At 39.7% G+C, this 72,089-nt stretch overlaps 1 protein-coding gene and 1 pseudogene across 1 annotated transcript; one reads left to right on the forward strand and one right to left on the reverse strand.

Annotated features, from left to right (window-relative positions):
* Positions 1–3,528: 3,528 nt before the first annotated feature.
* LOC138381400 (small ribosomal subunit protein uS10-like) lies at positions 3,529–20,697 on the reverse strand (annotated as a pseudogene).
* Positions 20,698–46,935: 26,238 nt separating this feature from the next.
* Positions 46,936–48,661, forward strand: MSC (musculin). Its single transcript, XM_069466370.1, has 2 exons — positions 46,936–47,687; positions 48,575–48,661. The coding sequence occupies exons 1-2, from the start codon at positions 47,154–47,156 to the stop codon at positions 48,659–48,661; spliced, it is 621 nt and encodes a 206-aa protein (XP_069322471.1). The 5' UTR covers positions 46,936–47,153.
* The last annotated feature ends 23,428 nt before the right edge of the window (positions 48,662–72,089 follow it).

Below are 72,089 nucleotides of genomic sequence, written 5' to 3' on the forward strand. Positions count from 1 at the left end.
CTGGAATTTTTATTGAACTTATGCTTTATTTATAGAGTAGAGATGAACATGGTGTGTATCTTCATTTATTTAGATCTCTTATTTCTTACATCATTGATTTGCATTTTTTCACAATATAGATCCTACACATATTTTTGCTAGATTTATACATAAGTATATCTTTTAGGAGAGAGGGTGCTATTATAAATGATATCTCAATTATTTATTGTGAGTAACTAAAAATACAATTGACTTTTTTATATTGACCTTACATCTCGCAACTTTACTAAACTCTGTTATCAGTTCTAACAGCTTTTGTGTAGATTCTTGGGTTCTCTACATATACTTTCATGTTATCCATAAAATGAGACAGTTTTATTTCTTCTTTTCTAATCTTTATCCTCTTTGTTTCTTTTTCTTGTCTTATCAAACTGGTTAGAATTTCTAATACAATATTGAACCACAGTGATAAGAGAGAACATCCTTGCCTTGACCTTACATTCTTGACTTTACAGGGAAAAATTTGATTTACTGTGCAATACAATAGTAGCAATAGGGGTGTGTGTGTGTGTGTGTGTGTGTGTATATTTTATAAATGCCCTTTATTAGGTTAAAGAAATTTCTTTCTATTCCTAGTTTGCTAAGAGTGTTTTTATCATGAAAGAATATAGAAATTTGCTAAATGCTTTTACTGCATCTATTGATATGCTGATAAGTGTTTCTTGTATAGCTTACGAATACATCAAATTACATTAATTGGTTACCAAATGTTAAAGTAACTTTGCATTCCTAGGATGAACCCTACTTGATCAGGATATTATGCTTTTCATATATTTCTGGATTCACTTTACTAATTTTGTTGAGGAATTTTGGTCTATATTCATGAGATATTGTTCTGTAGTTTTCCTTTAATTTTCTTTCTCTAGTTTTGGTATTAGAGTAATGCTGGACTAACAAAATAAATTTGGAAAAGTCCCTCTTCTATTTTTCAGAAGAAATTTTAAGGAATGTGTATTATTTCTTCCCTAAATATTTGGTAAAAATTATTCAGGGAAACCATCTGAGCCTTGAGTGTTCTTTTTTGGAAAGTTTTTAACTATGAATTTAATTTCTTTGCAACTGGCTCTAAGATAATACATCTATTCCAGTGTCTCTTAGACACATTATTGTCAGTTTTATAGTTTTTTAAAGTATAGCACTACAGGATGAATGTACTCCAGGCTCATCTTGTATATTTCCTGCCTCGGGGCTAGAATCAGCTGTTTCTCTAAGGAGCCCTTGTTCCTTTTCATTGGAGAATGATATGAGAAACTAAGATCTGGATACTAGGCATACTTGTTGCTACTGAGGTTTCATTGCTTCAGGCCCTCAGCTAACAGGGGAAGGAAATATATGTGGTATATCAACCTGTGTATATGTATAGTTATATAGATCATTCTATATGTAATCATCTGTATCTGTATTAAATGAAACACAAGTTCATAATGACATCAACTCTTATCTATTACTACATGATAATTCTAGTCTCTTCCCCTTGCTCATCTCTAACCTCTCTCTCCAACGAGAAACCTATCTCCCACCATTGCCATCCATTTACTTATTGTTCAATTCCAGTATACATGTATAGTGGTATCAGAATTGTTAAACCATACCCCTGTGGGAAACAACTTCATCAACTAGAAGACAGTCTTAGAGACTCTACTCATTTCCAACATTACTTACCAGTACCTTTCCTCCCCACCCCCTTCCTGAGGTTGTTCCATGTATTTGTAATATAGTGTAATATAGTTACGATTGTTTTGTCCCATTCTTCATTGCATCCCGGAGTCCTCCAACATCCTATAAGATTTTTTAGAACACTACATACATTATGCTTCACTCTTTGTACTGTAGTTCTATGGATTTGACAATTGCATAATGTTTTATAGCCACCATTACATGGAATACGGAATAATTTTACTGCCCTAAAAATTCACTGTGCTTCACCTACCCATCCTTATCCACCTCACCCTGAATACCTAGAAAACACTTATCATTTTACTGTCACTATAAGTTTTACTTTTCCAGAATTTCATATAATTATAATCATACAATATGTGGCCTTTTCAGACTGGCTTCTTTAACTTAACAATATCATGGCTTGATAGTTCATTTCATTTCATTGTTTAATAATATTCCATTGTATGGCTATAAACAGATTTTTATCCATTTCCCTATTGAAGGACATCTTTGTTGCTTCCAGTTTTGGGTGATTATATAAACATTGATGTGTGGGTTTTTGTGTGGACAAGTTTTTAAATCAGTTGGATAAATATCTAAGAGGAGTGTGATTGTGAGGTTGTATGATAAGACTATGTTTAACTTTGAAAGAAACTATCAAACTGTCTTCCAAAGTGTGCTGTATCATTTTGCATACCTGCAAGTAATTAGAGTTTCTGTTGCTATGCTACCTTGCCAGCAATTAGTATTGTCAGGTATTTGTTTGTTTTGAGCCATTCTATAGTATTAATAGGTGTGTAGTGGTATCTTGTTCTTGTTTTATTTGAAATTCCCTAATGACAAATAAGATTGAGCATCTTTTCATATGTTTATTTTCATCCTATATGTTTTCTTTGACGAAATGTCTGTTAAAATCTTTTGCCCTGTTTTAATGGGTTTATTTAGAAATTTATTGTTTAATTTCCAGTATTTGGGGATCTTCCAGATATCTTTCTCTTTTATTTCTAGTATAATTCTGTAATGATTTGAGAACATACTTGGTGTTATGTCTATTCTTTCAAATTTGTTAAAGTTTGTTTTGTAGCCCAGAATATGGTCTATCTTTGTAAATATTCCATGTTCATTTGAGAAGAACGTGTATTCTGAAGTTCTTTGATGGAGTGACAAATGTTAAATAGGTTAAGTTGGTTTAATAGTGCTGTTCAAATCATTTATAGCCATACAGATTTTCTTCCTATTTGTTATATCAATACCTAGAAAGGAGTGTGGAAGTCACCAATGGTAATTGTAAATTTGTTAGTTTTTGCCTCATGTATTTTGAAGTTCTACTATTAAGTGCATACAACTTTAGGATTGTTATGTCTACTTAGAGAACTTAATCCTTTATCATTATATAATGTCCCATTTTATTTCTAAGAATACTTCTTGTTCTGGAGTCTACTTTGGCTGAATTTAATGTAGCTACTCCAGTTTTTCTTGTGTGTGTGTGTAGTGCAGTAGTGTCGGCATGGTATATCTTTACACATACTTTTACATTTAACCTGTATATGTCTTTATATTTGAAGTGGTTTTCTTGTAGAAAGCATGTAACTGAGTCTTGTTGCTATATCCAATCTAACAATCTTTGCCTTTTGACTGATGTATTTGAACATTTAAAGTGATCGCTGTTATGGTTGGGTTAAAATCTTGCTAGTTGGCTTCTATTTATGCCATTTGCTCTTGCTGTCTGTTTTGCTCACTTTCTGTCTTCCCTGAGTTTAATTGAGCATGTTATGATTCCACTTTATCTCCTCTAATTCCTTATTATTTGTATCTCTATTTCTCTATTTTTTAACAACCGAGAATCAATTTATTATAATCATTGATTTGATCATCTGCAGTGGTGGCTTCAGCCTCTACTCCTGGCTCAGTACTAATGTAATTAATCTGAGTAATCTCAGAAAGACTGCACAAGTTGATGAGTCCGGTGGATTCTCATCTGCAAACAGTCCCAAGTCTTAGTACCTTCACGACTAGTTTTTCTCATAGTGATTCTCAGAGTCTTGGTAAGCATCAAGTTGAGGTTTTTTTTCCTTTAGAGCCTCTGATCAAGCCAGCACATACCTTCTCTAGGGATTTTACATTGCAGCTGGATAGGGTAATTCTAATGTGGTGAACCACCACATCTGATTCCACTGGTGTATTTCCAGTATTCTTAAAAACCTTGGCTTTTAGGCATGACTTCCTGAACAACTCAGTCTACAGCAAAAGCAAGCAGTGGGTGAGTTAGGAGAAGGAAGTGTAGACCACAGTGGTGACAGTGTCTTCCTTAAAGAAGATTTATACCTCTTTCTGAACATTTAACTTTGTAATGGCTAATAAAGCTACTTCCACATAATATTATACCACTTAATGCACAATTTAACACTCCCATTCCTTGTATCATTCCATTGTTGTTATATATTATATTTTGTTTTTATTAATGGTGCAAACATATTATTATAGTTTTTGCTTTTCAGTAGTTAGCTTTTAGAGCAATTAAAAATAAGACAAAATATTCCATTTTACTCTTGTTCTTCATTCTTTGTAAAAATCCAAGTTTATGACTGCATTTATTTATTCTCTCTTAAAGAATTTCCTTTAACATTTCTTGTAGAATAAGTCAGTGGTGATTCAGTGTTTGTATGTCTGAGAAAATCTTTATTTCTGCTTTATTTTCAAAGGATATTTCCACTGGATATTAGTCAGCCTTTTTTTTCTTTCCCCACTTTAAAGACATCATGCCATTGTCTTCTTGTTTACATGGTTTCTAATCAGAAGTCCCAACTTATAAAGAAGAACTAACACTAATTCTCCTCAACTTATTCCAAAAAATTGAAGAGGAAGGAACTCCCACTACAAGGCCAGCATTACCCTGCCACCAAAACCACACAGGGACATGGACACAACAAAAAAGAAAACTGCAGGCCAATATCCTTGATGAACATAGATAAATAAATCCTCAATAAAATAATAGCAAGCTGAATCCAACAGCACATCAAAACATAAGATAATACACCATGGTCAAGTGGGATTTATATCAGGGATGGAAAGATGGTACAACATACTCCAATCAACAAATGTGATACATCACATCAACAGAATGAAGGACAAAGACCAAATGATCATCTCAATTGATGTAGAAAAAGCATTTGGTAAAATTTAACATCCTTTCATGATGAAAATTCTCATCAAACTAGGCAGAGAAGTAATATCCCTCAAAATAAAATAATAAAGGCCATGTGTGACAAAACCCAGAGCTAATATCATACTGAAAGGGGAAAAGCTAAAAGCCTTTCCTCTATGAACTGGAAAAGAACAATATGCCCACTTTCACGACTCCTATTCAACATAGTACTCGGAGTCCTGGCCAGAGCAATCAGGCAAGAGAAAGAAATATAAGGCATCCAAATGGGAAAACAGGAAGTCACATTGTCCCTCTTTGCAGATGACATGATCTTATATAAAGAAAAACCTATAGACTCCACCAAAAAACTCTTAGATCTAATAAATAAATTCTGAAAAGTTACAATATATAAAACAACATACAAAAATCAGTAGCATTTCTAAACACCAATAATGAACCAGCAGAAAAAGAAATCAAGAAGGTAAACCCATTTAAAATAGCTACAAAAATATAAGAATAAAGACTTCTACCCTCCCCCCAAAAAAAACCCTACAAAGTACTGATGAAAGAAATAGAAGAGGACACAAATGGAAAGACATACCATACTTACGGATTAGAAGAATTAATATTGCTAAAATGACCACACTACCCAAAGCAATCTATAGATTCAAAAGAAATCCCTATCAAAATACCAATGACATTTTCACAGAATAGAAAAAAACTCTCCTAAAATTCATATGGAACCAAAAACAAGCCTGACTAGCCAACCAATTCTGAGCAAAAAGAACAAAGCTGGGGAGGCATCACACTAACTGACGTCAAAATATATTACAAGGCTATAGTAACCAAGAGAGCATGGTATCAGTATAAAAACAAACACATAGGCCAATGGAACAGAATAGAGAACTTAGAAATAAATCCACATATTTGCAACCAATTGACTTTCAACAAAGGCACCAAGAATATATATTGGAGAAAGATATCCTCTTCAATAAATGGTGCTAGGAAAACTGGATATTTATGTGCAGAAGGATGAGACTGGACCCCTATTTCTCATCATATACAAAAATCAACTCAAGGTAGATTAAAGTGTTAAACATAAAACCTGAAACTGTTAAACTACTGGAAGAAAACATAAGGGAAACACTCCAGAGCATTCATTGGTCTAGGTAAAGATTTTATGGTTAAGACCTCAAAAGCACAGGCAACACAAACAACAAAGAAACAATCAACAGGGTGAAGAGACAACCTGTTGAATGGAAGAAAATATTGGCAAACTATTGATCCGACAAGTGACTAATATCCAGAATATGTAAGGAACTTAGACAACTCAACAGCAAAAATAATAATAATAATCCCATTAAAATCCCCAAAGAAGACATACAAATGGCCAACAGGTATATTTAAAAAAGTTCAACATCACTATGATCAGGGAAATGAAAATCAAAACCACAATGAGATATCATCTTACCTCAGAATGGCTATTAATCAAAAAGATAAAAACAACAGTGCTGGCAAGGATGAAGAGAAAAGGGAACTCATATACTGTTGGTGGGGATGTAAATTAGTACAGCCATTATGAGAAACAGTATGGAGGTTCCTCAAAAAACTAAAAATAGAACTACCATATGATCCAACAATCCCACTACTGGGTGTTTATCCAAAGGAAAGGAAATCATTATATCAAAGAGATATCTGCAACCCCATGTATATTGCAGCACTATTCACGATAACAAAGACATGGAATCAACCTATGTGTCCATTAAGGAATGAATGGATAAGTGATATATATGCACAATGGAATACTTTTCAGCCGTAAAAAAGAATGAAATCCTAACATTTGCAGCAACATGGGTGGAAATGGAAGTCATTCTGTTAAGTAAAATAAGCCAGTCCCCTGTTCTCACTTGGGAGTTAAGAATGTTGAGCTCATGAGGGTAAAGAGTAGAATGATAGCTATCAGAGGTGTGTCTGGGTAGGAGGACACATAAAAGTAAGTTAAAGGATACAAACATACAGTTAGATAGAAGGAATGAGTTCTAATGTTTAATAGCAGAGTAAGGTGACTATAGTTAATAACAGTGTATTGTATATTTCAAAATAGGTAGAAGAGAGGACGTAAAGTGTTCCCAACAGATAAAAATAATAAATGCTTGAGGTGATAGTCCTATAGTGCTATACATGTAACAAAATATCATATGTACCTCATAAATAAGTATAAATATTATGTATGAATTTTTAAAAAACATACCAGAATTTGCAATCAGAAAAAAAAACTGTGATGTTTCATTTGCCAAGAATGACTGATGTCCATTCAATTACATTTATTGAAAAATGAAGATTCTAGAAGTACAAATTTTGATGACCTTTTTGATTTTTGCAGAAAAATGACTTACAGAAATGATTTTGCAGAAAAATGAGCCAGAAAAATCTTACGATCAATCAAGATGTCACATTAATAGAGCATTCTTATTTGTTGTCTGCTATAAAATTATTACACCAAAATATTGTATTTTTGCAGTTGGTAAGTTTATGTTTTTACTTGTGTTATCTCTACTATGTTTTACAAGTAATAAAATATTTTAAAGCAAAAAATAATGACTTTAACATATTGACTATAGTAAAACTAATATTTTAAATTTCCCATCTGACAGTTCTAACATCTAGTTCATATATTAGTCTGGGTCTGTTGACTCCTTTATTACTTCAGACTACGTTTTTTCTTGCCTCTTTGCCTCTAAAGTTTTAGTTGACAGACACATGTTAAGACAATAGATATTGAGATACATATTGTTAGGGACTGAATATATACCCCCTAATTTCATATGTTGAAATTCTAACTCCCAATGTGATGGTATTAGGAGGTAGAGCTTTGGGAAGGTAATTAGGTTGAGATGAGGGCATGAGGGTGAAGTATTCATGATGGCATTAGTGCCCTCATAGGAAGAGAGAATCAGCTCATGAACTCGCTCTCTCTTTCTCTCTCCTACTGCTCCCTCCCTGCCCAACATATACGCAGGTGCCTGTGCGAGCACGCACACACACACACACACACACACACACACACACACAAGGATACAGGAAGAAAGCAGCCATTTACAAGCCAGAAGAGGGCCCTCACCAAGAACTCAACCACCCGATCTCAGACTTCCAGGCTTCAGAATGTGAGAAATAAATGCCTCTTGTGTGATTCATCAGTCTATAGTATTTTGTTATAGTAACCTGATCTGATTAAAACAAATATTTTTTATGCTTAGAGATGAGCACTCCTTTCCTTCTGCTAGGCCTTTAGTGTAGGGGCCTCTGTTAGTTGAGTCAAAAGCAGGGTTGGATTTGAAGTTTGCTTCCTGCTTAGCTTTGGGTCTCCCCATTGGCTTAGGTCTTGCCTTTGTGCAACAGAGAATTTGCCTCTTGCAGCTCTCCCCAGCTGTACTGCACTCGGAATTTTATTTGCCATTTGGCAGGATAATGGAGGTAGGGGAGGGGGGGAAGGAGGTGTTCTCTGATGTCCTTATTAAGTTGAGATTTAGGCAGAGATTGTGAACTTGAGTCTTGGGGCTGTGACATTCACAAATATTCCTGCTCCTTCTCCCAAGGTAATACTGGGACTAACACATATGCCCACACTGCCCTCAGGGGCCTCAGTCTACAGTTTTGTTCCCTTCTCCCTGCATAATAAAGCTTTTGTTCCTTTGATGATGCAGAAGATGAGTCTGGCAATGTTACCACAGTGGCCTTTGATCCTGTGCTCCAGCCAGTGTCATGGACAAGTTTCCTTAGGCCTCTCTCCAGTTTTCCCCGTGAGTGCCTGACTGAGTTCCTACAGGAATATCCTGCAAGGGGATGTGACCCTCCACACACACATATGTCTGCAGCCCCCAGGGACCGGCCTCTAAATGTTCATTGAAAATCTCCAACTGAGTCTTCTTACTGGCTTATATGGAGTTTGGCAACTTCTTTGCAGGCACTTGTCTCTCCCCAGATTTTAGGGGAGTGTTTGCCCTGCAACCTCCGTTCTCTCATGGGTTCAAGAAAAGTGATTAATTTCTAACTCACCAGCTTCTTTAGGACAGGAGTGATGAACTTTTCAGCTCTCTTCCTCTCTGAGCTGAAATCAGAAGTCTTTTTCTACAAAGAGGCAATCTGACCCATCCTACATAACATTTCTCATAAAGGAGTGAAAAGTATAGGTTAAAAGGCCTACAAGTTAAAAAAAAAAAAAAAAAACTAGTTTCCAGTTCTACTATGTAATTAACTAACCAGGAGTATAACTTCAAGCAAGGAAAATGGACTGATAAGAATTATTATACCCATCATGGCAGAAGGATCAAATGATAGGACTATGGAAAATGATCTGAAAAGTAAGAAAGTTATAGGACAAATATAGGTATAATCTTATATTTTATAGTTTAGTCAAAGGTTGTATGGTCAAAAACAAAACAGGTGTTTTACATCTGACAAAATATTCAGATCAGTTTAGTAACATTTAATGAGCACCTACTCAATATCCCAAATCAATATCCTTTTAGTCTAACAGATGAGAGAAAATATTTAATTTCATTTAAGCATTTAATTATAAATGTCTGAAACTAACATCTATTTTCTATTTCATTTTTAGAAGAAAACTGAGTACCACAATAAACATACATGAAAATAAACTTTGTACAATGAGAATATTCCATATCAGGAACCTGTTTTAAATTAGAAGAATATGACAACTGATTTTCTATAAAAATATCATCCTGATTACAACTTTAATAAGTAAATAAAAATTGTTATTGTAACTAAAAAAATTTTACTCTTTAAACAGTTAATTTTTATCTCAGATACTGTAGTAACATGCTTCAAAGAGTTAAAACCTGTCATTGCCAAAAACATTGCATTAACAATACTTTATTTTTAAAGATAAACAACATTTTTTATGTATTATTTAGGTAGCTCATTAAATGATTTACTCTTTCCTCCAGTAAGTCATTTATTATTGAGAGATTCCTAAAGCTGAGCAGCTAGATGCAAAAACATGTGTTCAAAGTTGAGACAGAAATGGCAAATGGCCACATTCTTAAGATCATGTAATTTAGTGAAATAGGGAATTCAATACCTCAGCAGATGACAAGTTCAAGGATGACGCCTGTTTTAGCAAAAGCTAAGTTGGAACACATGAAACCATCTGATTTTGAGTTTTCATGTGAATCATTTTGGAGCACAAGGATTAATGAATGTATGAGAATGTGTCCTTGGATTAGAATGCATTCCTACAGTATGAGAATAAGAAATATGAGAAATATTAAAAAGAAAACAAATACAGCATTGTTAATTTCTTACTATGTGACTAAAAGACTTGAAGCAAAGAACTTGTGTGACTTTCAGTGGTGGGTTGCTTTCCCACAATGCACCTGCATGCAAAATACAACTATAAACAGTATATGATTCTGTTCAGAGTCAGAAATATTCACAAGCTACCATCAAACTTGGCTTAGTTCTCTTTGTACACTGTGAGGCTTGTCTTCTGGAACTAACAAGATTAAAAATTCAAATCTGTTCATGCTTTGAGCTAAACAGAATTATCTAAAAACAGAGATGTAAATAAAATAATGAACTGCACAATTTGAAAGCATTTTGGATAGTTAAAAAATGAGGTTAAACCAAATGTGTAATTTAAAACCCAACCCAGTTGGTATATGGAAAAACTCTAGTTTATGTGAATTATTTCATCAAACATAACAATAGATGAGCTAAATGGTCAAAATAAATCATTCAGACCCTGCTGTCTTTATAACAAAGACAAGTCAAAAGTCTGCGAGGACTGCAAACTTTTCTATGGTTCAGGGTCAATCTGAACAAGGGTACCAGCTGTTCTATTAGATAATGTCCTGGATAGAGTCACTCTTGAATGAAAATTTTCACACTCTGTAATAATAATGCATCACTACAGAAATGAAAAAATAAAAAATATAAAGATGATGACAAATGTCTGAGAGAGTCCAGAAATGAATTCTTTTCCATGACCACATTTATCTTCCAAGCCGAGAAAGAAATTATTAACATTTCTCCAAACTCTACGCTTTTGCAACTGTTTAGAAATTAAAAATATAGTACTAATACAATGAGAACGTGTATTCCAATTGAAAAAGCAGTTTATCTACTATGATCTGACCTTCCACTTTAAAGAGAAATAAAAATGAATGAACAGCTATTTTTAACATTCAGACCTACTTGGAAAAGTTAGGGAGATCAATGTAATATACAAGTTGATATTGGAATTACTTCTTTTTCCTTCTTCTAAAGTGACATTCTTTCATCTTTCAAATCCCTATCAATTGGTAATGAAAGAAAAGGGAGAATATGCTTATCCATGATAGAAACACATGTGGGAATGTTGATAAATGAATTCTGATGGAGCTGCCCATATGTTGGTAATGAGATTCAAAAAATATATTTTAATTGTGTAGCCAAAACATGACTGCCAATCGAAAAGGTCAGTTATAAAAATGAGTGTTTATTTTCTGTTTTTCTTTTAGTATTGCAGATTTTCTTTTTAGATGGCACAAATTCATGTAATAGTTTGCTAAACTTCCTTCAAGTCATAATGATTGTGGGAAATTGAGTAGCACAGTTGAAGATTTGTTAATAGTAAATCGTGTTCTTTATTCCAACTGTGGCTTCACTATGATTTGAATTATGCTGGGATCTTGTTCTAGACAATCTGAAATCAAACATGAGAATATTAATTTCTTGCAACCAAGACATCTCATACCACAATATGATACCCATGGCTGCTATACAGTAATAGCCGAGCAACATTTTTTAAGTTGAGAGCAGTTAGTTTTCTTTTTCAAGGCAGATGTTTTCCAGATTTACTATTGTCACTCATTAAAAAAGTAAGAAGTCTGTGTGAGTTATGATAATGTGAGGTATGATATTGTATATGCCATCTCATCCATAAAACACCATGGATTTTCTCTGCTAATTCTTTCCTTTGCTTGCTTTATTTGGTTCAGTATGACTGTCTTTTCATTAGTGTATAGATATTTATTATGTCTGTTTGATAAAATTTACCCAAACAAAGAAAATAAATGGAAAGTTGGAAAGTTGACAAAGTAGAAGTGGGGGAGGTATTTTAGTTATGAGGACTCATTATATAGTCAATAATTATGTTGCTATAATTATTGTTTTATTGTGTGTATTACATGGGGCTTATTTAGCAAATTTACTTGAATTTGGGGAGCAATGTGTATATTTTGGAGGAATTCAAGGCACAGTACAAATATTACCCAATGAATATTTCCATGTAGGAGAATAAGAGGTCTACTCTATCCATATGTCACTGGAATAAACACAGTTCAAATGGCTTGATAGTGACTGTGAAGCACTTAATGAGATAAAACAAAATCTAATTTTTTGCCTTCCTAGAAATTTAGTTTAATGCCTGAATTATCAGAAAAATAATGTGCTAACATATCGGTGGGCAAATGAGTGTTATGTTCAGTCTAATATATGCCTTCCTAAAGCTTCTTATTTTCACCTAAATTAATCTTAAAATTTGAAGTAAGATACATATGTAATACCTGGTTTAATCTATTGTGGATCAAATTGGCATTACCATCAATTTTTAAAATAATAATTTATCATCTTTCTTGTTTCATCCAAATATTTGAGTTGAAACATCTTTAAAAGAATACACAGTGCGATTTCAATAGCTACAATTAAAATATATACGTTTTCTCTCTGAATTTATTGACTCTATAGGGGTCATTAGTGGTGAGAGGGCTTCTATTTTCCCACAGCAGTGGAGCGTGGTATCTGCGCAGGGCTCCCAGCTGGCCGGCTGCTCAGGGCAGAATTTGCAACACACATTCCAGATTGGCTCAGTATTGCAACATGAGATGACTTAAAGAAGTAAAAACATAAATACCTTAAAAGACAATAAAAAAATAATAAAAGGATGACTATTTTACAAAACTTTAAATGAGAAGCATTTAAAAGGCACTAATTTTTTCAAACAACTGAAAAATGATGACAAGATCCATACACTACTATTCGGGACAATCTTTAGCAATTATATGCAAAACACTGAACAAAATATTAAGCTTTATACTACAGAAGACTCATAATTTATTAATAACACCCCTTGCACATAACTTTTAGCAGTAACACATAGGAATTCATATGCCAAGTGCAAACCCACAGACTTGGCTGTGGATGTAACAATAATGGTTTCCAGAGTCTAGTAATTCTAAGTATGAGTATTATGCGTGTCTCTTCTTTTTTCCCATTATGTTAGAACCATACAATTTATTTCCATTCCAGGCAGCCAGCATGTACTGCCAATTTATTATGATCAGAATGACATAAAGGGAGGGGGGTTTGTGGCTCAAGAGGAAGAGCCTTCACAAATGTAGAACAACCTCTTTGCACGGAAGTCAGTTCCAAGGGAATTCTGAGGCTGACTAGAGATCCCAGATGTCATCGATAACACTTCAACACAGATGGATTGTGGAGCTCTCAACTGGATTTTCTACCACCCTGCAGTAAGAGCCCATGGCTGAACTGTACTCAGCTCTGATCTGTGTCTAGTCTGTGGCAAAGGCAATAGTGAACTGAGAAACCCGCGCTGAAAGAGAACTACAGTCTTGCAGAACGATGCTGAATTTATCACTTTTTGATGACACTATTCCTCTACAAAATAAATGATTCTGGCCACAGGCAGATTAATAATATCTTCAACAATCTGAAAATTATTAACGGCAATAACGTTATCTCTGGAACCGCGAAGAGGCAGCTAGAGTTCATGAATTTGTTTTTGACCACCCAAAATGCCTCCACACAATGACGGTTAACAGATGGAGACAAAATCTCAGCACATTTAATAATCCGTTACAATTGAGAAGGACCCTACTCTTGGCAGAAAGGGAACTTATATACTGCTCCTAGGGCGCTTCACACAAATTATTTCACGTGATTCTCAAAACTCTATGAGAGAGCTTTCATTATGCCCCATTTCACAAATTGAGGCTAAGAAATCCCAGCAAGGGAGTAACAAAGCCCTTTGCAGATAGGTTTGTCTAACCCAGGGGTGGGGAACGTTTTCATGTTGGAAGACCACATTAACTTAGCTGTAATCAAGGCCACATTCAAGAAATTAGATATACTTAAAAATGTACATTATTTTTAATAAATCTAACCACGATGTACTTAATTTCAAAAAATAAAAACTATTTGTTAGTTTTAAAGTTAACTAACCTTTTAATGACTTTGTTGTGCCTGCTTTTGGTTGGAAAGCATTTGAATATTTGGTCACAGCATGGAGGTCGCAGTTTCAGTTGATCCTCTAGATGGGTATCAGTCATTTGTGATCTTAAGGGTGTCTTGATTTGAAATAGGTAGGAGAATGTAGATTCGCAGCAATAAGTGGTTGAAAAGCAAGAAAGCATTTTGGGGGCGTGTTGCCAAAGGTGTGGGTATTATACTACATTTTTCAATATTTTAATGACTTTAAAATGTCATCTACTGAGAGCTCAATCAACTCCATCTGGAGTTCTTTAGGTGCCTTGGTGATATCAACTAGGTGAAGCTAAAATGCTAATTTGAGTGTGATGTTATGATTCTCAAAGTCAGTGAACCTTTCATTGTACTCTCTAATTAATAGGTCTATAACAGCTACGGATTCTTCAAATGATTTGCATATATCACCCTGCTCATCAGTGACCTTTGCTAACAGGGGAAAATGTCCATCCAAAACTTCGTTTTTTAGAAGTGTTTTGAAAAAAGATAGCTATTTTTGAAATGTTTATATTTTTTGCCACATATCATATATAGACTTAGTTTTACCTTGCAAAGAAATATGCATTTTGATTTGACATGATATAACACAGAAATGCTGCATTCCTACAGAAATCTTCTTTCAATAATTCACATTGTTGATTCTGTTCTTCATAAAATTTAACTATCTCTTCTCAGAAGTAAAATTTTGGCTAACATGTCCTCTGCAATAGCCAATGCACTTTAGAATGATAGGGCAAATCCACACTGAATACTTCATCATTCAACTTTAGCATGTTACAAAACTGATGATGCCATGTTGCATTTGCACAAATATAGTTAACAATACTTATAACTTGTTGCAAAGTGTTACTTAAAATAGAAGCTTTAGCACAGGGATTTTGCTGATGCAAGATACAGTGAAATGAAATGAGAGCATCTGGATCTGTTAATACTTTATCTGTGCAATAAACCCTTCATGTTTTCCTGTCTTGGAAAGGGTATCTGTACATACACTCACTAAATTTATCAAATTCAGTCCAACTTCACAACATTTATCTTGAAAGTTGTTGAAGATATCTATTCCCCGTGTTCTGTTCACAAGAGTGCCCAAAGTGAGTAACTCTTCTTAGCAAAGAAAATCTTCTGTTATGACCCGAATGAAGTATAAAACCTGAGCTGAGTCAGTAGTATCCACTGATTCACCCAAAGCGATTGAATAATGTATATTTTCTTTCTAAAGTATTGCATGAAGTTGTTCTGTTAAGTGGAAGCCTAATTCATGTTGCCAATGTTATGGTTCTCCTTAAAAGAGGCAGTTGTTTGTACTTTGAAATGTTATCAGGGTTTAAACATCCCACACCTTCAACAATGCGTTCTTTCACAATTTCTACAGCGCTGAATGGCTTCCCGTTTTTCCCCAAGTACATAAAGCTACTTTCTAAGTTGTTTTTATGGCATTATTTCTAGGTCTTATTGATGCTTGAAAGAATGGTCTTTGCTTTTGCTTTTCATCTTTTAATTTCTGCAATATAACCTTTCACACCTCTCCCTCTAATTTTAAATATTTGTGGTCCTTATGAGTGTTATAATGCTGATAAGCATTGGATTTCTTTAATGTTGATATTGCAGTATCACAAAGCAAGCAAATCATCTTACCTTTAGCAGAAATAAGATAATATTGCAGTTCCCAATCTTCATTAAAAAAATTTGTTTTCTTCCTTTAGTGTTCTCTTGATCTTCCTTGACATGATGGGGTGTTAAGCAGACAGAATTTAAAAATACTGCTGAGCTGTGCAACTAGTCACAAATTCCACTTCAAACAGATACGCAGTGCACTGCTGTCAAAAGCTGATAAGAGACTGGCATACTCCACCCCCATAAAAACTCACCAACCAGCCTTGTGCAGTAGTGGTGCCAGTCAGGCAGGGAAAGTTGGAACTAAATCATGAGCGTAGCAACTGTCAATTTAGCCCTTATGGCTTACTCATGTTCTAATTGTGCCAGTCAATCTGGGAGGATTATTTCATTGAAATTGATTTTATTCTTTGCTATTTTAAACCAAAACCAGGAAAGGATGCAACAAAAAAAGAAAACTACAGACCAATATCCCTTATGAATATAGATGCAAAAATTCTCAATAAAATCCTGGCAAATCGAATCCAAGTGCTTATCAAAAAAATAATCCATCATGACCAAGAGGGCTTCATCTCAGAGATGCAGGGATAGTTTAACATATGCAAATCTATAAATGTAATTCACCACATAAATAGAAGCAAAAATAAAGACCACATGATCCTCTCAATAGATGCAGAAAAAGCATTTGACAAAATTCAACACCCTTTTATGATAAGAATGCTTAACAAAATAGGCATAGACAGGGCCTATCTAAAAATGATACAAGCCATATATGACAAAACCACAGCCAACATCATACTGAATGGGGAAAAACTGAAAGCATTCCCACTTCGAACTGGAAACAGACAAGGCTGCCCACTGTCCCCATTACTTTTCAACATAGTATTGGAAGTCCTTGCAAGAGCTATCAGGCAAGAGAGCAGAATCAAAGGAGTCCAAATAGGGACAGAAGAGATCAAACTCTCACTCTTTGCTGATGATATGATGTTATATCTAGAAAACCCCAAGGATTCAACCAAGAGACTCCTGGAATTGATCAATGAATTCAGTAAAGTCTCAGGATACAAAATCAATACACACAAATCAGAGGCATTCATATATGCTAATAACAGTCAAATGGAGAACCAAATTAAGGACTCAATACCCTTCAAAACAGCAACAAAGAAAAATAAAATACCTAGGAATATATTTAACTAAGGAGGTAAAGGACCTCTATAGGGAGAACTATGAAACACTGAGGAAGGAAATCGCAGAACATGTAAATAGGTGGAAAACCATACCATGCTCATGGATCGGTAGAATCAACATTGTTAAATTGTCTGTACTGCCCAAAGTGATCTACAGATTCAATGCAATCCCTATTAAATTACCAACATCATTTTTCACAGATATAGAAAAAATGATTTTACGCTTTGTATAGAACCAGAGAAGACCCCGTTTAGCAAAAGCAATTTTAAGCAACAAAAACAAAATGGGAGGTATTAATTTGCCAGACTTCAAACTATACTACAAGGCTGTGATTATTAAAACTGCTTGGTATTGGCACAAGTGCAGGGACACAGACCAGTGGAACAGAACAGAAAATCCAAATATAAAACCATCCTCATATGGCACCTAATCTTTGACAAAGCAGACGATAACATACTCTGGGGAAAAGATTCCTTATTCAATAAATGGTGCTGGGATAACTGGATAGCCACATGTAGAAGACTAAAACAGGACCCACAGCTTTCACCTCTCACAAAAATCAAATCACAGTGGATAACAGACTTAAACCTTAGGTGGGAAACTATTAGAATTCTAGAAGAAAATGTAGGAAAGACTCTTACAGACATTGGCCTAGGCAAAGAATTTATGAAGAAGACCCCTAAGGCAATCACAGCAACAACAAAAATAAATAAATGGGACCTGATTAAATTAAAAAGCTTCTGCACAGCCAAAGAAACAGTCACGAGAGTAAACAGACAACCTACAGGATGGGGAAAAAATTTTCACATACTACACATCAGATAAAGGACTGATAACAAGAATCTATTTAGAACTCAGGAAAATCAGTAAGAAAAAATCGAACAACCCTATCAAAAGGTGGGCAAAGGACATGAATAGAAATTTTTCAAAAGAAGATATAAGAATGGTTAACAAACATATGAAAAAATGCTCAACATCTCTAATCATCAGGGAAATGCAAATCAAAACCACAATGAGATATCACTTAACTCCAGTGAGAATGGCCTTTATCAAAAAGTCCCAAAACAATACATGTTGGTGTGGATGTGGAGAGACAGGAACACTCATACACTGCTGGTGGGACTGTAAACTAGTGCGACCCTGTGAAAAGCAATACAGAGATACATTAAACAGATGCAAATAGACCTACCATTCGATACAGCAATCCCATTATTGGGCATCTACCCAGAAGAACAAAAGTCATTCTATAAAAAAGACACCTGCACCCGAATGTTTATAGCAGCACAATTCACAATTACAAAGATGTGGAAACAACCCAAATGCCCATCAATTCATGAATGGATTAGTAAAATGTGGTATATGTATACCATGGAGTATTACTCAGCTATAAGAAATAACGGTGATATGGCATCTCCTTGGTTCTCCTGGAGAGAGTTGGAACCCATTCTATTAAGTGAAGTATCCCAAGAATGGAAAAATAAGCACCACATATGCTCACGAGCAAACTGGTTTCCCTGATCATCACCTAAGTGCACATTTGGGAATAACACCAATTGGGTATCGGACAGAGGTGGAGGCTGGGGGGAGGGGATGGGTGTATACCTACTTGATGAGTGCGATGTGCACTGTCTGGGGAGTGGACACGCTTGAAGCTCAGACTCGGGGGAATGGGAGGACATGGGCAATATATACAACCTGAACTTTTGTACCCCCATAATAAGCTAAAATAAAAATAAAAATTAAAAAACTTGAGCTCACAGAAAAAGTTTTATTGTCTTTTCTAATAAACTTCATGTTTTCAAGAAAAAATAAATATGTTCATTTTAAAAATAGAAATATAAAAGCAAAAATGCATTAATAAAAATAAAAGGATTTGTTTTGTAAAATTTGGATTCAGTCAAAAGGCCACTTTTAGGAACCTAGAAGGCCACAGGTTTCCCACCACTGGTCTAATCCCAAAGCTCAAACTCTTTCAACTGTACCATTATCGCTTTGTAATAGATTAAAGATGGCCACAAATCTTGTTTGCTACTTGTCTCCTTGAAAGATGGAGTTGACTTGTCTAAGTCCTTTACCCCTTAAATCTGGGTTGGTTTTAGGTACTTGCTGAACTGATAGAATGAGGTGGAAATTGTGAACTAAAATAAAATCTTAAGGCTCACCCCCCACCAGCTGACTGAATGAACAGACCCCCTCTTGGCCAAGGGGATATGAGGAGGGAGGTCAGACATGCCTCATCATGTACCCCCCCTTCTTGGAGATATCCTTTGTAACCCCTTAACAGGCCTAAGGCTATGCAAGACAAACCTACAGGTCCTCAATTTGCACAACAAATATATGTCCAGTGGCCTGTCTCTGATAAGCAGCTTCTTATCTCAAAACATTCCAAGCCTTTAGACAAAGCTTCATGTCTTTAATTACGGGTCAAAGAATCTTTAAACCCATCTATAACCTGTAAGCATCCGCTTGAGATGGCCCACCTGGCCCACCTTTTCGGGCCAAACCAATGTATGTCTCCCACGTATTGATTTATGACTTCATCTGTAACCCCTGTCTCCCTGAAATGTATAAAAGCAAACTGTAACCCAGCCACAGCGAGTCCACTTGCTCAAGGCTTCCTGGGCGTGGCTCCAGGTCATGATCCTCAAATTTGGCTCAGAATAAATCTCTTTAAAATTATTTTACAGAGTTTGGCTTTTTTTCCATTGACAAAATGATATCCTGGGACTTCTGAGTCTAGGTTATAAGAAGTCTTGCAACCTACACCCAAGACACCCAATTCTTGAAATAATCACTCGTGAAGTCCTGAGCCACCAAAAAAGAACATGTGCAGAAGCCCTGAGACTAAACTGGAAAGTGCCCCAGTTGAACCCAGCCTTCTAGCCACTGCCACCAAGATGCCACACATAAGCCATCTTGGACTGTGCAGATCAGGCCGGTAACCATCGGAATGGCTCCAAGCGACCCCAGTTGATGCCATGTGGAGAAGAAAAACTATCCAGCTATTCCCTGGCCAAATTTCTGAGACAACATCATATGATCAAACGATGGTTGCTAGAAGCCACATAGTTTTGGGGTAGTCAGTTATGCAGCAGTAAGAATTGCAAAAAAAAAAAAAAAAAACCCAAAAAACAAAAAAAAACTTCCTACTATGATATTACCAAACTATGAGCTTAAAGAGAGTCTTGGGGCAAAAAATATTGTAGAAAATAGAAAAGTCTCCTGACTTTTGATAAATGGATATGAATTTCTGCTTTACTATTCAGGTTCAGATATATTTAGGTGAATAAACAGGAGAAAGGAGGAAGAACAGAAAAGAGAAATGTTACAGGTAACGTGTTTGAGGGGTATAAAAGTGAAAGCATATTAGCCAGGATTCTTTTGACTTTAAGTTATGGAAATCTTACTTAAACTGCTTTAAGCAAAAACAAAGGAAGGTATAGAATTTATTGGCCCACATAACTGAAAACTGTGGTAGGAGGCTGACCTTGGGCATGCTGATTAAGATGCTCAACAATATCACAAGAAATAGTTTTCTCTTCATCTTTCAGCTTCACTTTACTCTCAGCTGGCTCTGTTCTCCAGCCAACTCACTCCTCATGGTGACAGGATGAGGTGACAAGATGAAATGACCTAGAGCCAACCCCAGCTCTAAGTCTATATCATACCATCTCAGCTGCAAACTCTCCAGCAAAGGGAATTTTCATTTCCAAGAGGACTAGTAAAAGGGTGTCCACCCACGAGCCCTGGGAGTGGGTCAGCCCCATCTTTACCATGTGGACTGAAGGTGGCGGTTTCCAAATGAAACCCCGAGTACTGTTTCCATCATAGTAACTGGAGGGTAAAATCTACACAGAAGAAAATGAGCCTTCAAAAGGCAGTGAGAAAGAAATATGTATTTCTTCTTTACACAATTTAAATCATGCTCATGACTTGATTTTATCTTGTCTCAATCATAGGTATAATTTAATATTTACAGAAAATGACTTTAAACAAAATTATGACCATCTCCTCTATAACCATTCTGCTGCCCCCTCTCTGGTTTAAGAGCACACTCCCCTGTTCCCGAGAGGATCCAGTGTCCTTATGCTGCTCTCTGGTAATCCATGGCTCCCCAACAAAGTTCCACCCACCCCCGGGGAAGGGTCCTGTTTTTTGGATCAACTCCTCTTTCTAAGAAATAGTTGACATCAACTACCTGAGCCACTCACCAACTTGTCCTTGGTCCCTTCTTCCTGTAAAATGAGGGGACTATTTAAGTGACCTCTAATGCACCCTATATAACCAATTAAAGCAAACCCTAATCCATTTGCATACTCCATTGCCATGGTTGGGTGGGAGAGGGACTCTTCCTCTCCCTCATAAATCCATACGTACAGGGGTAAACTCCTGACCTCCTCCTCCTGGAAAGTGCTGAAGTCAACACCCCCAGCCTCTTTCTGCCTTCACTTGTTCCTCCCCACAGGAAGGAGAGGTGCTAATCGGTTTGGTGAAAGCCTCACTTCCCAGAAGGGACTATTTCCCAGCTTAATGGGATCACAGGGCACTGCTTACTTGTGGCTTGACATCTAGTTCTTTCTAATGTTCCTGTGCTCTTTCGGTAAGACCCCTCTCCTACCCTGGTGCATGTCTTTGCACTTCCTGTCTCTCAGTACTAACTCACCTTGGGAGGGCCTGCTCCACTTAGTGGAGAGGCTGGCTGTTCTCTTGGTGTTCCAGTTTCTCCTGCCTTCCAGAAGTGGTCTTTGAATTTGCAGTAGGTGGACGAGAAGGCTACACAGCACACTCAGTTCACTTTGCAGCTACAGAGGTTTGTATTAATATTTGGTATAAGAGGGAGGGGACCCCATTTTGGCCTCAGGTCTAAGCCACATTCTCCAATCTACATATCTCAGATGCCTAGATTCTGTGGGCTGCATCTTTGCCTAAAAAGTTGATACTTTGAGCCCCCATTTGACTAGTAATGCTTCTTTCTATAGGTTAGAACCTGGCAGGGAGGAGAAGTAAGTTTTAGCTCTTGCCTACCTCTAGCAGTCATTTCCAAAGTACTTTCACATGCAATTTTATCATTTCATTCTTCAAACCATCTTGTGATAACTTCCAGGGAAGGGAATATTAATTTAATTAAAGCCAACGAGATAGAGATTCAGAAAAGTCAAGTGACTGGTCTATGGTCTAATTAGTTAGTGGCAGAATGGCATTAGTCCCAAATCAAGGGACACTGAGGATAGAATCTCCAAATCAGAGGCACTCTAACATTCTACAGCTTCAAAATGTAACCAGAAGGAAAATTCATCCAGCAGTTACTACCTATCCTTTGTACTCTTCTGGCAAGAAATTGTTCTGAAAACTTAGGAGCTTTAATCTTTATGCAGTATACAGAGTGTAGGCAAAAAAGAAAACCATGCAGCTAACAAAGTGTCATAATGTCAGGTGCATGATTTAATTTCTAAGCTGCTGTGACACTATGATCATAAAGATCACAAAAATAACACATTACAGATGCTGTATCCACGTAGATCTGAGTGAATGCTATGGTGCTATATGCCTTGGTGAATATGTATAACTGTGTTGCTTCTGTTGTCTTTAAGGACCACATTGGATAGGATATCGGATATCACTAGACATAATGCAAGCCTTAAAGCCTGTCAAATTGAGACAGTCTGTGCACCTGCATCCAGCCGTCCACCCCTGCAGCAGTTCTGGGCAGCTGTCAGCGTTCCCACTGTCCCCCACATTAACTGGGAGTATCAAGCCACATGTAGACTATGTCTGCTATTGTACAAAGAGGAAACAAGGAGACATAGTAAACAGGCAAGCCCTGGCAATCTATCTACCTCCAATACTAAACCAAAAAATTCTGAACTCTGCAAAGTAAATTGACTAAGTATTTTGAAAATGATACCTTCCACATATTAATGTTTGAGGTAGAGATGAAATATTTCAAGAGGATAATTTCCCCCACAATCTCAATATCTCAAATTAGTGTCTGAACTTATTTCTGCATGGTGAACAAAGCCAGTGAAGAAGAGAAAGAAATAACTGATGGCTATTCTTTAGTGTGCCCTATCTCATACTAGGAAGTAGTGTGAGCTAAAAAAAAAAAAAAAATTCACTTAACATTTCTTGGTTTGGTTGTGTAGTTTTTCCATTTCACTATGTGTGAGAGAGAAATAAAAAAGGAGAATGAGAAAGAGAGTGAGGGGAACAAGATTGACTATTTTGTGTGCCATCTGGATCACTTTGTTCTGTGTTTATGGATGAATTAAGGGGCAATAAAAATAAAGCTAATTCCACAGTTCATGGTTCACAACCAGAATACAGACGGAATGAGAGAGTTCTGGAATTCTGGGAGAATGGCAGCAAAAATTTAATCACATGGCCAGCCCATAATAGGTGCTTATTACATCCTTGCTTAAAAATTAAATTAACTGGATTTATCAGAGAATTTATTGACTAAATATATGCTAAACTGAATATTCCTTCTTGGTCACAGTGGAAGATTTGTGCTTGTATGTGAAAGTACTAAAGAAATAAGAATAAAGGAAAGAAACTAAATGCATTCTGTTTATTTCTATTCACTTAGAAACTGTTTTACAAAAGGATTAGAGAATATCAACTTGTCATCATCATAGATACAAATAGTTAAATCCACATTTCTGTCTAAGTAGCTTTCCCTTTTTCATGTGGAAGGAAAGCCTTTCAGACACAGCTGTCCTTGGCCAGATTGTCTCAAGGTAATGATTCAGCCTCTGCCATGGAAAGACTAGCCACAGAGACGCTCACGAGGAAGATGGAGAGAAAATACAATATGATTGCATGGGAGTGTGGTTTACATAGGAAGATGTGGTAGACAAGCAATGTGAAGATTATCATGCTGAACCCCAGTAGCTAGCTGCTCCCTGGTTCCTCTCCTCTATCCCGATTCTTGCACCAATGGAAGTTGGAAACTTCAGAAAAGATTGAACATGAAACTCCTTAACCTATGTGGAACCTCTTAACATTCTCCTTCCTACACATGAAGAGAATTGGCACTTAATTTATTGCCTTTCTAATTTGACCTCATGTTTCATAAAAGATATATCAAGATTCAGTGAGGGAGAGAGGGTGGTATCAGCAAAAATGGCAGAGGTAGAACCTCCCAAAATTCCCTTCTCTGTAAAAGCAATGAGAAAACTCACAAAAATTGTCAGAATCAATATTTTCAGAATGCTAGAAATTAACCAATGGCCTACAGCAATCTGGGTAATGTTTTTTCAAGGAAAACCTCTGAATCTCAGTAAGAACAGTGAGCTTTGCAGTGTTTTAACTTCGCTCTCTTCCAGGTCCACAATAACCTTGAAAAGTGACAGCTCACAAAACACAATCACAATGAAAGCCAGCAGCCTGGTAGCCACCGGAGGGAGCAGAATGGGGTGGAGCGCCTTCATTCCAAGAGAATTGCCATTATCTGACTTGTCTGTTAATTCCCTGAAGACCCCACCGATAAAGCTGTGTTTATTTAACCTGAATGGGAGCTCACTCAGTGCAAGAAGTCTTTTCCCTGGGGGTATCTGTCAAAAACAATTACAGGCAATTGTTTAACTTTGCAGCTGCCTAAGGTTGGGTAAAGCAATAGGCTAACTGAAAACTTCAAAGGGAAAAGCTAGGGAATGAGATTTCCATGGGGACTTTGAAAAGCTGTAATATCCTCCTGGGAATTAAGAAAGCCACAAGCATGTGTAGGACTGCACACATTCCCAGACTGTGCACATGCTCAGGAAAGATCTGAAAGGCCCTGAACTCTCAACTCTGGCTTACTTAAGGCTCTGTGCAAGGAGAAAGTGAAGGTTAAGGCAGAATTGTAAACTGTCTGCCTAAATGTTGAAGCTGTGGCTCAAAATGCACAGAGACACCTTCAGCAAACACTGGGAGATTTACTGGTTCCAGTAACATAAGGAAATCTCTCTCCAGTCTTCAGCTGACCACTAAACTAACCAAGTAGAAACTTAGGTGGCCATAACTGACAAAGAATGTAGGCTTTACACAACTAGTTCAGTGAACAAAAACAACAACTGCAAATCCTAGGGAAGGGGGAAAATCTGATTACCAGAGTAGATACATTATATTATTTTAATACAATATGTTCAACTTTCTACAAAAAAAAATTTATAAGACATGCAAAGAAACAAGAAAGCATGGCTCATATATGTGGGGAGGGATCAACCAATAGAAAAATATCCCTAGGGAAGGCCAAACATTGGAATTACTAGATGAATACTTTAAATTACCTATTTTAAATATGTTCAAAGAACTTTTAAAGGAAACTATGTCTAAAGAACTAAAGGAAAATAAAAATAGGAATATTAACAAAAAGCTAAAAATTATAAATTATAATAAGGAGCTCAATAGAAATTCTAAAGTTGAAAAATACAATGACTTAAATGGAAATTTTACTAGAGGAGTTTCAACAGCAGATCTCAACAAGCAGAAAAATCAGCAAACATGAAGATAGAGGAATTAAGAGCATCTAATCTGAGGAACATAAATAAAAATGAATGAAAGATTATGAAGAGACTCAGAGACCTCTAGGATACTATCAAGTATATAACAGGCATTATGGGAATCCCAAAAGGAAAGGAGACAGAGAAAGAGGTAGAAAGAATATTTGAGGGAATATGGCTGAAACTCACCAAAATTTGATGAAAGGCATAAATCTATACATCCCAGAAGCTCAATAAACTATGGGAGCATAAATTCAGATATCCACACTGAAACATATCAAAATCAAACTGTCAAAAGCCAAAGACAAATAGGGAGTCTTGAAAGCAAGAAGAGAGAAGTGATTCATCACAATCACATAAAAGAAATCCTCAATAAGATTAGCAGCTGATTTTTCATCAAAGCATAGAGATCACGAGGCAGTGGGATAACATATTCAAATTGCTGAAAGGAAATATTATATATGCAGCAAAGCTACCCTTCAAAATTAAAGAAAATTAGCTGGATGCTGTGACTCACACCTGTAATCTTAGCACTCTCAGAGGCCAAGGCAGGAGGATGTCATGGCACTCTAGCCCAGGCAATATAGCGAGATTCTGTCTCAAAAAAAATAAAAATAAAAATAAATTAAAGGAAATTAAGATATTTTCATATTAAAACTTAAAAAAACTTACAGAATTTGTAACTAGTAAACCTGCCCTACAAGACATACTAAAGGCAGTATTTCAGTCTAAAAAAGAAAGAACACTTAGAGAGTAACTCAAATCCTCAATGCAGATTTTTAAAGAAGAGAACTCATAAAGGAAATCACATAAACATAAGAGATAGTAAGTGTATTTTTTGTTGGTAATTCCATTTTCTCATATTGGATTAAAAAGAGAGCTTTATAAAAGCAATAATTATAAATCTGTGTTGATGAGCTTACAAAGTATAAAGATATAACTTGTATGAACTGTCAGAACAAAGAAGAAAGGAAGAATTCTGCAGGAGAAAAATTTTTGTATGCTATTTAAATTAAGTTGGAATTAATCTGAAATATATTGCTATAAATTAAGCTATTAACTGTTATCCCCAGGGCAACCAAGAAGAAAATATTTCCAAAAAATACATAGTAAAAAAAAAAATGACAAGAGAATTAAAATAGTATACTTGAACATATTGATTTAACATAAAATAAGGCAATCATAGAAGAATAAAAAAATAAGATATATGGAAAACAAATAGCAAAATGGCAGACATAAATTCTACCTCAGTGGTAATTACATTATGTATAAATAGATTAAATTCTCTAATTAAAAGGCAGAGATTGGCAAAACAGATTTAAAAAACATAATCCAGCATATTCTATCTATACAAGGCATGCACTGAAATAAATAGTTTGAAATGAAAGGCTGGAAAAATAAATAAAAACAAATAAAATAAATAAAAATGAAAACAAATAGTTTGAAATAAAAGGATGGAAAATTATGTACCTTCCAGTCACGAAAGAGCTAAAAATGACCATATCAATATTAGACAAAGTAGATGTTAAGACATTTTTTACCAGATTACAGAGGGATATTTCATAAAAACAAAAGTATTAATCCATCAAGAAAATATAACAGTCATAAATGTACATGAACTTAACAACAAAACCCCAAAATACATAAAGCAAAAAATGTCAGAATTGAAGGAATAATTAGAAAATTCAACAATAGTACATGGAGCTTCAATACCCTATTTTCAATAATGGATAGAACTAGAAAGAAGATCAACAAAGAAACAGAAGAGTGAAACAATGCTATAAACCAGGCAGACCTTGTAGACATCTATAGAACACTACCCCACAGCAGCAGAATACACATGCTTCTCAAGGGCACACAGAATATTCTCTAGGATAGACCGTAAACTAGGACATAAAAAAGTCTCAATAAATTTTAAAATACTGAAATAATACAAAGTATTTCTCCAGTAAGAGAAATATGTTTCGGGAATTCACAAATATGTGGAAATTAAAGAAGACACTCCTTAGAAAACCAATGGATCAATGAAGAAATCACAGAGGAAATTAGAAAATACCTTCATGGAAGAAAATGAAAACACAGCAAACAATAACTTAAGGAATACAACAAAAGCAGTGCTTAGATGGAGATTTATACCAGCAAATGCCTATAGTAAAAAAGAAGAAAGGCCATTCTGTTTGGTGGCAGCCACTAGGTAAGCAACATGGGTGCTCATAAGTATATCCAGGAGCTATGGAGGAAGAAGCAGTCCAATGTAATGCGTCTTCTTCGGTGTCCCTGCTGCTGGCTCTCTGAGCTCCTGTGCAACTCCCTGAGCTCCACAGGGTCCCCCACCCTACCCAGCCCATTAAAGCATGCAGATTGGGATACAAGGCCAAATAATTATGTCATATATCAAATTCATGTGCACTGTGGTGGCCCAAAATGCCTACTTCCTAAGAGTAATGACCATGGCAAGCCTGTCCATCACGGTGTTGACAAGCTAAAGCTTACTCAAAACCTTCAGTCTGTTGCCAGGGAGTGAGGTGGATGCCACTGTGGGGCTCTGAGAGTCCTGCTTTCTTCCTGGGTCAGTCAAGGTTCCATGTACAAATTCTTTGAAGTTATCCTCATTGATCCATTTCATAAAGCTATCAGAAGAATTTCTGACACCCAGAAGATCACCAAACCAGTCCACAAGCACAGGGAGATAGGTAGGCTGACATCTGGAGACTGAAGGAGCCATGGTTTTGGAAAGGGAAGGGTCACAACTTTCATCACGCTATTGGTGGTTCTCACTGTGCTGATGGGAGAAGGCACAATACTCTCCTGCTCCATCATTACTGTTAATATAAGTAATGTTTGTAAAATTCATACCTGTTAGGAAAAAAGGATTCTGGGAAGACGGCAGAGTAGGAAGCAACAAGAATCTGTCTCTCCACCTAGACAATAATTGCACTGGCAGAAGCTGTTTGAAAGAACTATTTTGGAGCTCCGAAAACTTTTGAATGCTTGAAACTTACATGGCTTGGATGGTAAACTGTGGCTAATTTCAGCCACATTCACCTCTTAACACAGTAGCAACCACCCATCCCTCACATTTAGCCCCATGGCAGACAACCATGCACATGTTACTAGAGCAGTCTGCACACAGTTTGCAGGAGCCAGGGTGGACAAAAAGGACCCTGTTTTCCAAATACCAGGGATTTGTGCTTGCATCACTGATTAATGCTTCTGATCACAGAAATCAGACAAAGAGATAAAAGGCCATTGTAATTGTACCTCCCCCCTCCATTGTTACAAGCCCCTGCCCCTCTAGCTACAGTAACTTCCAGGGGATTTATGTAACAACTGCATATTTGGGAGAAATTAGAAAGTGACTATGTATGCTCAGGGAAAGCCTCAGGCTCAGAAAAGACCTGAAAAGACCTTAAGTTTACACTTCAAGATTCATCCTTGGCACAGAGACAGCATACGACAATAAAAAAGAAATAGACAATAACAAAAAACTGTAAACCCTGGGGAAGTAGGAGAATCTGAGTTCCAGAGTTACCACATTATTAGATTCAAATGCCTAGTTTTCAACAAAAAACCACAGGGTATAAAAAAAGAAAAAGGAGCATATGGCCCATTCAAAGAAAAATAAATAAATCAGCAGAAACTATCTCTGAAAAATAGATCTGATGGCAGGTCTACTCAACAAAAAATCTTAAATAACTATCTTAAAAATGCTCAAAAACTAAAAGAAAATTTGCAAAAAGTTAAGAAAATGGTATATGAACACAATGGCAATATCAATAAAGATGAAAAACCCAAAAGAAAACAAAATGAAATTCCGAAGCTGAAAAGTACAATAACTATAATGAAAAAATCACTAGAAGGATTCTAAGGCATATCTGAGCAGGCCTAAAAAAGAATCAGTGAATTTGGAGATAGGACAATGGAAATCAATAAGTCTGAAAAGGGAAAGAAAAAAGATGGAAGAAGAGTGAGCAGAGTCTATGGGACCTGTGGGAGACCATCAAATCACAATATATGCATGTGGAAGTTCAAAAAAAAAAAAAAAAAAGAGGGAGACAGAGAAAGAAAGAAAGGTGAAGAGAGAATATCTGTAGAAATAATGGCTGAAAACTTCCCAAATTTGATGAAAGGCATGAATATAAACATTCAAGAAGCTCAAGGAACTACAAGTAAAATGAATTCAAACAGAACCACATCGAGGCACATAAAAATACGACTTTTGAGTGAAAGCCAAAGAGAGAATCTTAAAAGCATCAAGAGAGAAGAACTCATCACATACAAAGTATCCTCAATAAGATCACTTGGATATTTCTTATCAAACAGTTAGGCCAGAAAGCAGGCCAAAATACTCAAAGAGCTGAGAGAGGAAAAAAAAAAAAAATTGTCAACCAAGAATCCTATATCCAGCAAAACCGTCTTTCAAAAGTAAGGGAGAAATTACACATTTCCAGATAAACAAAAACTGGGGGAGTCTTAGTCTGCTTTCAGTTATACCTGAAACTGTAATTTATAAAGTAAAGGAATTTATTTGTTACAGGTATGAAGGCTAAAAAGTCCAAGGTCAAGGCACCCCCTCTGGTGAGAGCCTTCTTGCTGGTAGGGACTCTGAAGAGTCCTGATGCAGGACACCACATGGCAGGGAGGCTGACGCAGGTCTCTCTTCCTCTTCTCATAAAGCCGCTAGTTCCACTGTCATGAGAACTCATTAATCTATTAACCCACTAATTTATTAATCCATTAATGGATTAATCCATCCTTGAGAGCAGAGCCTTCATGATCTAATCACCTCTTAAAGGCCCCAACTTTCAATACTGACAAATTGGGGATTGAGTTTGTAACACATGAAACGTGGGGTGCACATTTGAATCATATCAGGGAGTTGTTACCACTAGACCTGTTCTGCACGAAATGCTCAAGGGAGTCCTGCAGGCTGAAATGAAAGTACACTACATAGAAACTAGAATCTGTATAAAGTAATAAAGATCTCAATAAAGGTAAATACATGGACAATTACAAAAGTTACTGTTATTATAACAATGGTTTTTAAATACACTTTTTATTTTCTATATGATTTAAGAGACTAAAATATTTAAAAAAAAAATCATTGGCCTAAAAGCTAGTATTGTCGTAACTTTGTTTTGTAAATCCACCTTTTGTTTTATACCTAATTTAAGAGACAAATGCATTTCAAAGAATTACTATTTCATGTTTCTTTGGCATACAATGTATAAAATTGTAATTTTCTGACATTGACAACCAAAACGGGTGGGGTGGAGGCATTAAAGTAGCAGAGTTTGTATATGATATTGAAGTTAAGCAGGTATAAATTCAAATTAGAGTGTTACAATTTCAGGATGCTAAATGTATCCTGATGCATTTCTAATCCCAGATTAGAAAACTTAATGTTTTGATGGCAATATTTCCCAAAGCGATCTACAGATTCAGTGCAATTCTTATCAAAATCCCAATGATGTTTTTGGTAGAAATAGAAAAGCCCATTCAAAAATTCATATTGAATCTCAAGGGACCCTGAATAGCCAAAACAATCTTGAAAAAGAACAAAGCTGGAGGGTGCCTACTCCCTGACTTCATAACTTACTCCAAAGTTACAGTACTCAAAACAGTGTGGCATTGACATAAAGACAGACATATAGACCAATGAAATAGTATAAAAAGCCCAGAAATAAACCCTCACACATATGATCATATGATTTTGACATGGGTACCAAGACAATTCAATGAGGAAAGGACAGTCTTTTCAACAAGTGGTGCTGGGAAAACTGGATATCCACATGTAAAATAATGATGTTGGACACTTACTGCACACCATATACAAAAATTAACTCAAAAATGGATCAAATGCCTAAATGTAAGACCTAAAACTATAAAACTCTTAGAAGAAATCACAGGGAAAAAGCTTCACAACATTATATTTGGCAGATTAGATTTCTAGGTTATGGCACCAAAGGCACTGGCAACAAGTGAAAAAATAGATAAACTGGACTTCATGACAATTTAAAAATTATGTGCACCAAAAGACACTGTCAACAGAGTAAAAAGAAAACCCATAGAATGAGAGAAAATATTTTCAAATCATATATCTAATAAGGGATTGAAATCCAGGATATATAGAGAACTCCTAAAATGAAGAACAGAACAATCAACTGAATCAAAAATGGGCAAAGAACTTGAATAGACATTTCTCTAAAGAAGTTATACAAATGGCCAGTAAGGACAGGAAAAGATGCTCAATATCACTAATAATTAGAGAAGTACAAATAAAAACTACAGTGACATACCACTTCATATCCATGAAGATGGCCAGTATATATGTGTATTTTTTTTTTTTTTTGAAGCAGAAAACAACAATGGCAAAGATGTGGAGGAATTAGAACCCATGTACACTGTTGGTGGGAATGTGCAATGATGCAGCACTGTGGAAAATGGTATAGCAGTTCTTCAAAAAATTAAAACTATAGCTATCATATGACTGCAGCAATTCCACTCCTGGGTATTTAACCAAAAGAATTGAAAGAGGGTCTTAAAGGGATATTTGTACGTCCATGTTCATAGCAGCACTATTCACAATAGCTAAAACATGCAAGCAACCCAAGTATCCATCAACAGATGAATGAATAAGCAAAACATGAGCTATACAAACAATGGAATATTATCCAGCCTTAAAAAGAAAGGAAATTCTGATATATGCTGCAATGTGGGTGAACCTTGAGGACATTATGCTAAGTGAGAAAGTCAGTCACAAAAAGACAAATACTGCATGATTCCACTTACATGAGATGTTAGAGTAGTCAAAATCACAGAGACAGAAAATAGAATGGTGGTTGCTAGGGGCTGCGGAGGGAGTAAGAAGGAATTATTGTTTGTTGGATACAGAATTTCAGTTTTACAAGATGACAAGAGTCATGGAGATGGACGGTGGTGATGGTTGTACATTATGAATGTATTTAATACCACGGGATTGTACACTTATAAACGGTTAAGATGGTAAATTTTATGTTATGAGTATTATACAATAAAGTTTTAAAGAAAATTTATACCTCATAAACAATTATGACCATCATATCTGAGTAAAAGTATTAATTGTCTGTTGAAACCAGTTGTCTGTAGATTATTTCATAAAAGCATTATCAAATTATGAACATTAAACTGCAATAATATTTGAAGAGTATAAGTGATGGTGTATCTTGTTTCTAATAACATAAATTCTTTTGTCCTTGCTTTATCTCATTAGCGAGTTTTATGTCAGGGTTTGAAATGACATGTTGTGTGGTATAATAGGTATGAAATAAATTCCTTAAAAGAGAAAGCAAATAAAAGAAGATGGACCTCATATTAGTAACCTAACCTTCCACCTTAATGAACCAGAAAAAGAAGAGCAAACTAAACCAATTGCAAGCAGAAGGAAGAGAATAATGATTAAAATGAAAAAAATAATAATACAGAGAACACAAAAATAGAAAAAATAAACAAAATCAAAAGTTAGCTTTTTGAAAAGATCAACAAAATTAATAAACCTTTAGCTAGACTGACCAAAATCAAAAGAGATAGGACTCAAATTACTAAAATCAGAAATTAAAGAGGAAACATTACTACTAAACTTACAGAAATAAAAAGAACATAGGGAGATACTATGTAATAATTGTATGCCAATAAATAAGACAATCTAGATATAATACAATGAACAAATTCAGACAAAGATGCAAACTACCAAAAATAACTCAAGAAGAAATAAAATTTCTGAATTTGTAATCAAAAAAAAAATTCTGACAGAGAAAAGCCCATCAATATGCTGGTGAATTCTATTAAAAAATTCAAAAAGCAATTAATATTATCCTTCACAAACTTTTCCAAAAAACAAAAGGAGAGGGAACACTTCCCAACTCATTTTAAGATGCCAGTATTATCCTAATACCAAAACAAGACAAGGTATCACAAGAAAACTAGTATCTCTTGTGAATCTAAATACCCTTGATACAATGCTAACAAACCAAATCTAGCAAGATATAAAAATGATTATGTATCATGACCTAATGAGAGATTTATTCCAGGAATGTAAGATTGATTTAACATTCACAAGCCAATTTATGTAATGTACTATTTCAAGAGAATAAAGGATTAAAACCACATACTTATTAGATGTAGAAAAAAACATATGGCAAAATTCAACAGCCCTTCATGATGAAAGCATTAAGCAAACTAGGAATTGAATGATACTTTCTCAATCTGACAAAGGACATCTATAAAAATCCCACAGCTTAACATCATACTTATTGGTGAAAGAATAAATGTTTCTCCCCTAACATCAGGAACAAGAGAAGGGTGTACACTCTTGCCCTTTCTATTCAACATTGTACTTGAGTTCTAACTACAAAAATTAGTTAAGAAAAGGAAGTAAAATCATCCAAATTAGAAAGGAAGAAGTAAAACTATTTCTATTTGCAGATGATATTATTTTTAGAGAAAATCCTAAGGAATTCATTAAAAAACTATTAGAATTAATAAATTAGTTCAGAAAAGTTGCTGTGTATAAGATTAATATGCAAAAAAATCAATTGTATTTCTATATGCTAGCAATGGACAATGAAAAAGAAAATTAAGAAAACAATTTCATTTACTATAGCATCCATAAAAATAAAATAAGAATAAATTTAACAACTGAAGTGCAAAAGTTATACTCAAAAAGCTACAAAGCATTTTTGAAAGACATTAAAGAATAACTAAATGAGAGGAAAGACATCCCATGTTTATGGATCAGAAAACTTAATACTGTTAAGATGGCAATATTCTCCCAAGTTGATGTACAGATTCAATGTAATTCATATCAAAATCCCAGCAGGGTTTTTTGAGAAATTGACAACTGATCATAAAATTCACATGGAAAATCAAGGGGCACAGAATAGCTAAAACAATCTTGAAAAAGAATCCCAATTTCAAAATTTACTACAAGCTACAATAATCAAGGTTTCATGATACTGTTATAAGAATAGACATACAGATCAATGGAATAACATTGAGAATCCATACATGTGTGGTCAATTAATCTTTGATAAGAATAACAAAACAATCCAATGGGAGAAAGACCAGTCTTGTCAACAAATGGTATTGAATATTCACATGCAAAAGAATAAAGTTGGATTCCTAGCTCATACCAAACACAAAAATCTACTCAAAATTGACATAGATCTGGATGTAAAAGCTAAAACTATAAGACTCTTTTAGAAGAAAACATAGGGGTAAATCTTTGCAATCATGAATTAGACAATGGTTCCATAGACATGAGACCCAAAGCCTAAGCAACCAATGAAAAAACAGATGTATTGTACTTCACCAAAATTAAAAACTTTTTGCTTCAAAGGACAATATCAAAAAAATAAAAAGACAACCCACAGCATGGTGGAAACCATGTGCAAATCACATATCTGATAAGGGTCTAGTATTGAGAATAATAAAGAACATTTACAACTCAACAACAAAAGCCAAAAACCTAATTGAAAACCAGACAAAGGAATTTTGTCTATTTCTGGATTTTTATTTTTTAGAGACAGAATCTTATTCTGTTGCTCAGGCTGGAGTGCAGTGGTGTCATCACAGCTCACTGTAACCCTGAACCTCAAACTCCTGGGCACAAGTGATCCTCCCATCCCAGCCTTCCAAGTAGCTGGGACTACACATACATGCCACCATGCCCAGCTAAGTTTTATTTTTAGAGACAGGGTCTCACTATGTTGTCCAGGCTGGTCTCCAACAGGACTTATATATTTCTTCAAAGAGGATACACAAATTTCCAACAAGTAAAAAGATGCTGAACATCATTAGTCATCAAGAAAATGGAAATAAAAAACACAATAAGATACCACTTCACACCAGTAGGATAATTATAATCAAAACAGAGAACAATTAACAAGTGTTGGTAAGGATGTGGAGAAATTGAAACCTTCCTACATTGCTGCTGGGAATGTTATGGTGCAGCCACTTTGGAAAACAATGTGATAGATTCTCAAAAAGTTAACCACAGAGTTACTATATGACCTAGCATTTCCACTCCTAGGTATATGCCAAGATACTTGAAAACATTTGTTCATACAAAAACTTGTACATGAATATTCACAGCAGCATTATTCATCATAGCCAAAGACCAGAAACATCAAATGTCCATAAATTGATGAATGGATAAACAAAATGTGATATATACATACAATGAGATATCACTCAGTCATATAAAAATAAAGTACTAATAAATGCTAAAACATGGACAAACCTTGAAAAAAACATTATGCTTAGTAAAAGAAGATAGGCATAAAAGGCCTATGGCTGATTATATGGAAGGCTTTTAAATGGAATTATATGATTTCATGTGTGTAGTATGACCAGAACAGACAAATCTGCAGAGACAGAAAAATTACTGGTTTCCAGGGGCTGCAGGAGAGGGGGAAATGGGGAGTGACTGCTAATGGTTATGGGGTTTGGTTTGGGAATGATACAAATGTTCAGGAATATACAGTGGTAATCATTGCACAACTTTTTGAATATGCTTAAAAACCACTTAATTGCACATTTTTAAAGCATGAATTTTATGGTATGAGAATTATACTTCAATGAAAAAAAGATTCAGTGGTTACATCCATCCAAGCAATGTGAAGAAAAATTTGTAATTAAAATTCATATTTTTCAACTAAGTAGCACAATATTAAAACGAAACATAAAAAGTCAATGTGTTGATCTTTTATAGTTACTTATGGCATTTTCCTTCCTGGCCAGACTCATTTTTCCATGACTTTTAAAATGAGTACTAAGAACTAGGATATTCGCTATCCCTTTTTCTAATTTAAATACTCTTGACTTAAGCACAAAGTGCCTGGCATTGCACTTTCTCCTGCTTACTAAATTTAACATTCTTTGTCCAGAGCATTGCATTAGTCAGGATCTCTAGAGAAACACAATGAATAGGGTGTGAGTGTGTGTGTGTTTGTGAGAGAGAGAGAAAGAGAGAGAGAAGCACGCAGGGAGGGAGAGAGAAAGAGATATTTAGTCTAAAGAATTGGCCCACACCACTGTGGAGTGTGGCAAGTTTAAACTTCAGGGCAGACCGGCAAGCTGGAGGCCCAGGGAAGAGCTGCAGTTCTAGTCTGAAGGCAGTCTGCTGGCAGAATTCTCTCTTCTTGGAAGGTCAGTCTTTTTCTATCAAAGCCTTCAACTGATTGGATGAGGCTCACCACATTATGGAGAACAATTTATTTTACTCCAAGTCTAGTGATTAAATGTTAATCTCATATTTAAAAAAAAATCCTCCACAGAAACATCTGGAATAACATTTGCACAACTATCTAGGCAAACTGACATAAAATTAACCATCATATGGTAACAAGAGTGTTAGATTCATATTCTGGACATTCGAGTTCCCCTTCAACTATCTTTTTAACTTTCAGCAAGAGATTTCACCTCTCTTAGCCTCAATACCTTTGTAAGTAAATTGTGGGGGACACTGAATTTTAGAGTGATAAAATAAGGGCACAAGGCAGGGATGCATTTTGAACTACTCTACCTTTTTGCCCTTGTTAAACTATACATCACATGCCAATGAGTGCCCCGTAGCTAACACTGAGAAATCAGAGGTTTATTATTGATTTAAAAGACCCAGAATGTGCTGTGTTCCAAATGGCTGTGGGACATGTTACAAGAAATCTTCTAATACCTCCAGGTTGAATTTTGAAGAATAGTTTGCATTTATGTCTGTGTGTATGCATTCAGGTATTTTGGTCTTAAGTCCATTTTACACAGCCAAGACACAATTGAAAAATATGAGAAATATATAGATTCTTCCACATTGTATTCTATGTCAATAACACCTCAAGATTTGTGCAACATACTGGTATTATGTCTTTGCAAATCCTTCTGCCTTTACTTACCCTGAAAAGATAAAATAAAAGGATACCTTCATTTTGCCTCCCTCTTGCATACCACGGGCCCCCAACAGAAGCACCATCTAAATCTCTAAGAGTATCTCCCCTGAATTCCATGTTCCTAAATTGCTTCTTTACCTCATCAAAACCTAATGAACCCGTTAATATCTCATCCTTGCAAGTTCTTGTCATCAAAGATGTAAACAGATAATCCTACTAAGATTCAACTGTTTCTAACTGAAAACCACTACTTTTAAACCACTGTGCTCCACAACTTCACATTTGTTAATGGGCATAGTGCTAATCAGTCAACTTCATCAGAGCCCTTAACACTGTTTTCAAATGCTTTTCCTTACCCTGATTCAGCCCCTATATTCTCCAGAATGGTTACTCTCCACAATTCCCATTTCTGTTGATCCTAATAGCTCATGCCTACCCATTCATTCTAGATAGATAACATAAATTTACCTTCCACTTAAAAAACAGAGACCATCAGGGGCTAACTTCTTTCACTTCCCACAAATCTCTACTGATCTACAATGACATCCCACACTATTTATTTTCCTCTCCTTTCAGGAAAAGAGATGTATCTTCTCTTCTTCAAAGCTAACTCATCTCCTTCTACCTCCTGTGGGATTTTGGTCCATCACTACTCCTATATTTTTAATATTTTCCCCATATTTTAATATCCTTAGTCTCTTCCCCATATTTTTAATATATTTAATCTCTTCCTCTTCTCCAGTGTCTTCCTCTCAAAATACAAGCATGCTTAAGCCACTCTCACCCTTAAAAACAAAACAAAAATAAAACAAACTAAAAGTTTCCTGTTAAGGTGCCATTCCAAAGACCTCTACTTGTGCCCAAGACTGAGTAACAGGGGTGAGACTTACCCACCCACCTGAAACAACCCTAAAGCAGACAAAGTGTATAAAGCAGTGGTTCTTAAAACATTGGACATAAGGCAATGAAGGGCAGGAGACACTGAGGAATGGGAACCAGCTATCGCCGTGATGGTTTCCAGGCTGCGGAGCAGAAAGGGGGGACCCAGGAGGAGCCAGACAGACTCCCTGAGTTACGAAGACAGAGCTGAGAGACTGGGGAGACCCAGGCAAGTAGAATTTGTGGGACAGGGTAACACAGAGGAGAGGTTCACAGAGAGAGAAACTAGAAATCTGCAGAGAGTCCCCCTGGAGTATTCAACCAAGCAGCATGAGCATGTGAGGAAACTCCCAGAGGCTGAAGGAAGAAGTACCAAAAAAGACGAAAGGGAAGACTGTCAGGTACTCCCACAGAGCCAGGAATAATATCTGCTCCGGCCAGACTGGCAAATTTCATGTTCACAGGGCAATGGGTTGAGTGCTCAGAAGAGTCTTGCCTCAGTAATGGGGAATAATTAGCCCTAAAATGAGCACTGCTCTGATTCCTTCTACACATCTTAAAAGGAAGACCCAAAAGGATCACTATTTCCAAGTAACTTAAGTGCATCACAAAAAAAAAAAGATCAATCATATTTATGGAACTACAAAAATACCCAGCATCCAATAGGCAAAATTCATAATGTCTAGCATCCAACCAAAAGTTACCAGGCATGCAAAGAGGCAGGAACATGTGACCCATAATGAAGAGAAAAAATTAATGGAAACTGACTCAGTCGCAGAGCCAATATCCTTGCCTGGCTGGGCTTGCTTAGCTTTGCTTCCTTACTTGCTCCAGCATCCTCATTTAACTAATCACCTGGGTCAGTCTCCCTCCACACATGGGATCACTTTGTTCCCTTATCTGCACAGGAACTCAACGCCTAGGTGCTCCTGTGGGAGCAGGCCCACAGGAGTGGGCAGGAGTTTTGGCCCCACTCAGTAGTCACTTTTGGTTACATTCCCGGTCCACAGAGACATTTTCCCTGCTTTTGAACATGGCTGCATCTTTTCAGTTTTTGTATTTTTACATTTTAGCTCTCATTGCTATGTGCTTGGAGCAGCACATGGGGAAGCTTCAAGATATGGTCTTACTAGACCATCTCAACTGGAAGTCCCCACCCATTATTTCCTGAAAGTACTCCCTTGCTTTCAATAACACTACTCTCTTGGTTTTCCTCTCACCTCTCTGATTACCGCCTTTCTCTGAATTCCCCTTCTCTGTTCACCCATCAGATGTGTGGGCTGTTAGAGGGCTCTACACTTGGCTCTTTTTTCTTTTTAATCTCTGCTCTGTAGGTCTGTGATCCCCTGAACTTTTACCAAAATTCTGAATTGTTTTCAATCAGGAAAAAAAAAGTAACAAATGGTATTTAAAGCACTATTTTATTTTCATAAGGAGAAAATAGTGCTGCTGGGATGTTTGTAATAAAAGTAATTCTTAAGTTATTTAGAATAACTCTGGGGGTTGTGACAAACACAGTGTATGACAAGTAGATAGATATATAAGCTACATTTGAAAACAGGAAATATTCTTTAGAAGTCCGTTTGGTCAATGAGAAATGTAATAGAGGCCCTGTAAGTGCTGAGTGTGGGTTACAATACACAGGAATTAATCAAGCTGGTTAAATGAAGGACAAATAATTGGTTGAGTGCCTGTCTCCCATTAATTATGGTTACAGATTAGATTGTGTTCATGTGTTTGTGAATATTTTCAAATCATCAAATATTTAGGTAGTTCATGAGCTGCTAGACATTAGGGATACCCATATGAACAAGACACAGTCTCTGCCTTCATTGAGCTTACAGTTCGGTCTTTTTATTTGTTTCTTATCCATTTTAATTTTGTCCCTCTCTTTCCTAAAGGAAGTTGTTTAAAGGTGGCAATCTAAGAAGGAGTAGGGGTGAATGATGAAACAAGGCATGAGAATTCCTTAACTCGTTCTGTTTCCAATATTCTCAAGGAGTTCTCCTTTGAGATTGAAACCTAAAGAGGAATGTAGCAGGGTTTTTTTTGTTTATTTGCTTGTTTGTTTGTTTTTTTTTTCTGCTAATTGGAAAGAGCAGCACAAATAAGCCAAAGGAAAAAGAAAACATCAAGAAAAAGTGGGCACATTTCCCAAAATACCCTCCCTGTTCTGATCATCTGTTAGAGCTCATTTTAGAATTGGAGGTCAGAGGGGCTTGGGACTAGGGAAACAAAGGTCATATGTAAATAAGCTCAACTTCTCTTTTACAGATGAGTTGGTTAAGGAATTGCTTGACAACCAGTACAGAATCCTTGTCCTCGGACGCCACAAAGTATCTATTACATGAGAACTTCCTTCTGGCACCAGGAGGCATTTAGTTGGAGTGGGGCTGGGGTGGGGAGCTGCTAAAATGAGAGTACTCTGAGCAAGGCCCACTGCTGAGGGAGGGGGCAGGGAAGGAATGAGCTCCTACGAGAGAGAGTGAGGGAGAGAGAGAGAGAGAGAGAGAGAAGAGGAACAGTACTTCATAACTGACCTGATAACAATGTTCTACAGTTCCCACCGGAGTCTACAAGCAGGCAGTCTCTTTTGACTCTGGCAACTTCCATGGGCTACACACAGAGAAACGAGCTCCAAGAGGGTAAGTGGCCTGAGGCCCCTCAGCTGATAAATGCAGAGGGCTCCTAATGTTCACAGCCAAAGGGGCTCTGTCCAGAACACGCCACATGGTAGGATGACATTTCTCTCCCAGATGAACTCCACAGTGAAACAAGGCTTGGGACCAGACCCTGGAGACCAGAGCTGTGGGCTACAATTTCAAGGGCTGTTTCTCAGTAACAGAGTATTTTCACACTTCTAAGTATTGCCAATAAAATCAAAAGTACTTAAAAAGGGGAAATCCCATGAGACAGAACTTTCTTAGCTTCTGCTTAAGAGCGAAAGACTGCCTCCAAGGTGTTTTTTTTTTGTTTGTTTTGTTTTTTGTTTTTTTCAAATAAGCTTGTTCTTAGACCCAGAGCCACAGCTCTAACCCAGACCAGAGCTAGGATTCTCCAACATCCTTCAGGATTTCCAACATTGTTCAGTGTCAGATTCTGCAGACAGGCCTCTTCCAGAAGCCCTCACTACAGGGCCTTTTCTTTCTGAAAGCTAGGCTTCTATTCTAAGTTAATCCAAGTCATTTTGCAAAGTCATTTTGCAGGAGACAAGAGGGTTCCAGCTGGAATTTGGGGCTCCCAGGGCAGTTAAGCCTCTCAGCATCTGCTCCCCCAAATCTAGAGATATTGTTTTAAAAAACACTTATTTCTGAAGCCACCTGCATTTTTAGTTGTAAGGACAATCACTGAGGATTTTTTTCCTCTCTCCTGAAAGGCAGAGAAAAATCAGGTCTCTGCTGAGTCGTTTGCACTTTCCCTCCCCGCACCCTAGCCCCATTTTTCATTCTCAATCCTGGCTTTGTTACCTTTATCCTCTGCAAATTTGAAGTGTCCAGGCTGTGGCCTCACCTGGAGCAGGGCCCAAGGCTTTATATAGATAAGGGAAGTAGATCCCTGGCCTTGGACTATTCCGACCTAACCTTGAGCCCTACCTGTGACCACATGACCAGCAAACAACAAGATTCACACACCACATAACATGACTGACCCACCACTGAACAGAAGCCTTCATCTTCCTGACCTGGATGTCATACTCTAACCCTAGGGTTGCTCCAAAAGGCCCAAATACTGGGGCACTGTATCCCTGGCTTCAGGGCAGCCTGCCTAGCCTTGGGGAATCAAGTCCAATGCCTCTTGGGAAGAAGGTTTCCGTGGCAAAGGGCTGTGGAAATCCCAACAGGAAGTGTTTCTCAGTGTAATCTGGGGTGCAGAGGGCTATCTATACAAGGTTGGGTACACGTGGTGAGATGCAGGTCTGATGACAGGGAGAAGTGAGAGCAAATGGGATGTAATGTGTGCTATCTGCACCAGCGAGCTTGTTTCACTAAAAAGTGAAATTATTTTTAGTAACATATCTCATTTAACCTAATATATCCAAAATGATAGTTTGACATATAATTAACACTTACAAATATTAATGAGATATTAATATTTTACATTCATGTATTCATATTAAATCTGCACTGTCCAGTGTGTATTTTACACTATGTACACCACTAGCTGCATTTCAAGTGCTGGATAGTCTCACTTGGCAGCTAGTGGTTTCCATATTGGCCATTGCTCATCTAGATTCTTTGTTTCTCTAGATCAAAGGTACAGGCAATTAATTGCCCAAAGGTTTGTGCAATGCCTCCAGGCAACAGGATAGTGCAGGGCATCAGGATGCTGTGGGAAGAGACATCACTAGGAAAGTGCTATGTGGGGGTGTCTATCCAATCAAATACATTCCCAACCCAAGATTGTTTCCTTTTTTTTTTTTTTTTTTTTGAGACAGAGTCTCACGCTGTTGCCAGGGCTAGAGTGTTGTGGCATCAGCCTAGCTCACAGCAACCTCAAACACCTGAACTCAAGCAATCCTACTGCCTCAGCCTCCGAGTAGCTGGGACTACAGGCATGTGCCATCATGCCCGGCTAACTTTATATATATATATATATATATATATATATAAAAAATTAGTTGGCCAGATAATTTCTTTCTATTTTTAGTAGAGACGGGTCTCGCTGTTGCTCAGGCTGGTCTCGAACTCCTGAGCTCAAACAATCCGCCTGTCTCAGCCTCCCAAAGTGCTAGGATTGCAGGCGTGAGCCACCGTGCCCAGTCAAGACTATTTCTTTTTTTTTTTTGAGACAGAGTCTCACTCTGTTGCCCAGGCTAGAGTGCCATGGCATCAGCCTCGCTCACAGCAACCTCAAACTCCTGGGCTCAAGCGATCCTCCTGCCTCAGTCTCCCGAGTAGCTGGGACTACAGGCATGTGCCACCATGCCCGGCTAATTTTTTCTGTTTATATTTTTAGTTGTCCATATAATTTCTTTCTATTTTTAGTAGAGACGGGGTCTCACTCTTGCTCAGGCTGGTCTTGAACTCCTGAGCTCAAACGATCTACCCGCCTTGGCCTCCCAAGAGTGCTAGGATTACAGGCGTGAGCCACCGCGCCCGGCCTAAGACTATTTCTTAAGCACCTACTCACTATGTGGTTTTGATGTGGCCTTCACCAAGTACAGAAGAAGCCCTTGCTCTCCTAAACCCTAAGCCCACCTGACCTGCCCGACACTGACACTAGACTTTCTCACCCAGTACTTACTACACAGTTGGAGGACTGGAGGACGGAAGTGGCAATGAACATCTTTTTTTCTATGTCTGTAATTATCATCCCACTACATTGTCCCTTAAAAAAACAAAAAAACCAACAAACTTCATTTTTAAATATTTTCACCTATTAGGCACCTTTCTGTGTTCCACCTGAACATGCTGCTTCCACATACACCACAATTTCATTTAATCCTTTCGGCAACTCCAATTTAGCTGTTTTATTCCCTTTATTCCAATGAGGAAAGTAAGGCTTAGAGAAGTGCTGCAAATTTATGGTGAGAGAACTTGGGGGAAGAAAAGGACGTTTCTAATGAAGTACCACCCATTTTTTCCTCAGTGAGGTCCCCTATGGCAACTGCGAGAAAGATTGTCCAATGGGCACTTTAAACCCTAGAAGCCCGCAGTCAAAGCAAATGGAACAGTCTGGTGCCATCTGAAACCCAGAACAAGCCCTGGAGTCCAAAACCTGGCTCAGTCCCTGGTTGTGACACTTACTAGCTGTGTAGTGCAGGGCAGGGCAATTCATAGTGATCATAACTAGCATTTACTGATCTTCTCCCACATTCCAGGTTCTTACCTCACCAATTGCTCACATACTTTCTCTTCCTCACAAAAAGATAAATCATTTTATAGATTGGGAAACTGAGTCTCAAAAAAAGCAAATTGCCAAAAGTCATACATCCAGTAATGATATTATCCAGAATGATATTATTAAAGATACTAATTTTTGTTTTATAATGTAACATTAACCCCTCCTACCCCATCGCATATTTACAAAAAATATTGCTAAAGAATTTAAAGACCATCCATGGACACAATAAACAATGGTAAATACCTGTTACAAATTTAAAGTTTGTGAAGCATATGAAAAGAGGAATTAATTTGAATGTGCTTTTTTAAATACAAAAATAAAGGCTTTATGATTCATTTGTGGTGTGTAGTAATTTGTCAAAACAATGAAAAAAAAAAACCTGGGCTTTCAAAAGAGATAGTTATATTTACACTGTTAATCTCAAGGGGCTGTTGTAATTCTCCAAGGAGAAGGAAAAGTAAAGATGCTTTGAAAATGTAAAGATATGTCAGATATTACAAACATATTAAAGCAGTTACATGCTAATATGAAATGTATATAAGATACATTTCCGAATCTTCATTAAAAGTCTGCAACTTGAAAAAAAGCAAAAAATATATAGCTACAAAGAAATGGAGGAAAACTGAAATGAAAAATAAACAACAAAACAAAAGCAAAAGAAAATAGCTGATTTTCTCATAGAGAATAGAGAGAGGGAGGAAAGGAGGAGGGAGGGAGGAGAGAAAGAGAGGGAAGGAGGAGGGAGGAGAAAGAGAGAGAAAGAAGAAAGGGAGGAGGGGGCAAGTGCTATGAAAAATAAACCCGAATTGTTGGGGTCACGCAGTTCCTTCAAGAAAAAAAGAAACTGGCCATGACCCCCTTAGAGTTAAGGCTGGGTACAGTTTTTGCGACTGTTTAGAGAAATCTAGCGCCCTCCCCACCATTAATCTTTTCTAAAGAAAGACTTTGTTCTGCACCTGTATAAACAATTCGGATTTTAAAAACCTATATGCCTGCCCCTAATGTGTGAGACTATGTATTTATACTGATAGCTTCAAGTCATCAATAGGCGATGCAAAAAGCTAGCCTGGGACCTCCCCCTTACAGCGTTTTTACTCTCCCTTGTCTCTCTTTCCTCCTTTGCCTGGCAAAGCACCCTAGAGTCAAGTTCAAGTTCAAGTGCTCCAAGTCTGATTTCCACGCTCTGTCTAAAATATTCCCTGCATTTCCTCAGCCCGGAGAGAACTGAGAGCTAGCGATCTTCTTACTCAGCTTGTCCCAGAATGAGCCTGTCCCCACCCCCACTCCCAACCAAAAGACAAAATGTGCAGAGAGAAAACCTTTGCAAATGCGGGCGAGCGGGAGGGGCTGTGTGAAACATCCCCCCTGAGGGAGGCTTGGCCTGGGAGATGAAGGTGGAATGATGCCTGAGTGATGAAGTCAGCCCGGGCCAGCCACCTGTTGCAGCACTTCAGGCACTGAGCAGGGCGCATTTGTTCTGCTGTAGGAACCAGAGGAGGGAGGCGGACCCAGCGGTTTCTGCCAGCTCTGCCCTGGACTGAGTGCACATCGGTCCCCTTGCACCTCGCTCAGCTTGGGAGCCCGTGGACTTTCGTGGAAAGGTCAAGTGAACACCTAAGCCAGCAGGGTGTGAAGACTCAGTTTCCTCACTGTAAAACGGAATAACCATACCCCAACGTCACAGGGGTTTTATTATTCAGTGAACTATTCACAAGTACAGTGACTGCCACACAGCTCAGTCGCTGGCCATTGGTGCCCGTTTCCATAACAAAGCACTCATCCCCTGACCACGAATTGCAAGGGCCTTCAAGTTAGGAATAGATGAGACCGCAATTTTGTTTTGTTTCCTTTGTGGGGGAGGCAGGGTGTTTTATTTTTGGTTGGAATGGGACATGATAATTCTGGGTGCTGCTTTGTTTTTTTTTTTTTTTTTTTTTTTACTTTGGACCATTGTGCTAACTTAGCATTCTGCAGCCAGAAGCTGCTTCAGTACACAATCTAAAACAGCTTATGGACTCCCTGCACCATAACTCAAAGCGTGAGGCAAGATCCCATCGTGGTATTAGAAACAAAACCACGAACTCTCAACATAGGGGAAAATACCAGATACAACATCCTGTGGCGTGTGTGGCCGGGAGGCATGTGGCAGACTGGAACACTGTCGGGATTTCTAAACATGGATTTGGAATCTTGTTTCTACTTACCAGCCTGGTGCGTTTGAGTCCTTTACTTAACGTCTATCTACAAGGCTCAGCTTCAAGTTCTGCAAAGTGGAAATAATAACATTTAAGTTACAGAAGTTATTTGACGGTGAAACGAAGTATTGTAGATAAAAGTGCTTTAAAATTATAAAGCTGTATTAAAGGAAAAGAAGGAGGAAAATGAGAGGTGACTGTTGGGCATTTGCTTGTTTTACTTTTTCTTTTCTGTCGGGCAAGCCTCGGACAGACAATCGCACATTATGAGTGACGAACTGAGTTCTGCCGAGAAGACTGGGAGAGAAGCAGAGGTCGCGATCCTGGCGTCGCTAGGAGCCTGGCAATCTTCGCCACTGCTAAGATGAGGGGGTGGAAATAGGGTGGGTAGGAACAAGATCTTCCCCCTCACTCCCTCAACGCACACTTATCCTGCGCTGACGTCCTGAAGGTCGGTCGGGCCTCGGGCCCAAATCTCGGTTCTGCAGAGACGTCCCCTTCCCCTGCCCCCACCAACCGCTCCTCTGCACGCAGAAAAGCGGTCCCCACCCCTTCCACGCCCCTGCCCCACCTCTTGCCCCCCTTTCCAACTCCCTCTTCTTTGCCCGGGGTGGTTTGTTCCAAGGAGTACAGATAAATAGTCTTGTCAAAAGGCGCAGCTCACGGCTGTGCGCTCAGAGCTGGGACTTGGGCGCCAACTTCTGGTCCGCGCTCTGCGGGGTCAGTGGCCGGGCGCGTTCGCTCTCACCGCCCACCTCGAGTTCGCGCCTCTGGACTCAGGTCTGCAGTCCTTCTCGGAGCTCTCCCTTCCCTCCGCCTCCGCCAAGGAGCGGAAGGCGGAAACGGCGAGACTGGCCAGGGGGGAGGAAAGCGGGCGCGCGTGGGCGCAGGGAACCAGGAGATGTCCACGGGTTCGGTGAGCGACCCGGAGGAGATGGAGATGCGGGGGCTGCAGCGGGAGTACCCGATCCCCGCCTCCAAGAGGCCGCCCCTCCGCGGCACCGAGTGCAGCTACGCCTCGCCCAGTGACAACTCGTCTGCGGAGGAGGAGGACCCCGACGGCGAGGAGGAGCAGTGCGCTCTGGGCGCAGCGGGCGGCGCAGGAGGCTGCAAGAGGAAGCGGCCCCGTGCGGCTGGGTGCGGCGGCGCAGGTGGCGGAGCAGGCGGTGGTGGCAAGAAGCCCCTCCCGCCCAAGGGCTCGGCCGCCGAGTGCAAGCAGTCCCAGCGGAACGCGGCCAACGCCCGCGAGCGCGCCCGGATGCGCGTCCTGAGCAAAGCCTTCTCCAGACTCAAGACCAGCCTGCCCTGGGTGCCCCCCGACACCAAACTCTCCAAGCTGGATACGCTCCGGCTGGCCTCCAGTTACATCGCGCACCTGCGGCAGCTGTTGCAGGAGGACCGCTATGAGAACGGCTACGTGCACCCGGTGAACCTGGTAGGGGCGCGGCGCGGAGAATCCCGGCGAGGGCCAGTAGATGCCCAGGGAGCTCCTGGGCTCCGGGTATCGTCAGCCCGCTGGGAATAATCCGAAAGGGGTGGGGGCTCTGGGACGCGGGACGAGAAGGCCATTTTAGTTTCTCCCAAATCAAGGGAGGGGCCAGCCATTTTCCTGGAGAAGAATTATCCACCCTTCTGTGTTTGCATCATTCCGATCATTGTGCATGGTGCTTCGCCCAGTGACAGCCATCGGCTAATATCCTGCTTCCGGAGCAAATCTTGGTTCCAACTGAATCTACTGCCCGATTGCAGAATGGCAAATCTCCCTCACCCAACATTTTCTAGCTAAGAGTGGCAGGTTTGAATCAGCAAGCCATACTTTCTTAAACAAGGAGGGAGGGCCAAGCTCTATAAAAGCGCCTGTGGATTTTTTAAATTGCTGCAGGATAGCAAGTTTTCCCAGACGGGATTTGTCTGGAAAGTCCCTCTCTGACCTGCCAACACTCCCGGCTTGGGAAAGATCCTATCCAAGCCCAGTTGCTACTTGCAGTGGGTGAGTGTGTGTGTGTGTGTGTGTGTGTGTGTGTGTTTTAGGGGGAAGAGAATTAAATGACAAAATCCCAAATTCATACAAGTTTCACCTAATTATCATGCAGGCAAAGTCCAGGAGGAAATGTGAACGGACACCGCTGGTTTCCCATTATCAACATCCGGTAAAATTAAAATCCTAGCTCAGAGAGAAGACAGGCAAGTTCCCAGAACGCTGATAAAATCTGAGCTGCTCAAAGCCAGGGAGATCTAGGGTTCACTTAGGAAATCGGTTTCGGTTTGAGACGGTCGGTCGTTTCTCCTCTAATATCTGACACTCCTTTTGGTTTTTTACAGACATGGCCATTCGTGGTCTCCGGACGACCAGATTCTGACACCAAAGAAGTTTCCGCAGCCAGCAGACTGTGTGGAACCACCGCTTAAATCGGACTCGAACTCACTGGATGGGATTATTCGTTAAGCGCGTGTGTTTGGGGGCCACGGAGAGAAGGGAGACGGCGTGAGATGGGAAGAAGTTTCCATTGGAGTCTCCTAGACCCTTCCCCTTTCCCTGGTACTGTGAACACGATGATGCGTGGCTGTCACCGCAGAGCGCCCCCGGCTACCATTGCCACGGGTCTGGGCGACGCTTTGCCTCTCCAGAAAGAGCCTCCGTTTGTGTGGAGAGCGCTCACCAAGACCCAGCCTCGGGCTTTAGCTCTGAGACGAGCTCTCGGCTGCCATCTGAGCCCAGCGTCACATCACCTAGGATCTTAGTTTCCAGGCCAAGCCAGATCGGTCATATACGTGGTGGCCCCACTCCGCAGGGCACACAGGGCTTTCACAGTGGTTAGTGTGCGCGCTCGATCCGCTGTAAAGACAGAAGTCTGGACGTGAGATGTACGTCGGGCACGGTTTTAAGTTGCAAAGAGGGGAGATGGTCTGTCTGGGCGAGGTTTGTATCCTAGCGGGGGAACGATGCCCGCGGCGCGCAGGGCAGGGTGCAGTCACACTTCCGAGACCACTCGAGCCGGTTTTTGCCCGGAGCGCTCTGGGCCATTCAGCCTCCCTGCTGCGGTGTCCTTCCCAAGCTCCCCGCCACCCCCCCGCCCCCTTCTAATCCGGTTTCAGTCCATCGCCTCCCCTTCCAAGCTCGAGCCTCCCCAGCCCCGCCGCCCCAACCCGGCTCAGGTCTCCTTCAGGCCTCCAGCTCCTCCACCTCCCGCTCCTCCCTGCAGCACCCCCAGGTCGGATTCCAGACTTTCCCCACCAGGCTCCACCCCCAAGGTCTGCTAGTCACCCCGCAACACCGTCTCCCCCCAGCCACGTGCTTCCCCGCGCGGAGGAGCTCGCAGGGCAGGCAGCCGGGGCTGTTCCGCACCGAGGGACCCTGCGAGGGGAAGGTGTTGCACTACCACAGGAAATGTCATATGTAAATAAATTTATTTTTTTATGAATAATAAAACGCATTGTAAAAACTGTGTTACCCGCCCGGGACGCGTCAAGATGTGGTCTTTGGTGCCTTTTACTGAGAAGGTTTGGCTGTAGAAGTTAACTTGAAAGGTGCTGGTCTCCTCTCCGCAGGGCGTTGGGTCACTGTGGGTGGAATGGTGGTGTTCACTTTTGGATCACTGCATTTCCAAATGTCATTTCTATTAATCTCTATAATTCTGGTTTTTCGCCAGGCAGAACTTCCCTGAAAGGCAATAACTAGAGGCCTAATAAAGGCCCTAGGAGTCTTTTGAGGCCAGGGGTGTGATGAGAGACATTCACGCCTCACGCTAATAAAGGTGCGAATCTCTCTCACACAGGTACACATTGAAAGCCGCCTCCAGCTTAAAACACACTCCAATGCCTACAACTGCAAGTAGTTCAAGAACCCACCCACCAGAGTCTACAGGTCTCAGGTGTAACTAGCAGAATAAAACCCTAATATATGAAGCCAATTTGTATTTGAGCAGTGTTTTTCTTCTTTGAAATGTTTATATGGCATTTTTAATGTACACCATCTCATTTTCTGTGTTGTATTCTTCCATTTACACTGCAATGTTTGTTTACAAAATGGGTAAATTTTTGCTTTGGAAACCTCATAATACAATTTTTAAGATGCTGATCTTTTAACAAGCAACATTCTCTTTGTAGAACATTTAGAAAAATATGAAAGATAAAACTACTCAAACACCTAACTGCCCGATTTGGAGTTCTGTCCGGTATTTTATAAAATTGAAAGGCAGTTTTCTTGACCCTAGAGGGAAAATGCAGCTGGGTTTTAGTTAGGAGATGAGAGGGAGATGGGGAGTGTGACTTCCTGTTTTGAACTAAACCAAACCAAACCAAAACTCTGGAGAGCTACTTTCTGACAACATTTTCTTGGGCTTTTGTTCATACCCTGGGAGGGTATGAACCCTAATCCAGTGTTCAGCTGGCGGACGCCAGGCTCAGGGTTTAAGTTGGTCAGTTTCTGTGGCATCAGGCACTTTCTGGTCAAAGGGAACTCAAAGTAACTAGTGGCAGGAAACCCCAACACGGTCAGAGGCACTTCAGCCATGAGTTTTGGGTGGCCAGCTTCTTGGGGGTGGGTGTCTGCTGGAGGCCAGATCTTTGTCAAGGTCGTCTCCAAAGCTTCCAGCAAATGAGGTCCTTTTCAAGGAAAGGAGGTAGTCCAGTAATGTTGGTTAAGGAGAACCTGAATGTCTAAAGAACCCAGCTTGAAATCCAGGCTCTGCCATGGACTAGTGGTCCTTTAAGCCTTAACCCCTCTAAGCCTCAGCTTCCTTATCTATAGAATGGGGGTCATGGCAGTGCCTACGTGGGAAGATTGCCTTAGGAATAAATACACTAGAGTATTCAAGCAAACCTAATGTGCAGTGAGCAGCGTGCTAAATGCTGGCCGCTAAAGGAAATTCAGAAGCAGAGAAAAACACTTTGGCAAAAGCAGACACTTGAAACGGGTGGGACATTTCAGGATTCCAGTCTTTAAAACTGGGTCTAGCTTTGAGAGGCCTGAATTACAACTGTGAAAGAAATACCCCATGAGAGTAGGCAAACAGAAATATAGAAAACCAGAAAAATAGCTTTTTTATTCACTTGCAGGGAATAAAAATAAGAACAAGCACTATTGAATAAACAGGAAAATAATTTGGGCAAATTTTCACAACTAAAAGGATAATATTTAAAATATGTGTTTTTATAATAACATTCTCTCAGGGCACTTCAGGAATAAACTCACAGATTTCCCGCCACTACCCACCCCCCACTGAGGTGGTGCTATTCCCTAACTCCTGTGGACACAGAGAATTGTGTTGTACCCTGTAAACTCATTTTAATGGCCAGTTTATAACCCTATAATTTATAGAGAAGAAAAATAAACTTTCTCAAGAATTTTCTGCTCCATGTCCAATGCCAAGAATTATGTTATTATTAATTTAAAAAAGAAGAAGAAGAAGAAGAAGAAGAAGAAGAAAGAGGCCAATTTCTAGTAAGTCCCAGTGAATGAATAGCTGCCATTGGGAGAGGCCTTAAGCACCTTAAACCAGTCTTGTCTTTGTCTCCCATGACTAGAGTGTGCTCTAAAGGGCAAAAACGGATCTCAAAGCCTTCCTTCACCCCCACCCCCTCCATTTTCCTTTGGGGATTTGAGTTTGAGAAATGGGAGTTGGGGCAGGGGAACTGGGGGCGGGGGATTAAGAGGAGAAGAGAAGTATGTCCTATGGTTAACTTCAATTCAGCTATACTGCCGTGAGAAAAAAGGTGAGGAAAAACCAATCTAAGGAATATAATGTAAAATGCACTAAACAGCAAACAAAATGAGTAAATTGAAAAACACTCTTCAGGGGGCTTTTTGAGGGACCAAAGCATTATTATTAGTGATAGTGACTCAACCCGAAGAGAGCAAAAATCCCCTTCTACAGACTCTTCCTAAGATGAATATTTTAAAAGAAATGCTTTCGGGCACTGTAATTTTGAAACATTTAGGCATTTCTCTTGGTTGTGGAGTTGAATTGATTTTGTGCATATTCTTTTGCACTGGGCTTCAAGTTACAATTTCACTTTAGTCTGGTGGCTCCTTCAACAGATAGCAACAATGACCCTTGTAATTTACAAAGAGATTTTTACAGGCACAGTTTTTTTTTTTTTCCTGGTATTAAATGCTTCAAAGTTAAAAACAAGAAAGACATTCCCTGTCCATGAAAAAAACAACTAAGTGGAACACATTTTAATAGGTAATAGGTACATAATTTGGCTGACACTTCTGAAAAATATTAAAAATTGAAACGATAACTCAGAGTCACATTAGAAGGACAAAACCAGGTAAATTCATAACTGACTTCTCACTACCAAGCCTCTAATTATGGGAAAACCCATTAGGAGGTACCAGATTGGCTCCTGTTGTAACTGATCAACTGGCTGCATCTTCCTTCTGTGGGAGCTTCTACACACCCACCCGTGGGCAACCAGGGTGTTTGCATCTTTGCGCTCACCACTCTCCATTCATCTCCTTCTGTATTCTGTTTACCTTTTGTAGTATTTTTCTTCTTTCTCCCACAACGATCAAAATTGATCCAGAGAAATCCTTCAAACCCATGACTCTAAGAAGGTCCAAAAAGTAGCCAGAGCCAGAATTACACATGTAATCACGTAACTTAGGTGCTAGTTATCTCAAACCATCTCAGCCTTCTCCCTTGCTGGTTTGGCTGTCACCAACATAGCTCTGGACCAGCCCCGGAGATCCTGCATTGCTTGTGGTAAAGAGGGTCATGGAGCAATTATGAGCATTTGGTAAAAATATGGTATTTGTATCGACTATCACTAACTTTTAGCAATGGAATGGGAGGGAAATGGGGAACAAGGAGCAAGAAGATTTTTACCTTTTTTGCTTGTTTAAAAAGTTTGTATATTATTTTTGAAATTTTTTAAAAACACTTTTTTAAAAAAGTTTGCAAGCTGTGGGGTCAGTCAGATGCAGCTGGCTGTAGTCCCACGTTTCCTGGCTCTGCATCCTCATGTACCTTTCCTCTCCTCTGTGAGGCAGGAATAATACATCCAACCTCACTGACTATTTTGAGAATGGATTCAATGAGATAATCTTTCTAAGCACTTGGGAAATGCTCCGTAAATGCTATTTTTTTCCCAAAAACAAAGCCTTGATTTTCTTTCCTTTTCTCCTATGATAGTTTAGGGGTCCTTTATCCTCATCTTGTCCTATTATTCCCTTTGCCACTTGTATCTCCTTGCTCTTTTATGCCACATCTAGTTTCTCTATATTGACCTCTCTTTTTTGTCACTAAGGAAAAATTTGTATTTAGTTCCCCACCCCCCACTTTTGTTTTTTGAGACGGAGTCTCAGTCTGTCACCCAGCTCGAGTGCAGTGGCATCATCAAAGCTCATTGCAACAGCCAACTCCTGGGCTCAAGCAATCCTCCTGCCTCAGCCTCCCTAGAAGTTGGGACTACAGGCTCATGCCATCATGCCCAGTTGATTTTTCTATTTTTTGTAGAGATGGCGTCTCGTTCTTGCTCAGGCTGGTTTCAAACTTCTGACCTCAAGTGATCCACGTGCCTCGGCCTCCCAAAGTGTTAGTATTACAAGCATAAGCTTCTACACCTGGCCATTTATTTTCCTTTTAAAAATAAAGATCATAATACTCAGCATCAAATTATGCATGAGATTAAAAGAAACCCTCATTTCAGAGTGCAAAAGAGATCAATGGATTTTTTAAATTTTCTATTTTTAATTATCATGAATCCATAATAGTTGTACATGTTTATAGTACATGTGATATTTTGACACATGCATACAATGTGTAATGATCAAATCAGGGTAATTGCAATATCCATCACTTCAAGCATTTATCATTTCTTTGCATTAGGAGCACTCCAATTCTATTCTTTTAGCTATTTTGAAATACACAATAACTATAGTTGCCCTATTGTGCTGCCAAACACTAGGTTTTATTCCTTCTATCTAACTGTATTTTTGTACACATTAACCAACCCCTCTCTGTCCCCCCGCTACTACTCTTTCCACCCTCTGGTAACCATCATTCTATTCTCTATCTCCATGAGTGCATTTTTTTTTAACTGCTACACATTAGTGAGACAATGGATAAAGAAATGTGGTACATACACACAATGAAATATTATTCAGCCATAAAAAATGAAATGTTGTCATTTGCAACAACATGGATGGAACTGGAGGGCATTATGTTAAGTGAAATATTGCTAGACCAATGGACCAATTTTGATGTTGCAGGGTATTAAAAATTCATTATTATAATTTCAAATTCCATGTTATAGCCAACCTTTCAGAAACTATATTTACAGAGTTTTAGTATAATATCAAGGACTATCCACAATTACTTGAAATGGTCATTAAAATACTTCTTCCTTCTATATCTATATAATCTGTATGAGGCTGGACTTTCAACCAAAATTACCTATCACAGTAGATTGAAGTAGAAAGCAGATATGAGAATCCAGTTATCTTCCATTAAGTGAGATATTAAAGAGATCTACAAAAGTATAAAACTGTGCTACCCTTCCCATTAAAATGTTTCAGAAAACTTAGTTCTTTTGTATTAAAAATGTTATCGTCACATGTAGTTTATTGTTATTCTAAAAATGAATTAGTAAATAAACATTTTCACTTGGTTTTGATTACTAATCCAGTAAATATCAATAGGTAGAAGCCAGCCACATAAGCAAAAGATTTTTAGGATCTATAATAATTTTTAAATGTGTAAAATGATGAAGGATCAAAAAAGTTTGAGAACCAGTGGCCCAGATAATTCCTAAGGCTCTTTGGCAAGAGTTGTGTTTTCTTGATTTTGCAGCAATCTCAATAGGACGAGAGCCTGTAGATCAGGCCCAGGTTGGATATGGGAAGAAACATTTGATCAGGAAGATTCACTAGGGAAGGTAGGACAATGACTTACACAGGGCAGGCTTTCTCCATGCAACACCCCTGTAGTCCAGCCAGGCAAGTCGGCAGGGCCAGTGCCCAAGCTGGTTTCACATGGGCTGCACACAAGGATTTCTGTACCTCTTCCTACTCTTTCTGCCTGACACACATCTCTCCTATTTAGACCCTAGAATTTTGAGCCTTTGTAGCTTCAGACCTGGACCTTGTATTCAGATGAAAGGGACGTGATGCCCAAAACTTGGGACTGTAAAATCCCATTTCTTTTGCCCATATAATAATATTCTCCAAGAGCTATGTTAGAATTGTAGCATTAAATCATCCTACTAAAGAAATTTACATAAGGAAACATGGAATCATTTCCATTGATTCTCAGTAGAGTTTTTCCATCTGTAGGTTTGCCAAGTGGCTGATGAACATATTTATTCATGATAATATTGATTAACTTAAATAGGGCAAGTCACTGAAATAACTAAATACCTTGATTTGCAATTTGAGTACATAAGAAATAAAATCAAGCAAACAGTAACAGAAATCCATAGAATCCTGGAATGCTCTGGAAGCAAGCCTCTTCGAACTCAAAGAAAGGATACCATAAAATAGAAAGTCAGGAACATGAGGTCCAAGGGGTTTGGATGATCCTTAATGACCCCTAAAGACAAAAGCTAGGGAAGGGGTGAGAGTGTCACTTGTGCAAAAACAACAGGGACTCCTCAGACTAAATCCAATTAAGGAGCTCCTGAACTGAACGTGGAAATGCACTAAGAGGTGGAAGCAAAGGCCTTAGGAGCCTGAGGGGACAAGGTGGGTAACCCAAAAATAAAAAGAGAAGAGGACAGAGCTGGGAGGGATGGGAAAGACCATGGTTACAACAGATCGGATCTCTGCATTGCCAGGGGTGCACTGCTAGACTTAGGCTAAATGTTACACTTCTGAATAAAGCATCTTGGGTGTCTCTGACAAGGCTGTTTGCATGCACAAAGATCTCTGGGAATACACACTTTTTTACATGTTTTCATTATGTTTTCCCTCAAATTGTGGTGACGGGATGGACTGAGCTATCCACCTTCTCTGGATCAGCCTTCCTTTGACTAACATTTATTTGGAGACTGGGGGAGGGATGGAGTTGGCTCTACTAAACCATGGGATACCTTGTCACCAAGGATGGTCCCCAGTGAACCAGGCCTCCCAGTCTCTGTGCCCTGTGTAGGGCTGGCACAGGTGCTCACTTTCACCAATAGCAGGTGGCAGAGTGAATATCTGCAGCTCTGGGCCTAAGCCTTATGGGCTATCAGCTTCTGATTTAACTTATTTGGGACTCCTACGCTTCCATGTAGGAAGTCCAACCACGTTTGAAGAGATCAAATGGAGAAGCCACATGAGGGAGAGAGTCCCTGAGAGCCCAGCTGACAGTGAGGACACAGGCCCTAGACACTTGATCCCAGTGGTGTCATTTGAGCCTGATGTAGAGTGGTCTGAGTGGAGCATGAAGAAGCCATAGAGAACAGATGGAAGAGGTGAGCTGTCCCTTTTAGGCCCCGTCCTAATTCCTGACCATAGAATTAGGACATGACCAAATTCATCTCTAACAGAACTGTGAGAGATGAAAATCTGGTTGTTCTTTTAAGCCATTAAATTTGGAGTCATTTGTTACTCATCAATAGACAAACAACACATATTGTCAAGTAAATTTTCACATCAGCCATTTATTCAAGAAACAATTTTTGATCCTCTGCCATGAGCCAAGACCCAGTACCAGATAGACCAAAATGAATGAGAGAGTTGCCTCACTTCAAAGAGCTGTAAAGGAGGAAAGGGACAAATGGACCAATCATTGGAGTACAGTGTTGCCAAGTGCTGTGAAACAAGGTGGCATTCTGGTGCGAAGGGCACCCTCAGACAGTCATGGAGGTCTTCCTCCGTGGAAGGAGGGCTGGGCAAAGCAGCAGCCGGAGGCACCAGAGAGAACTATGAACGATGGAGGGTTTCCATCACTAGCCAGTGACTAGAGTTAGTGTCCAGTGTGGTGGTTAAGAGCATGAACAAATGACTTAAAATCCCTGAGCCTCAGTTTCTTCATTTGTAGAATGAGGATATAACAGAACCTACCCAATGGGGTTGTAGTGAAGATTAAATGCAATAATGAATGTAAAACATAGCACAGTGCCTGACACATGGCAGGTGCTTTGCAAATGTCAGTCTATCATCATCATCATCATCACACTGAGATGATCTGCACGTTCTCTTGACATACTTTGAACAAATGCCGAGGGCCATATCCCTGACCATTCAGAGTCCCTTATTTTTCCTTAAATGTGAAAAATAGGAGCTTTTCACTGTGATTCTGTGTCAGTTCTCCTCTGAAAAGGTTGGCCTCTTCAGAATTTTGAAAATCTCAAGGTACTGATTTGCATGACAAGCAACACATCTGGTTCAAGCTGGGGCTCTGAGGACAGATGTCAAACTATGTTTGCATAGTCAGGAGAGCTGGATAGAAAACCGTCTGCACATTGATTGCACGGCCACTCTAACACAGCGAGGTTAAAACCACACCGATGAAACGCACCGATTGGCAAGCACCCACAGGATGCAATCCTGCTTTTCAGCCCCCCTGGGATAGGTCCTAGAACCTCTGCTCAGTCACTTTGGGCGATGATCTCTTGGTTGCTAGACAGAGAGCCTGTGACACAGGGAGGGGAATTTAAGACCCTATGACCAGAACTGTTTACTAGCAGGTCCAGGATTAGAATTCACAGACTCTGAGTTTCCCCTTGGCATTCTGCCCACCCAGTCTGAAGGACACCAGCAGATAAGAATTTGGCACCGTGAAAGCTGTTCTGTGCAGCTGCTCTCCGTGTGCACTAGCCAAGCGCCCTGGAGCCGGCGTGGGGTTTCCAGTGGAGTGTTCTGAGAACCTGACTTGTTGGGTGGCCTTGGGCAATCTCTTCCTCTTCTAACTTTGGTTTCTCACCTAAAATGAGAGGCCTGGGCTAGAGGAAGCCTTAAGTCCAGGGCAGTTCTAAAATGAATGCTCTGTTTCTCACGGGTCTTCTGAACAGCAGCACCTCTGTCCCCTGTCATCGTTTGTACCTCACAACGCAGGGAGGCTGAAAGCCTGAGAAAAAGAACAAAGTCAACCTACACTTGAATGTTTGAGACAAAATGCAAACCTTTCACATCTCTTTTGACTTGTTCCACAGAAGATCTGTGATACCGCTACGTGGTTTTATCGTTGATGATAAACTTTACTACAGACTCTTCGTTTCTAAGTACTCAACCTTACAAAGGACAAAATGGCTTCTTTACATTACGTAGAAATCAAATTGTGGTATGTAACGCTATTTCATTCTAAAGACAGATTTTCATTAGTATGTAAAAAATCATAAGACCTGTATTTGTATGACTATATTTGATTTGCCCCAGAGTAAAAATGATGAGTGGAAAATGAGGGGAAAAATGTGAGATCCAAATAAAAGAATCCTCAGCAAAAAGTACGATGCATATATAACTGCTGACTTTCTTCAAATTCCTAGAAGCCTAGGAAATGCCGAAATGGGACCTCTTGTTTCAAGAGTCTAGTGTGTTTTCCCCTTTAGGTAGGAAAAACTTCTTCCAGGGTTTCTCAAAAGGTACTGTTGGTGCTTCTAGACTCACACCTTTAAGCTTGTTTCGTATCTCTCATGTGATTCACCTGAGCACGAGCTCACAGAACACTCACTTGGGCTTGCACTGCACAGAATGAATTGGAGAGAGCATGAATTCAACAGTCCAGGCAAGAGAAACTGAGGCGTGGGCTGAGGTGATGTTGGCGGGAACACAGGGACGGAGTCGAGACCTGTGACTGCTAGAATCAAATTGACTGGGGTACAGACTGGACGTGGGTGATGAAAGCCGGGAAAAAAGAAACAATGACTACAAGATTTCTACTTTGGGCCAGACAGTGAACAGGAAAGTCATCGTGAGTCATCATTTATCACTAAAGTTGAAAAGGGCAAGTTTAAAGCAATCAGAATTTAGAAACTACACCATTCATTTGAGAACTCTACCATCCTTTGGCCTAAAAAGATTGTTATCCAACTTGGTCTTGTTCCAGGGGGTTAGATTCATTCAAAGGGGGCACAATACCAATCAAAGCTTAAAGAGAGAAGAGGACTGCACAGCTCAGGGACACAAACCTTGACAACAAGGTCCCTGCCTCATTCTCCCATGTGTGGTGACTTCTTTCTTTCATTGAATTCTGAACATCTGCAGAACAGGGAACATCATTTTTCATTTTGTATCTTTTAAAATTATAGCCCCCATCTGTCTGGCACAAAGCAGATGATCAATAAATATTTGATAAATTACTCTTGATGGAAAACAGTTATCGCTACTCTTTGGTTGAAATTCTTTCTTTCTTGTAAAATGCTGGTGATTTGATTTGGGAAAGTCCATACCCTAGGGCCACCTGAGGTATGTAGTCATCACACACAACCAGGAAAGTGTGTCTAATTAGTCACTACCGTCTGACACTCCTATTCCTGCTGCACATAATCTGCTGGTACTATACACTTTACAGATATTGGCCCTTTTACGGCTCTACCCAGGCCCCACGAGTAGGTCTGTGATTATCTCCATTTACAGATAGGAAAACTGAGGCTCAGGAAGCTTCAGCGACTTCCCAGAAGGCCACATAGAGAATAAGTGGTAGAGTCAGAATTTAAACCTGGTTCTCTCTAGCTCAGAATCTGAACCTTGAGATGTCTGCCAGGGGTGAAAGGAGCTGGTGGGAAATGGTGACCAACTGAGCCTTAGGCGCTCAGATGAGCCACAGAGTTAGACCTCGTTCTGAGAGCCTCACAGGGTGTGGAGGTGAAAAAAGGAGCCAGGGTCTGTCTGCTTAGCTGGTGGTTTCAGCTCCAGCAACACAGGGAAAGGCATTTGTCTATAAACAGATCCGTTTCTTTTTGGTTTTATTTTCCTCTTTATCTCCTAATGAAGATGATTTGAAAAACACCTAATATAGATGTGCACAGTCGAAAAGAGAATCGATCTAGCCTCACTTAGGACTTTTAGCTCACAAAGTGACATACTCCAGGAGACTCCGCCAGTGGAGGCAGGAAGTTGCCAATCTGAAGATCAGAGAAGAGCTGGTGGGAGAAACTGAGGTAGGGACAGCCAGGAAAAGCCATGAGGAGGAGAAGCCCCACTGTGCCTAGAATAGCTGATCATTCCTGTTTGTCTTAATAGATTCTTGTTCCTGAGTTGTAGGAAGAGATAACTTTCTACCAGGGACAGGTGATCCACTTTTTTTTCCATGTTCACCAAAGACAAGAAAAGAGAAAATATGTCTGAATTGAAACATATAACAATTACGGTGGATTTAATGAAATTATCTGAGAGAGAGGTTTTCTAACTACCTGGGGTTAGGGATTAAGGATTAGGAATTTATGGAATTAGGGAGGAAGCTATGGTACAGATTTCATAGAATCATAAAGGCATAAAACTTTAGAGCTAGAAGGTATCTCATAAATAATCTACTTTGTGGTCATCATGGCATTCTAAAGATAATGAGAAGTAAAGACTAATCTAAATGGTTACTATAATACCTAACCATGGTCTGTTATGCAACAATTTAAAATTATGGGCCGGGCGCAGTGGCTCACGTCTGTAATCCTAGCACTTGGGAGGCCGAGGCGGGCGGATCCTTTGAGCTCAGGAGTTCGAGACCAGCCTGAGCGAGAGCGAGACCCCGTCTCTACTAAAAAATAGAAAGAAATTATATGGACAACTAAAAATATATAGAAAAAATTAGCCGGGCATGGTGGCGCATGCCTGTAGTCCCAGCTACTCGGGAGGCTGAGGCAGTAGGATCGCTTAAGCCCAGGAGTTTGAGGTTGCTGTGAGCTAGGCTAACGCCACGGCACTCACTCTAGCCCGGGCAACAGAGCAAGACTCTGTTTCAAAAAAAAAAAAAAAAAAAATTATGGTCCCCAAACTATGTAACTACTTAGGAAAGGTTTATGATATGAGCAGGATAAGAAATTATAATAATAATAATAATCAGAGCCAAAATAATGTAAGCATTTTAAAGATAAGCAAAGTGAAGCAACATCTTTGGAAACTGGCTTCTCATCTGTCTTGGATTAGAGAAAGACCCTGATTGAAAGTTTGGCTTTTTTTTTTTTTCCTTCTTCTTCTTACCACCTTGTCACTCAAGGTCATTTCTTGTCTGTGTCTTTACTGGCTGGCTTCTCTTGTTCTTCCTCCCCTTCACCCCTCCCACTTCCTCCTCCTTAACCTGCAGAATTAATTCTATTAATACCTCATCTATACTCTTGTAACACTTTATGTACATCTTCATTTTTAAAGAAGATTCATTAAAAAGTAATATACGCCCAGGAATGCCAGGGTGGTGAGACATAAGAAAATGAAGCAATGTAATACACCACACTGTGGAACAAAGGGCACACCCACGTGTTCCTCTCAGTTGACACAGAAAAGCGTTTGACGAACTCCAACATCCTTTTGTGATAAAAGCACTCAGAAAACTAGGGAAAGAAGGGAACTTCCTCAACACCATCAAGGGCACCTATGCTAACCCCAAATTCAATGATGAAAGACTGAGAGCTTTCGCCATAAGCTCAGGAACAAGACAAGGACACCTGCATTCGCCGTGGCTGTTTAAATCGCACAGAAGCTCTAACCATAAAGAGGAATGAAGCACTAACACGTGCTGCGACGTGGATAAACGTGGAAAACGTGCTAAGTGACAGAAGCCAGACAAGAAAGGTCACACATTGTATGATTCCATTTATGTAAAATATCCCGAATAGATAAACCCCTGGGGACAACATGCAGACTGGTGTCTAGCAGAGAGGAGGAAGGGGGCGAAACTGGGTAAGGGGTTTGAGTGCGGAATGATGGAAATGTTTTGAAACTAGATAAAGCTGGTGGTTTCATAACATAGTGAATGTACTAAATGCCACTCAACTGTCCACTTCAAAATAGTTAATGTTATGTGAATTGCACCTAGTAAGTTCAAGAAAATGAGTCGTTTGAAACCCAAATTCAAAGGGCAGTCAATGTACCTGTCAGTGGACGTTCCCACACTGTGTTAACTGCTCACACTCCCCCTTTCGCTGCTGTTTAGAGAACTCTCTGCGGCCTCAGCACTTACCCCAGGATTGGATGGGAAAATGAGCGAGTCTCGGGAGGCGGGATTCCAGCTCCGAGCAGCCTGGCCCTGTGCTGGGAGATGTCATTAGCGCGCCATCTGGCGGCCAATGAGGAGGTTGCAGCAGTGCCTCCCGCGGCCGAGGGGAGCCCGAAGTGACTTTCCGTCTTGTCTCCAAGCTGAACTGGTTTAGGTCACGCATACAAGGATGGGGTTGCACACCTTCCCGAAGACCTCCCGTTCTTTAATATCAAAATACTCGATTTATTCCGGATTCCGTAGGAAACAGAGCTTGAAGCAAAAGCGCGTGTGCTAACTCCTTACCGGAAGCCGGCCACGGCTTGGAGATGTCCTCAGAGAGGTCTCGGGAGACCACCGTCCCGAACCGGGGTGGCGCTGAGGGCGTCCTGAGGAAGGGGGGGGGGGGTTCCGACCCGATCCGCCTCCTCGTCCTGGAAGTTGCCCCGTGAGGAGGCTGTGGGTCACCACTTGGGCGCCGGCGCCCCCTGCAGGGGCCACCTGCACCCCAAGAGGGTCAGGTCCCCACCCCCGGCGCCCCTGCCCGCCAGGAGGACACGGCCCCATGACGCCGTGGTTCCTTGCTGGCGACATGGTCCCCTCCGCGAAGGCAGATGGAGCGCAATGAAATGTGCTTCCCAGATGGAGCCTTTTCCTCTGCAGCCGTCAAGAAGTTGCAGCGGCGTCTCCCTGGGGCGCGCAGCGTGCGGGAGGCCAGCCTGGAAGGCCGGGTCGCAGGGCTGTGACACGTGTCACCGTGTCAGGGGCACTTGCCCCCGCCCCCACGGCCACCACGCTGTCCATGGGCCACCTGTGGATTCTCAGGCCTCTCGCAGTAACTTCGCAACAACGCTAGTGCCGTCACAGCTCTTCTAGAAGATAGCTCTCAGAAGCTCCCCACAACGACTTCGGTATTAATGAGGCCCGAATGTATAGCTAGCGCCCACAGTTTCTCATGTGGTCCCGTTTGCAAGCGCTGTCACAGTGCCGAGAGGATTTTTTGGAGGTGGTGGTGAGTTCAAGGAAGGGCCAGACATGATCATCTCATTTGAACTTCACAGATCCTCTGGGAGGTAAGTGGGGAAGATTGCGACAACTCTCTCCATTTCAAACAAGTGACAAACCAGTTTAAGAATAAATATACAGTAGTAGATTCACTTGCTGCGTCTCTCTGAAAATCCCCGGATCGTACTCCTTCCCGTGGGAAGCCTGCCTTCCTCGCATGTGCAAACCTTCAACGTCTGTGTTTTGAGAACATACCAAGCAGTGCCATATGCTCTGCTCACCTTTTCCATCTTGGCTCTTCAGCCAAAATATAATATGATGGCTGGAAACAGAAGCAGGGACACTATTGCTAACATGCATTCTTGCACCCAGAACAAAGAACGGCAAGCTGGTTGACAATCTGAGATGAGGTCAAACGGATCGGCTAGTCAAAGCACCTCAATAATCTGGATGTATGCTGCCCTCTCGTGGGCAATAGTATTATCACAGGAATGCAGGTTGTGTCCTTGAGAAAGAAACAAAGTTGCTTGGGGGAAACTGCTTGTGCTGTGGTGGTTATTACTGTGGTACAGAAGTGAATTTTCATTGTTCCACTGTCAGTTTATTTACGTTCATGCATAGGTACACGCACAATTTTTTAATCCTACATCAGCAAAAATGCATACATAAATTTTTAATACTTTTCAAATTATAAGTTAACATCCAAACAGCCCAGACCTTCATGTTTTCTTCCTTGCTAATTTCTTAGGAAAGGAGCTCTTTGACAAGAATTTTGAGATTCCTGTCTTTGAATACAAAGTTTTAATCTTATTTTTCATTTTAGTGTGATCTGGAGCCATGGTTTTGGGATTTGGGGATTTGGGGATTTTGGTAGAAGAAATTTCCAAAAATAGCACAAATGGGATTGTCAATTATTTTTATTTTGCCAAACCAGATGATTAAAAAATCAGTTTCCACCTACTATCATCATAAATTCACAAAAGAAAGAGCATTTTAACATTCAGAAAAAAAATGTAGGAAGGACGTGATGACTACTTTAACCTTATTTTTTCTCCCGGATGGCCACCATATGTGTGCAGCAGCAGGGAATGACCATTTAGAAACCACTGCATGAAGGCAGAGACCAGATGCATGGGGTTATTTTCCAATTAATTGGTTATTAGCTGAAATTAAGGCCATATTGTTGTGTGACAAGACACAGAGCGTGAATGTGGGTGTATTCAAGGATTTCTCCCTTTCTAGACCAGCCCTATTTCTCTCTCCTCCTATCTCAGTTTGTACTGCCGTCATGACTGCCGGTCCACATGGTGCTGTGGTGTCTTTCTGCACTTACACGACCAGACCAGGCCAAGGACTGTCCCGTGGCTCCCATGACAACACCCTTTTAGTTTTTTCCCCCTCCCTGGCCACTCCTTGTTAGTCTCTTTTGCAGGCCTCCCTGCCTGTTTCTACCTGCTGGTACCGAGAGCCCAATCGCATCCCTATGACGGTCATTTCAGAGCATGAAGACATCATCACATTCATCCTAAAGATTTTCTCCAAACTGAGCATCATCAAGCTTTTCATCTGACCTTCATTTGTCATCACACCCACACCCTACAGTCCTGGCTACCCTCCCTTGGACATGCTCACGTTTGCAGGTGCCACTCTCAACAAGCAGTGCTAGGAATCAGGAAGAGTAGACCCCACCTACCACCTCCTCTGCTCTGTTCACGACATCCTCACTAATGCAGCCCAGAGTGGTTTGGGTGGACAAGCACATCACTTTCAATTCTTATTGATTCAGTTTAATTGTTCTTCATACATTCCACCTCTAATCGCTTTAATCTCTGCTTGTACATTTGTTTCTTCTTATCGTAAGTTTATAACTTTTCATGGATGTTCATTTAACAGTAAACTAAAGAAATTAAACTTAGCCTTTAAATGTCATTTGTCGTGGACCCCGATTAAATTAACTTGGAGATATCCAGCCATTGGGTGAGAGGTTTTATTGATTCCTCAAATTTGTTTCCCTGATTGGGAGATGAGAAGAAAATGTGCCCCGTAGAGGATTCCGATAGCTCAGCAGGTTGGGAGGTTGACAGAGAACCAAAGGGGCCAGTTTGCATTAAACACTGTGAATGGCCTAAGCAAAAGAAATCCTAGACAATGAAAATACTTTGCCTTTCTGAGGGAATACAGGTGTACTGGTTTCCCAGGACTGTTACAAGCTATAATAAACCTGGTGGCTCAAAACAATAAAAGTTTATTTATCTCCCACAGTTCTGGAGGCAAGAATCTGAAATCAAGGTGTCAGCAAGGGGAGAATCCTTCTTTGACTCTTTCAGCTGTCGGCAGCTCCAGGCATTCCTTGGCTTCTGGCTGCACAATTCCACTCTCTGCCTCCATCTTCACATGTCTTCTTCTCTCCTGTGCCTCATCCCCTCCCCTCCCCTCTCTTCTGTCTAATATAACTGTGGTCCCCAACTCCTGGCCCTGACCTGTTAGGAACCAGTTGGCACATCACTGCCTGCGCTCCACCTCCGGTCCCCACACTTACTTTGAAAAATTGTTTTCCATGAAACCAGATACTGGTGCCAAAAAGGTTGGGGACCTCTGCCATATAAGACATTCATCACTGGCTTTAGGGCCCACCTGGATAACCTAGAATAATCTCATCTTGAGATCTTTAACTTAATTATATCTTCGAAGACCCTTTTTCTAAACAAGGTCATGTTCCTGGGTTCCAGGAAGTTGGGTGTGGACGTCTCTTTCCTGGGGCCACCCGCTACCACAATGGGCCATCCTATGGTCTCAAATTATATGGTTACCAAGGACTCTGGGGGTTGGCTATGTAATTTTACTTTTAAAGCCCATTAGTTACCACCAATTACTCACCCTACTCTACAGTTTCTTTTTCTTTTCTTTTCATTCGTATCATCTGGCTTGTAGAATCTACCTGGGGTTGGTAAAGTTGGACTTCTTGGCACAGACGATACATTCTCTGGGTGGTATCCAAAAAAGCTATCTGAACTGTATCTCAGTTTCTGATCTGTCCCCATTACTGAGCAGCTGTACTGTGACAGTGAAGACTTTGTGGGTCCAGCGCCAATGACGTTATCATCAGGAGCATCCGAGGTTGTGTTTGTATAGAGGCCTGAAAAGTGAATGCATAGATTGGAGTTTTAACCTGCTGTAAATTGAGGTTTAGTTTCTGGGAGATGAGCCTTTATTAGTTATGAGCTTTAGAAATGCTGTCTCCTCTTCCAATGCTTGTTCTTTCCCCTGGCTATCACTCCACTCCCTTTTTAAATGGTATCTTTTGATGAACAGAAGTTTCTAATTTTAATGTAAACAAATACATTTTTATTGATATGCAGCAAAGAATAAGTTGTAGAAACACACAGCACAATACTACTCATGGAGTGTTTAGAGACAGGCAAACTAATGCTACACATTGCTTGGAGATATACTCACAGTTAGCAAAAGTATAAAAAATATGTGGGTATAATAAGCACCAAACTCAGGTTGGTGGTTATCCTTTGAGATAAAGAAGTAGTTGGGAGTCTGGACAGAAACGCAAAGGACACCAAGTTTACTAGTAATACTTTTATTTTTTATGCTAAATAGCGGATACAAAACTAAAGAAATCTGGAACCACCACTTCCTGCAAGCTTTTTCTACCTGGGGAGAACACCTCAACCTACAGAATCATTAACGTCACTTTCAAGCTTAACATCAGTTTTGCCACTAAACACTCAACAAGGCTCTCTGTCTATAAATTCTGATTGGGCATGAGAACTGTGCTAACTTAATCATTTTCACCTCTTCTATGTTACTAGGGAAGGTTGTGGGGTATGTAGGAAAGGGAAAGAAAGCTTTGCTTTATGGATATACATTTTGTAGGAATTTTCCATTCAAAAATATTAAAAACTGTAGTTCTAGAACACCAGTTGAAGTTATGATTTGCTGGTGAATTTTATAGGCATATACCAATAATTTGTCTTTCTCCCCCTTGTTTTCATTTATTCCCAGTAAACACACTCTTCATGGTTGAGATATTCTCACTGGGATGGGTTGTTAGCCCATGAAATGCTCACCTGCCTTTTTCCTGACATTGAGGGAAGTAGAGTTTGACAGACAAAATCCCTTCTGAAGACTGAGAAGGAACAGGCAGCTGTGTACTCTCTAAAGGTTGTGCTTTGGTGTCACAGTAAATTCAACTCAGCAATTAAATAGAAATTTATTGAGTAGCCACGGCCTGGGGTGCTTAGCACAAGATAAGCTCCCTGTCTTCATGAGTATTCACGCGAGCTGGGGAAGAATGAGGAGGGAAGGGCAACGTTACTATGGACTGAATGTGTGCCCCAAAATTCATATGTTGAAACCCTAATCCCCACTGTGATGATATTTGGAGATGGGGCCTTTGGGAGGTAATTAGGTCATGAGGGTGAAGCCCTCGCCCTGAAATTAATGGCCTTGCAAGAAGAGACACTAGAGCACTCTCTCCCCTCCTCTGTCTTCTGTTCTCTCTCTCTCTCTTTCTCTCTCTCTGTCAGGCGAGGAAACCAGGAAGAGTGCCCTCACCAGAACCCTACCATCCTGGCTCCTTGGTCTTGGACTTCCAAGTCTTCAGAACCATGAGAAATAAATGTCTACTGTGAAGCCACCCAGTCTGTGGTATTTTGTTACAGCAGCCTGAGCTAAGACAAGTGTGTACGGCAATTCCTATACAGGCAGATGCACTAAATTCAAGCTCATTCCATGTTATTCTTCTGTTCCCAGTGCCTTCCCTCCTTACCTGGAATTACTACCTAGAAGCCAATGCCAGCTCTTGTAGCAGGAGCCGTTGGATAACTTTCAGGACCAGTGGGTGTTTGCCCAGTAACCTGTGAGTAACCTGCAATGCTTTTCATTTTGAAAGGGTGGAGACCCAAAGTATCACACCATCTCTAGCCTGGCTGTGTGATACTCTTCTCTCTTCAGCTGGGATTTGAATTGCCCAAGGGTCAAATCAGACCCAGCTTTAATCTGGTCAACTGATTTGCTTTCTGGGAATAACTAGGTGAATTTCCCTGTCAGTCATAACCAAATTGGAAGTTACTTCCTTACTTCTTATGGCTCTGAAGAGGTAAGACCCTAAGATGAAAAATATGCCCAGACCGGAAACATTGATGCAGCTTTAATGATCCCTGGAGTGGCTAAATGTCTTTGGGAACAGTTCAGCTGTGGCTGAGTGTGCTCCTTCTGTTGAGGATTTAAAGTAGATGCATTATCATAGGGCATTGAGAATCTGCCACAAATATTATATAATTTTAGTTAATTATAAATATTTGTTAAACGTAAACATATATAAATAACAATAAATTAATAGTAGTTAAAATAATGAAAATGATTAAAATAAAGAACTACATGAGTTTAATCATTTATACAAGCAGTTAAATAATGATTAAAATAATAACAGTAAATAATGAATGCTAGAACCAGGCGAAGGGTGTCTCATAGGTATTTTTGTTGAATCCTTACAATAATTTTCTGAAGTAAAAATTATTTATCCACATTATCACAGTGAAATAAAGCAACGTCCAGGGAGGTTAAATGAAATGTCCAAGGTCATGGAACTACTGAGAGATAAAATTGGGATTTAAAGCCAGGCCACCTTACTCCAGGCTCGTGCCTCGACAACCACACTCTACTGCTTCCTCCAAAGGGGTTTTCTCCCCAAGGAACCTTTGTTTGTGTGCATAGCCCTTAGTTCAGAGGGACATTAAGGAAGAGAAAATGTTACATTTACTTATCAAAGAAGTTACTGGGAAATCCACAGCCAAAGGAGCAAAGGAAGTATATCATTCATTAGGAAAAGAAGAATTAAAAATGAGGTAAATTGGGCAATATTATCCCGGCACTTACCTCTCCATCGGTGCCTGGCTTGCTAGAGCTTCTATTAACATCTTCTCCCCCTGCCCCACCCTGTGCACCTCTGAAGAAACCTTCAGTAACGTTCTGGGAGACTCAATTCTTGTTGAGTGCCTCTGCCTTGCAATTGATAATTTCTATGAACATGAGACACGGGAAACCCCACACGCTTCAGTTCAAAGACTACGGCCCAAGCGTTTATGAGCCTTTTCCATAAAACAGGAAATGGCTGGTTTTTCCTGAACAGTTGCCCTTCAATCTCTTTGCCGAAAATCGCAGGGTGTTTAGTTTTTACCTGGTTTCATAGATGGAAAACTACAGCTTTTGCTTCCTGATCCCACATTTCAATATGCCTTCGAAGAAGGGCTCACAGACGGGGGCTGCATCCTGTGTAACTCAGGGCTAGGTTTCCTCGGTAAGATCACTGTGAAGTCGGGCCTTGGATCCTGGAAGAGATTTTAAAAACTGCTCCTCCCCTCTCATTCTGTTTGACCACTCACCTACAAAAAGTTACATTTTCTTTCTATATTCTATTCTTATGAATAACATTAGCTAATAGGCCTTGAGCGTCTATAGTGCACCAAACCGCAGCATGAATTCTCAGAAGAACCCTAGGAGGTGGGCACACTTGAAAAGATTGCTACATAAAGACCTTTAGTCACTTGCCCAAAATGACGCAGTGAGTGAGCAGCCTGTGACGAGAGCCGTGTCTGACTGCGCAGCCTGCGCTCCCGGCCGCTGGAGCTGCTGTCCTTCCCCTCGAAGGCTGGCACTTTATAGCTTTTAGCGTTCCCCCTTTACCCCTTGTTTGATTAATCAGTATCACCGGGGAGTTTGGATTTCACAGTCTGCAGGAATGAAAAAGAGAAAGGCTTTGGTGGGTAAAGTGAGAAGAGCATCCCGTGCAGTTTGGGCAGCGGCACCGGCGGACACTCGGCAGGTCCCCCAGACCACAGTGCAGGGGAGAGATGAACACAGGAAAGGGCAGGGGCGACACCTAGATAAGTTCAATGTTAACTTCTCCTGAGGACCTCCTTTCTCGATCTTTGCAAGTAAGGACCTTATCATTTGATCCTCGCTTCAAAACGGTTTTGCAATGAGCCATTAATTTAATGTATTCATTCAGCACGCAATTTGATGCAACAATTATTAGACATAGGCTACTATGTTGAATGTGAGAATACCGACAGGAATCGAATGTGTGCCTGATATCATCTGGGGGGGACGGTGAATGGAACAGCGATGCAAAGTGGCGACAAAGCATGGCTGATGGCCTGAAAGACGATGGGTTTGCACCTGCAATCCACACAGAGCTCTGTGATCACAGGCGAACCACTGAATTTCCCTAAACCTCAGTTTCCACGTCTGTGAAATTTCACGTTTAAAGGGAGGAGTGGAAATAATGCATGTAAAATATACCTCAGAGTTCCTACCGTGTTATATGAACTCAATAAATGTTGGCTGTTAGGATCATCACACAAAGAAATAGTTACCTTTTATTACAAGTGCTGTCATGGAGGTATGTTTTATGAAAACAAATTCTATGATGATTATGAAGATGTCCCAAAGTGTCAAAAGATTTGATCCACAATGTAAATGATTGCAAGTTTGACAGGCAGACAAGATGAGGATGGAGAGGCATTCTAGACAGAAGCGACAGCTTATGCAAAGGCACGGAGATTGAAGAGGGTTTCTGTGCTGTGTTCAGGGGCCAGCAAGTTGGTTGGAAGGAGCATGAGTGGGTGGAGACGTAGCCTTCGGTGGGACCCCACGAGCCTTGTGGGCCTTGCTAAGAAGTCTCTTTCCTAGCAAATCCCTGGAGATCGCCGAATGAATGGAGTTACAATGGTATCTGCTACACTTCAAAAAACTGATGGGAATAATTTCGAGTTAACAAAGAAGATTTACAAAACCACCAAGATTGTTATTTTCCAAAAGGAAAGCACTCTATGGCAACAAGCTTTGACTATTTGCCAAAGGATGGAATATTTTCCGTAGTGAGGGAAAGGAGGAGGTGGAAGGATAAATGATCCTTGTTCTAAATATGTCCATTCATTGCATTCTTCTCTGTATTAATTGTACTCTCTATCCCCACTTGATTTCTTACCCCCACAACACAAGAAAAATGTAAACCTCAGCAAGCAAAACACAAATGATATTTGCACACTGTGCCACTTTCCTGAGTTGTTCTTTGGAAAGGGATGTGGCAGTGAGCCTAGTGAAAGTTGATGTTCTGGCCGAACCACGCATAGATTTTTTTTTTTTTAAATTAAATCCACAAAGATCTTAACACTTGTGGGGTTTCTACTGTAGCTACTACCTTATGCCAATAGTGCTTTGGATTTTAAATGACGTGTGAAGGACATATCAATTTGGGAGGCCAAAAAGGAATCCTGTGAGTGCAATATAACATTTATTCCCAGTGTAAAGTGACCTCCCAGGAAGGAATAAGAGTCGTTTCGACGTTCTTGGAGGGTTGGCATGAAAAAGGACAGGCTGATTGTTCCTGCTATTTATCAGAACAGGAATCCGTTTTGGCTGAAAAATGTAAGACGAAATCACTGAAAAATAAAAAAGGGCGAAATTTCAGTTAGTCAGATGGCTTAGAGAACTGGATTTTTCTTGTTGGATTTTCAACGTACATTAGGGTTTATCCATCCTTTTTTTGCATCAAGCATACGTTGCTTTAGCCCTTATCAAAATTCTTTCTGCAATGTGGAAGTTTGGCCTTGTGAGTTTCATGTGAGGAGCACAATGCTTCAGGGTCATTTTATCATTTTATTTACCCAACTCCTCATTTTATCCAACTGCAGACCTGACTGGCAGAAGGGTAGGCAACCAGGCTGTGTGTGCCTTCAAAGATGTGCTCAGATGTTTTT

The sequence above is a fragment of the Eulemur rufifrons genome, chromosome 3 (genome assembly GCF_041146395.1).
Source record: "Eulemur rufifrons isolate Redbay chromosome 3, OSU_ERuf_1, whole genome shotgun sequence".
NCBI lineage: Eukaryota > Metazoa > Chordata > Mammalia > Primates > Lemuridae > Eulemur > Eulemur rufifrons.

Excerpts from the sequence above, each read along its gene's own strand:
- MSC (XM_069466370.1), top strand. The coding sequence starts at position 47,154 with ATGTCCACGGGTTCGGTGAGCGACCCGGAGGAGATGGAGATGCGGGGG. Across the intron at positions 47,688-48,574 it reads ACGTGCACCCGGTGAACCTG|ACATGGCCATTCGTGGTCTC; the intron begins GTAGGGGCGCGG and ends GGTTTTTTACAG.